The sequence below is a fragment of the Oryctolagus cuniculus genome, chromosome 4 (assembly GCF_051225735.1).
Source record: "Oryctolagus cuniculus isolate XC-2025 breed Fujian yellow rabbit chromosome 4, ASM5122573v1, whole genome shotgun sequence".
Taxonomy (NCBI): domain Eukaryota; kingdom Metazoa; phylum Chordata; class Mammalia; order Lagomorpha; family Leporidae; genus Oryctolagus; species Oryctolagus cuniculus.
Genome location: NC_142870.1, coordinates 128,319,816 through 128,391,904, shown reverse-complemented (window position 1 = coordinate 128,391,904; position 72,089 = coordinate 128,319,816). Strand labels below are relative to the sequence as shown.

Sequence of the window (72,089 nt, the reverse complement as noted above, 5' to 3'; positions counted from 1 at the left end):
ATATTAATGGATCAAGGAAAAAGGCACTTGTTATTTAAGAGAAAATGAATCCATAAAAATATACCCCCCCCAAAATTCCATGGAAAAATATACAAAAAACCAATTCAGGAAACATTAACTACAAAACATATTAATATCAGTTACAGTATTGGGACTATATAAAAAGTGTTTTTTTTTTTTTTTTTTTTTTTTTTTTTTTTTTGACAGGCAGAGTGGACAGTGAGAGAGAGAGACAGAGAGAGAAAGGTCTTCCTTTGCCGCTGGTTCACCCTCCAATGGCCGCCGCTGCAGCCGGCGCACCGCGCTGATCCTGGCAGGAGCCAGGAGCCAGGTGCTTTTCCTGGTCTCCCATGGGGTGCAGGGCCCAAGCACCTGGGCCATCCTCCACTGCACTCCCTGGCCATAGCAGAGAGCTGGCCTGGAAGAGGGGCAACCGGGACAGAATCCGGCGCCCCAACCGGGACTAGAACCCGGTGTGCCGGCGCCGCAAGGTGGAGGATTAGCCTATTGAGCCACGGCGCCGGCTATAAAAAGTGTTTTAACAATAATACCTTTGCTCATGAGGATGTAATGAAAGCTACCTTTATGTACTAGCAGAACTGTGTTTGGTAGAGTCCTTTTGGGAAGCAATATAGTAATAAGAATCAAGGACAATTAAGGACAAATAAGCAATATAGTAATAAGAATCAAGGACAAAGGACAATTAAAACTAAATACAGATCATCAGGTTAATCCCACACATGATTATCATAAGGCATTTATATAAAACTTGGAAGAAAAAATATATTCATTGTAACACTATCTTTTAAGAAAATGGAAAAAGGTAAGCAACATAAATGTCCATCTATAGTAACAGCTAAGTTGTAGCACATTCAAATATTTAAACTATTAGGTAGCCTCTAAAATGAGAACTGTCAATGCTAAATATAATTTTCTCTGTATAGCAACTGAGAGTATTGATGGGCTATTTTGTTAACTAGGAAAACTAGAAGTCAAAGCTGTGGCCATGTTGAGGGATTTGTGGAAAGATGAGAATAAACTTTATTTCATAAGTAGCCAGGATTATGAGATAAATATCTTCCAATGGATGTAGGTTCATGTTGCTGTATTGGTACTACTAAATCAATTAAAATAACTCTTCAAGAACAAGAAAGGAAACTCTCTGATGCTTTCTCTGTCCAATTTAAGAAGAAACATGCTACAGAAATGACACACATGTCCAGCTCAGCTATGGTAGTCTAGGAGCCTGAGTGTGGGATCTCTGTGGTGCTTAAGTGGATACTGACTTCTTTGAATCATGTTTGTGTTTTAGCTCCGGTGTCTTTTCTGGCAGCACCACCATAGTCCTTCCATTTTGTAGGAAAGCACAGTGAGTAGGAAAAAAATGTCTGTTAGGCAGGCCAATGATTGTGATCCCTCAATCTTGAGGGTGCCACCAAAGAAAATAACACCCTAAAAGAAGGAGTGCATGCCATCATTATGAACTTCAAAATAACGTGATGAAACTTGTAAGTCTGGCAAACACTTGGGTGTCGACAATGAATTAATTGTAAAATCCACTCTACAAATGATCAAAGCCAGGTTAGGCTGAGTGTGCTCATTTGTTCCCATTTTTTGTGAAGAACACCAACTTTGACACCAAAATTAGATTTATTTCAGGGTAATTGAATTAGTACATCTCAGTGCTAACATATATGCAGAAAATGTACCTTTCATCACCAAGAAAATTAAGCTTAACTAGGACATATTCACTATTTGAATCAAGTTGATTGTCAGTCTGAACACAGAAATATTCTCTGAATAAGCTAACAGCATCTATTGGAGCCTAAAATTGTATCATTTTTAGTTGTAACCTGCAATTTATAGTTAAAATTATATTTTTTTATGGTGACAGGTATGATGAACTTGTTATTTGCCTGAATTCCCACCACTAAATATACAGTTGATAATTCATAGGTATGGACATATTTGAGGGTACTTCCAAAACTTGATGAAAAATGGAATTAAAAGTAAGGACACATACACATATCACATACACATATCTGAGCTAAGATCATTTTTAGGGAAAAAATGGTTAGGAAGGAAATAAGAGCAACTTTTCCACACTTTGATTTTCTGTCATACTCATCTTTCAAATGAAGTCAAAATAGATCACTATCTTTAGCTAAATAAATTAGGATGAAATCTAACCACCCTTAAAATATGTGTCCTAACTAAAAGGTAAAAGACAAAAACTCTTTTCATTAATTTTAGGTACAGAATATGCTAGAAGAAAATTCAGGGCTTAGCAGGATTGCAGTCTTTTGTTACAGGTCAGAGTGACTAATCTCTCCTAAGAGTCCACATTAATCTGAAGCCTTTGCAAAAATCACAGTTCTTAACTAGAACCTTAATGAACTTATTCTACATCCACTCTGAATAATCATTAGCAAGTAATTGGTAGTACTATGTTTACTTATTAATTCTTCATTGACTTTCTCAGAAAAAATATTGCTGCCTTACTAAGGTAAAATGGTTTAAACTCCATAATACTTCTAATAAAAAATAATTCTAGCTTTAGATTTCTAACTTTGTCTATTTATGATTACTTTGAATTTTGAACTGTCATTAATGTATTGTGAAGTTCAAGTTTCTGTTATTAAGTAACATAAAAAATGCATTTTGTTTTCAAGAAATACTTGTAATATATCTGAAGTTGACATTTGTGTTGTTTCTATATTTTTCCTATTACAAATATTGCCTATATGAATATCATGTATCTTTTTAATGTGAATATTTGATCAATTTTCTTGAGTACATTTATGTAAAAAAGAATTGCTGGATTCTATGGTAACTGTATGTTTAGACATTTGAGGAGCTGCCCGACTGTTCCCCACACCAGCTGTGCCATTTTACATCATTATTACTAATGTATGAGCGTTCCAATTTTTTCCATATCCTCACCAACACTTGGTATTATCTATTGTTTTAAAAATATAATCATCATGGTGTGTGTGAACCAACCTCTCATGATTTTTAACTTGAGTTTCCCTAATAGTTAGTCATCCCTAATGGGATGATTTTCTTTCAAGCAATGGCATTCAAATCATCTGACCATTTTTTAAATAGGGTTGATCTTCTTATAACTTAATTGTAAGAGTTCTTTATGTATTCTGTGTGCTGGATCATTCTCACAAGTATGATAGCAGCAACTCTCTTCCATTCATCAAGTAGTCTTTTCACTTTGATTTCTTTGATAGCATCCTTTTTTTTTACAGGCAGAGTTAGACAGTGAGAGAGAAAGACAGAGAGTAAGGTCTTCCTTTTCTGTTGGTTCACCCCCCAATGGCCGCTAAGGCCGGCACGCTGCGCCGAGCTGAAGCCAGAAGCCAGGTGCTTCCTCCTGGTCTCCCATGTGGTTGCAGGGCCCAAGCACTTGGGCCATCCTCCACTGCCTCCCCAGGCCACAGCGGAGAGCTGTACTGGAAGAGGAGCAACCAGGACAGAATCTGGCGCCCCAACCAAAACTAGAACCCGGGGTGCTTGCGCTGCAGGTGGAGGATCAGCCAAATGAGCCACGGCGCCAGCCTGATATCATCCTTTGAAAGGAAACAATTGGGCCAATGCTGTGGCTTAGTAAGCTAAACTTCAGCATCCCATACAGGCACTGGTGAGTCTCCGCAGCTCAACTTCCTATCCAGCTCTCTGCTATGGCCTGGGAAAGCAGTAGAAGATGGCCCAAGTGCTTGGGTCCCTGCACCCACATGGGAGACCTGGAAGAAGCTCCTTGCTCCTGGCTTCGGATCAGTCCAGCTCTGGCTGTGAAGCCATTTGGAGAGTGAACCAGCAGGTGGAAGAACTTTTGTTTCTCCCTCTCTTTGTAACTCTACCTCTCAAATATATAAATAAAATATTTTTTTAAAAGAAAGCAAGCAATTTGAAATTTTGATGATGTCCAGTTTATCTTTTTTTATTTCTCAGTTTTCTTTTAAGTATTTAAGTCACTGTTGCCAAAGCTAAGATGAATGTTTCTTCTAAAGGATTAATGGTTTTAGCTCTGACTTTTAGGTGTTTTTTTTTTTTTTTTTTGCACTTGGAGTTAATTTTTGTACATAGTGTTAGCTGTAAGTCCATCTTCCTCATTTTTCATGTGGTGATCTAGTTGTTCTGTGATTATTTCCTGAAAAGATTGCCTTTTTTTCCCTCCATGGAATTGTTTCTTCATCCTTACAGTGGATGGAAAATCTCTCATTGTCTGTGTTTTTCTCTGTAACTCTTTTCTCTGTCTTTCCAATAAATAAAAATAAAGTAATTACTATTTTTTAAAAAATCTGCTTGATGTGAAAATCTTCTCAGTTTGATTCCAGTACAGTGAATCATATATTTGCCACATTTTATCTTACAATCAATAAGCCAATAAAGAAACCCTTCTGATCCGCAAATGGATTGTTCTCTTTCACGCATTCTCTTGTTCTGCATAAACTGTACTGAATAAACTGTTGGCCTTAAAGCAAACTTTTTTTTTACTGTAAAAATCTACTTATCCTTCAAAAGCTAGCACATGTGTCAATTTTTCTTCATAAGTGTCCATCCTGTGGCTTTCCAAGGGTGCTGTCTCTCTAAAAATATCAACCATATTCAAATAAAATGCCCTATTATCTAATTCCTAATAGGTTAGGCACTTTCTGATATAAGTGGTACTTTTTTCTTTTATGTTCCCATTGCCTGAAATGCTATATGTAGTAGGTTCTTAAGTTGAAGAAGTAGCTCTAAATTCTTCTATCATGTGACTTAGCTTCTGGACAATGAGCACACTATCACTAACTTACAGGAAAGGCTTTTTTTTTTTTTAATAAACCACCAATTGGCTTCTAGTAGGGCAGTTCAAACTTTTTGAAGTTGTGAAAAACTTAATGGAATTCTGATGTTCATCTAAGATTTGGATTCATTTTCAAAGATATATCACTACTTCTATTATTAAAACATAATACTTAAAAATTAAACTCAATGACAACATAAACCATAAAACAAAATCATTAAGAGGAAGATACCATGTGTAATCTTGCCATAAATTATTTATAAATCTTGAAGATAGAGAACTTGAACAAATAACCAAGCTCCACTTGAGCTTTACTCTTTTATTTTTATTTTAAATTAGAAACTCTTAAGCCACAATGTAATATATCAGAAAACACAGTTTTTGATGAATTCCAGAAATGGTTCTAAGTTGTTAAATCATGTAGTCAAGTTTTTCATCATTGATTAATACTCAGCGCCATGGTAGAAACTCAGACACATGAATATTACATTTAGAATGTGTAACTTGGAAATAGAGTTAAACGGAACCTTCATTCAATTTTCAGGTTGTATGTAACAGTGGGTAGGTTTTAAAATATTCCTAATACTAGGATTTCTTCCTTTTTTGTGACAAGTGTAGAAAATAATGAGGAGAGGGTCAAACATCAATGATGAGTAAATCAAACATTTTTTTGAGATCCTAATGAACATATTCAAGAATCAAATTTAAGTTTTCTCTCTTAAGTGATAAGTTTGAGTTATCTAAGATGACCATAATATATGAAGATGGTTAGAGTCAGGGCTGTCAGGTCAGGTTACATGAATTATAATTCTGGCCCCAAATTTGCTCTCTAGGATCCATAAGAATTTACATAGTTTCATTTAAAAAGTAAGGATGACAATAATTTTCAATTCAAAGCTAGGTTATGAAAGATTAACCAAGTTCTAATAAATACCAATATGCACAGGTTAATACTTGGCACATAGTACAAGTTCAGTAGCAGGGAAGCAAAGGGAGAGAGAATGAGCAAATAGCTAAAACTTTCCTTTCAATATCCAACTTCTGCTTGTGTTTCCCATTGACCAAAATCATTAACAAGTCAGCAGAGAATCTTGGGAACCATCTTAGAATTCTCCTTCCTACCAATCCAAAATATTTTATTTGTGCCTGCCATCATTAAGCCTTCCTGTCATTGTTTTATTGTTAATGTGTTTTTCTTAGTTGTGAATTCCTTGAGATAGGGATAATACCTTTTCATAACTGAACCTCAATGGAGGCTTAATAATTATTTTTTTAAAAAAGAAGAGATTTATTTATTCATTTGAAAGCCCTGAGAGGGATAGTGAGTGAGAGCTTTTCTATCTTCTGATTCACTCCCTAAATGGTCTCAACAGCAAAGTCTGATCCATGCAGAAGCCAAGAGTCAGGAACTCCTTTGGTAATAGGGACCCAAGTACTTGGGTCATCATCTGCTACTTTCCCAGTCACATTAGCAGGGAGCTGGATTGTCAGCAGAGCAATAAGTACTTGAATTGGCCCACTGATATGAGATTGGGCATTCCAGCTGGTGCTTTAACCAACTTTATCACAATACCAATAGCTAATAAATATATTTGAATTAAATAAATTCCCTAGAATGATGGATATGCACATGTTAGGGAATTTAGAGGAAGAAGACAGTCTATTGGAAATGGTAGTCTTTGAGGTAGACAGTAAGATATGGTTTCTCTATTCTGTAAAGTAATTTTAACTATTTCCTCCAGAAACTGTCTGTTTTGGAAGTTTATTTCTCTTTTCTTTCTTTTTTTTTTTTTTTAAACTTTTATTTAATGCATATAAATTTCCAAAGTACGACTTATGGATTACAATGGCTTTCCCCCCATACCGTCCCTCCCACCCACAACCCTCCCCTTTCCCACTCCCTCTCCCCTTCCATTCACATCAAGATTCATTTTCAATTATCTTAATATACAGAAGATCAGCTTAGTATACATTAAGTATGGATTTCAACAGTTTGCTCCCACACAGAAACATAAAGTGAAAAATAATAGATGATTTTTTAAAATGATGATGAAATCAGAGCAGACCTATTGTCATGTTTAATCCCAGTGAGAGTCAAGTTGGGAATTGATAATTTCTTTTTTTTTTTTTTTTTTTTACAGAGGATCAGTTTAGTATGCATTAAGTAAGGATTTCAACAGTTTGCACCCCCATAGAAACACAAAGTGAAATATATTGTTTGAGTACTCGTTATAGCATTAAATCTCAATGTACAGCACATTAAGGATAGGGATCCTACATGAGGAGTAAGTGCACAGTGACTCCTGTTGTTGACTTTACCAATCTCTTTTCTTTTTTTAAAAAAATATTTATTTATTTATTTGAAAGTCAGAGTTACACAGAGAGAGAAGGAGAACCAGAGAGAGAGGTCTTCCATCTGCTGGTTCACTCCCCAAATGGCTGCAATGGTAGGAGCTGCACTGATCTGATGCCAGGAACCAGGAGCTTCTTCTGGGTCTCTCATATGGGTGCAGGGGCCCAAGGTCTTGGGCCATCTTCTACTGCTTTCCCAGGCCATAGCAGAGACCTGGATCGGAAGTGGAGCAGCTGGGACTCGAACTGCCCATATGGGATGCCAGCACTACAGGCAGTAGTTTTACAATGCCACAGTGCCAGCCCAGGAATTTTATTTTTCAAAGAAATATATGACTATATTTACTTTGCAAAAAAAAAAGTAAAAAAGCAAATAAAATAAGTCATGTAATTCCTATTCATAAGACTCTCTCAACTCTATTCTCTTCCTCAAAAGTAACCAGTTTTGATAAATCAATTTTATTTTCATCCCATCCTTTGAATATTTAACATTCACTGTGTGTGTGTGTATGTGTGTGTGTAGTTTAGTTGTGTAAGTTTCTAATTATATGACATGGATTCTTATTTCATACAATTTGACTCATATTTTCTGCTACAATATCCTGTCTTGATTCTTCCAATAGAAAATACACATTTGAGATTTTTCATCACATAAACATTGCAGCAAAATACAGTTTTTCCCATGAATTTTCATTCACACTGGGAAGTATATTTTTATAAAACACAATAGAACTGCCTCATTTGCGTAGAGTAGGTTCCAAAGCTCCCAGTGGATGTCTGAATCCATGTATAGTATGGAGCACTATAGTTTATTGCTTTTTTCATTTTGACTAAGCACCTGTTCTGTAATGTGGCTGTAACTTTTCATGAATTTCTTTTTTCTTCTTCAGTTTTATGGATAGAAGATTCATTGTTACCACGGGTGTTAGTAACCTTCAAATAGGATTTGTTTTAAAATGTTTATTTCAAATGCATGGTTACAGAGAGGCAGAAGGAGAAAGAGATAGAGCGAGAGAAAGAGAGAGAGAGAGAAAGAAAGTCTTCCATCCACTACTTCACTCCCCAAATGGCCTCAATGGCTGGAGAGCTGGGCCTATTCAAAGCCAGGAGCCTGGAGATTCTTCAGGGTCTCCCACATGGGTACAGGAGTCCAAGGACTTGGGCCATCTTCTACTGCTTTACCAGGCGATAGCAGAGAGCTGGATTGGAAGTGGAACAGCTGGGACTTGAACCGGCACCCATATGGGATGTTGGCCCTGCAAGCTGCAGCCTTACCTACTATGCCACAGCGCTGACATATAATTTTTTTCTTAAGTCAAGAAGTTTCATCTTTCCACTTAAAAGGATCATTTTACAGGTTCTCTTTGGCATATCCAAATGGTCAGCGTTACTACTCTTGCTTGAGTATGGGTAACACAATGACAGCTAAAGGGGGACCATAATACCCAAAAAATGGAAATTCTGGTTTGAAATTTATGAACATTATTAATATAGCAAGATAAATTCTTTTTTTTTTTTTTGACAGGCAGAGTTAGACAGTGAGAGAGAGAGAGACAGAGAGAAAGGTCTTCCTTTTCCGTTGGTTTACCCCCCAAATGGCTGCTACAGCCCGCGCACTGCGCTGATCCGAAGCCAGGAGCCAGGTGCTTCCTCCTGGTCTCCCATGCAGGTGCAGGGCCCAAGCACTTGGGCCATCCTCCACTGCCTTCCTGGGCCACAGCAGAGAGCTGGACTGGAAGAGGAGCAACCAGGACAGAATCTGCCGCCCCAACCGGGACTAGAACCCAGGGTTCCGGCGCCGTAGGCGGAGGATCAGCCAAGTGAGCCACGGCGCCGGCCAAGATAAATTTTTAAATTATTTCTGTGCATAATATTTTCTCTTGACATACATTCTAGAAATATCTATAGGTTGGTAATAAGATACCTTAGTAGATGGAAGTTTTAAGAGCCAAATATCTACCTACAGAGCATGATAGAGACTGCAGTTGTATAAAAGTGCAAAAAAGATTAATTACTCATAAATTGAAATTTTAATGTTATCTATTTAACAAATTGTTCCCCCATATGAGTTTCCAAATTATCGTATAATGGAGGCAGAAAGAAAAATGATGAAGAGTATGGAAACACAACAAATATTGCTAGCAGATTACAACTAGTTAAGACACAGATAATATTTATGCATATGCATGCCAACAATTATGTCAAGTGTTTACAAAATTTTCTTTTGGAAACTTAATATTTAGAGGAGTATATATAGACATCTCAGCTAAAATACGAATGTCTGTATTAGGATTTCCCAGGGGCAGAACTTGAGATAGGAATTCAAGTATTCTCTTGAGCGCATTCTCTTCAGGAACCCCTCTAAAGCAGGGAATGGGGCAAGAAGAGAGAGCAGAGTAGAGCAAGGTTGTGGTTTTTGGTGCAGTGCACTACTGGCATACTACACACAAGCAGATTCCTGGAGCCTAAACCAGTGTCACAAGCCCCAGAGTCCAGGGAGAGAGGCAGCTCTCATCAGCTGCGTGCCATTCTCATAAAGCAGGTAGCTATGAGACCAAAAAGTCTATACTTACAGCAGTTGTGAAATGTCCAGAAAGAACTTTCCACAATATATACACACCTTGATTTGCATAAACATTTGGATCTTGCCACAACTTAAGTAAATCTCTTGGCTTTCATTAGTCCTGCTTTCTTGAAAAGCCTTAATGTACACCCTAAAAACTTGTTGTATTTTTTTCCGACATCCCCTAATGTTACTTATTAGACCACTAATTAATTGACCTTTCACCAGTTGTTTGCTTCTGGGATCTTACTGTGATGGGCAAGGAATATCTATTAATTTTCTTGTCTTTCCTAATACATACAGCTTCAGCCAGAACCCAAAGTTTATCTGCTAAAGCTGTCCATATTCTATCCATAGTTCCTCTCTGCAGTTACCTGTTCCAACTTCCAATATCTTTATCAGAGGTTTCCATCTACTATGCAATATGATGCAGAAAGACTGGACTTTTTTTTGTGTGTGGGGGGGGCAGTGGAATAACCTCCCCTCTGGGTAGTCTTGTGTAAAGAAATATCTCTTATGGTGATATTGAACTTCAGTTTTGAGGAGAAATTCGCTAGTTTAATTGTGTGTGTGCGTGAATGTAACAATTAGAAAAATATCAGGGCCAGGCATTTGCTTTGATGCAGTGGTTTGATGCCCAGATTCCAGGTTGTAGTGTCTGGATCCAAGTCCAAACTCCATTTTTGTTTGCATCTTCCTGCTGCCTAGTGCACAACCTGGGAGTCAGCAAGTACAAGGCTTGATACTGGAATCCCTGCCAACCACATGGGAGATCTGCTTTGAGCTTTCAGCCCCTCGGGCCTGTGGGGAGTGTACCAGCAAATGGGAGCTCTGGCTGTCTCTCTCTCTGCCTCTCAAACAAGTAAAATTAACTAAGTAAAGCTTAATAAAAGAATATTACTTTACAAGAGTCTAATAATAACTAAATGAGATAACACTGTGATAGAAAACTTTGCTAACTTTAGTTAACACCTTGATAATGTCTTTTTATATTCATTTTGTTTAAATATGTATATATATTTATGTGTTTATATACATATATGTACCTGTATATATGGCATGCATATACATATGTATGTATACACACATTCTTCCCATATTATTCTTGGGTTACCTATTATTTATGTCATGATGAATAATTGCTTATTTCTGTACACTAATTTTATCTTTCAATAACATCACTTTTTATTTTTTAAAATTTAGCCTACATATAAAATTATGTATATTTATGGGATACTTTGTGAAGTTTCAATTTGTATATACATTGTATATGTGAATAAGAGTAAATATATTTATCCTTTCAAGCATTTAATTTTTCTTTATGATAAAATCTTCCAAAATCCTGTCTTTTAGGTTTCTTTAAATAGAGAAATATACAATATACTAATATTATCTATTACCCTCAGTGCAATTGAATCCCAGAGCTTTTTGCTCCTGTCTAGCTATAAGTTAATAGCTATCAATCAACATTTACCCAACACTTTTAAGCAGATATAATACTCATTTTTGTGAGCAATGCCATTCTTACAAATATCTCTTACTTAGTTTACATATGCATTCACATTGTAGCTCCTCAAACTTCAGATAGATTTGTCCTAAGGCAACTTTTCAAAATTTAAAAAAAAGCATTTGTATCATCTTTTTTTTTTTCTTTTTGAGTAGCTGGGAAACAAATGAAGTTATTTCCAAGACACGACTATTTTGAATACAAGGTTGAAACATGATCCAGGTTGCAATAATGACTACTTTTCTGTAAGTGGAACTGTTTCTTTCCCACTGTTGTCTGTCTTTCTCACAATGCATTTGGCCAGGACTTTTTCTCAAGGAATAGTAAGCAAATATGTAATTTCTATAATACATTGTTTTATTGAAGATAGGGTCCAACATTATAAAAGAAATATATTTTTCCACTAAGAAATCAATTGTTCAAAATGCCTAGAAAAATCTGTTTTGACTTGGCAAGTACAGTGGTGCACTCTGAAAAATTGGTGTGGTGGTCACTGAAGGGAAAGGCAACTGTTCACTGGAATGAATCTCGCATTTTTTGTGAGCTAGTGCCAAATTCAATTTTTGCACTCATTAGAAATGGCAAAAAAGCCTCAGATATGTGGGCAAAATATCACAGATAATAAATGACATCAAGGAGTGATACTAATTTGTTTAAGACCATCCAATATTGTGTCATCCATAGTTCCATAGATTTAGATGATGAGTAAGAAACATGATGTGGGGCCAATGTTGTGACATAGTGGGTTAAACCTTCAGGTGCAATGCCAGCATCCCATACTGGCACCTATTTGAGTCCTGGCTGCTCAACTACCAATCCAACTCCCTGCCAATGCTCCTGGGAAAGCAGCAGAAGATGGCCCAGGTATCACCTATGTGGGAGACCAGATGGAGTTCCTGGCTCTTATCTTCAGCCTGGCCCAGTGTTGGCTGTTGCAGCCATTACGGGAGTGAATCAACAAATGGAAGATTTCTCTTGTCTCTCTCTCTCTCTCCCTCTCTGTGTGTGTGCGTGTGTGTCTCTTTGTCTCTCTCTCTCTCTCCCCCCTATACTTTCAAATAAACAAATAAACCTTTTTCTTCTTTTTTTTTATTTAGTAAATATAAATTTCCAAAGTACAGTTTATGGATTAGATTGCCCCCCCCATAACTTCCCTACCACTTGCACCCCTCCCATCTCCCTCTCCTTCTCCCATTCCATTCACATCAAGATTCATTTTCAATTATCTTTATATACAGAAGATTGATTCAGTATATGTTAAGTAAAGATTTCATCAGTTTGCACCCTCACAGAAACACAAAGTGTAAAAATACTGTTTCAGTACTAGTTATAGCATTACTTCATTCTAGAAAATCTGCAGCAAACCAGACCCAAATCTAGTAGGAGAAGAGAAATAATTAAAATCAGAGAAGAAATCAACAGAATTAAATTTAAAAAAATTACAAAAGATCAGCCAAACGAGGAGCTGGTTTTTTTTTTTTTTGAAAAAATACACAAATTTGACACCCCATTGGCCCATCTACTAAAAAAAGAATAGAAAAGACCCAAATCAATAAAATCAGAGATGAAAAGGGGAATGTAACAACAGACACCACAGAAATAAAAAGAATCATCAGAAATTACTACAAAAAGTTTTATGCCAGCAAACAAGGAAATCTATCAGAAGTGGATAGATTCCTGGACACATGCAAGCTACCTAAATTGAACCAGGAAGACATAGAAAACCTAAACAAACACATAACTGAGACAGAAATTGAAACAGTAATAAAGTCCCTCCCAACAAAGAAAAGTCCAGGACTGGATGGATTCACTGCTGAATTCTACCAGACATTTAAAGAAGAACTAACTACAATTCTTCTCAAACTATTCAGAACAATCGAAAAAGAGGGAATACTCCCCAATTATTTCTATGAATCCAGCATCATCTTAATCCCTAAGCCAGAGAAAGATGCAGCAGAGAAAGAGAATTACAGACCAATATCCCTGATGAACATAGATACAAAAGTCCTCAATAAAATTCTGGCCAATAAAATGCAACAACACATCAGAAAGATCATCCACCCAGACCAAGTGGGATTTATCCCTGGTATGCAGGGATGGTTCATTGTTTGCAAATCCATCAGTGATATACACCACATTAACAAACTGCAGAAGAAAAACCATATGATTATCTCAATAGATGCAGAGAAAGCATTTGATAAAATATAACACCCTTTCATGATGAAAACTCTAAGCAAAGTGGGTATAGAAGGAACATTCCTCAACACAATCAAAGCAATTTATGAAAAACCCACAGCCAACATCATGTTGAATGGGGAAAAGTTGGAAGCATTTCCACTGAGATCTGGTACCAGACAGGGATGCCCACTCCTCACCACTGCTATTCAATATAGTTCTGGAAGTTTTAGCCAGATCTATTAGGCAAGAAAAAGAAATTAAATGGATACAAATTGGGAAGGAAGAACTCAAACTATCCCTCTTTGCAGACGATATGATTATTTAGGGATCCAAATAACTCTACTAAGAGACTATTGGAACTCATAGAAGAGTTTGGCAAAGTAGCAATGCACAAAAATCAACAGCCTTTGTATACACAGGCAATGCTACAGCTGAGGAAGAACTTCTAAGATCAATCCCATTCACAATAGCTACAAAGACAATCAAATACTTTGAAATAAACTTAACCAATGAGGTTAAGGATCTCTATGATGAAAATTACAAAACCTTAAAGAAAGAAATAGAAGAGGATACCAAAAAATGGACAAATCTTCCATGTTCCTGGATTGGAAGAATCAATATCATCAAAATGTCCATTCTCCCAAAAGCAATTTATACATTCAATGCAATACCAATCAAGATACCAAAGACATTCTTCTCAGAACTGTAAAAAATGATGCTGAAATTCATATGGAGACACAGGAGACCTCGAATAGCTAAAGCAATCTTGTACAACAAAAACAAAGCTGGAGGCATCACCATACCAGATTTCAGGACATACTACAGGCAGTTGTAATCAAAACAGCATGGTACTGGTACAGAAAAAGTTGGATAGACCAATGGAACAGAATTGAAACACCACAAATGAATCCAAAGATCTACATCCAACTTATATTTGATCAAGTATCTAAACCAATTCCTGAGGCCGGTGCTGCAGCTTAATAGGCTAATCCTCTGCCTGTGACACTGGCACCCCGGGTTCTAGTCCTGGTCACAGCGCTGCATTCTGTCCCAATTGCTCCTCTTCCAGTCCAGCTCTCTGCTGTGGCCCAGGAGTACAGTGGAGGAAGGCCCTGGTACTTAGGCCCTGCACCCACATGGGAGACCAGGAGAAGCCCCTGGCTCCTGGCTTTGGATCAGCATGGTGCGCCAGTTACAGCAGTCATTAGGGGGTGAACCAACAAAAAGGAAGATCTTTATCTCTGTCTCTCTCTCTCACTGTCTACTCTCCCTGTCAAAAATAAATAAATAAAACAAATTCCTGGAGCAAGAACAGTCTATTCAATAAATGGTTCTGGGAAAACTGTATTTCCATGTGCAGAAGCATGAAATAAGACGCCTACCTTACACCTTACACAAAAATTCGCTCAACATGGATTGAAGACCTAATCTATGACCGACACCATCAAATTATTAGAGAACATTGGAGAAACCCTTCAAGATATAGGCATAGGCCAGGACTTCTTGGAAAAGACCCCGGAGGCACAGGAAGTCAAAGCCAAAATTAACATTTGGGATTGCATCAAATTGAGAAGTTTCTGTACTTCAAAAGAAACAGTCAGGAAAGTGAAGAGGCAACCAACAGAATGGGAAAAAATATTTGCAAACTATGCAACAGATAAAAGGTTAATAACAAGGATCTACAAAGAGATCAAAAAACTCCACAACAGCAAAACAAACAACCCACTAAAGAGATGGGCCAAGGACCTCACTAGACATTTTTCAAAAGAGGAAATCCAAAGGGCCAACAGGCACATGAAAAAATGTTCAAGATCACTAGCCATCAGGGAAATGCAAATCAAAACCACAATGAGGTTTCACCTCACCCGGGTGAGAATGGCTCACATACAGAAATCTACCAACAACAGATGCTGGCGAGGATGTGGGGAAAAAGGGACACTAACCCACTGTTGGTGGGAATGCAAACTGGTAAATTCACTATGGAAGTCAGTTTGGAGATTCCTCAGAAACCTGAATATAACCCTACCATTCAACCCAGCCATCCCACTCCTTGGAATTTACCCAAAGGAAATTAAATTGGCAAACACAAAAGCTGTCTACACATTAATGTTTATTGCAGCTCAATTCACAATAGCTAAGACCTGGAATCAACCTAAATGCCCATCAACAGAAAACTGGATAAAGAAATTATGGGACTTGTACTCTATAGAATGCTAGAGATCAGTAAAAAACAAACAAACAAACAAAACAATGAAACCCGGTCATTTGCAACAAAATGGAGTAATCTGGAACACATCATGCTGAGTGAAATAAGCCAGTCCCAAAGGGAAAAATATCATATGTTCTTCCTGATCAGTGACAACTAACTGAGCACTAAAGGGGAAACCTGTTGAAGTGAAATGGACACTATGAGAAACAATGAATTGATCAACCCTTGTCCTGACTGTTGATGTACAATGTAATACTTTATCCCTTTTAGTATTTTTTGTTTTGTTTTAGTACTATTGGTTGAACTCTTTAATTAACACACAATTATTCTTAGGTGTTTAAATTTAACTGAAAAGTGATCCCTGTTAAATATGAGTGGGAATAAGAGAGGGAGTAAATGTACAATTTGGGACATGCTCAATTGGACTTACCCCAAACGGTAGAGTTAGAAACGTGCCAGGGGATTCCAATTCAATCCCATCAAGATGGCATGTACCGACCAGAGCTGCAGCTCACTAGGCTAATCCTCTTCCTTGCGGCACTGGCACACCGGGTTCTAGTCCTGGTCAGGGCACCGGATTCTGTCCCAGTTGCCCCTCTTCCAGGCCAGCTCTCTGCTGTGGCCTGGGAGTGCAGTGGAGGATGGCCCAAGTTCTTGGGCCCTGCACCCCATGGGAGACCAGGATAAGTACCTGGCTCCTGCCATTGGATCAGTGTGGTGCGCCGGTCACAGCGCACTGGCCATGGCGTCCATGGGAGGGTGAACCAATGGCAAAGGAAGACCTTTCTGTCTGTCTCTCTCTCTCACTATCCACTCTGCCTGTCAAAAAAAAAAAAAAAAAAAAAAAAGATGGCATGTACCAATGCTATCTCACTAGTCCAAGTGATCAGAGTCAGTTCACAATTGATCACACTGATAGGTCTAAGAGTCAAAGGGATCACACAAACAAGACTAGTGTCTGCTAATACTAACTGAAAGAATTAAATGGAGAGAATGATCCAACATGGGAAGCGGGATACAGAGCAGACTCATAGAATGGCAGATGTCCTAAACAGAACTCTGGCCTCAGAATCAGCCCTTAAGGCATTCAGATCTGGCTGAAGAGCCCATGGCATTATTTTAGGCATGGAAAGCCAAGAAGCCAAGACACTGTGGCAAAAAAAAAAAAAAAAAAAAAATGATCTAAATGAAAGATCTCCGTGAGTGATATCCCAGTGGAAAGAACAGGTCATCAAAGAAGTAGGTACATTTCTCTGAAGGGAGGAGAGAACTTCCACTTTGACTATGGCCTTGTCTAAATAAGATCAGAGTTGGTGAACTCAAGAGGCTTCCATAGTCTTGGCAACTCATGAAAATAGCTTAGGGTGATTATTGATGCCATAAACAATAATGTCAATTGTGAAATCAACAACAGGAGTCACTATGCACTTACTCCCCATGTAGGATCTCTGTCCTTAATGTGTTGTACTATGTAAATTAATACTATATCTAGTAGTCAAACAGTATTTTACACTTTGTGTTTCTGTGCGGTTGCAAACTGTTGAAAGCTTTACTTAATACATGCTAAATTGATCTTCTGTATATAAAGATACTTGAAAATGAATCTTGATATGATGGGAGAAGGAGTGACAGATGGGAGGGTTGCAAGTGGGAGGGAAGTTATTGGGGGAGAAAAAGCCACTGTAATCCAAAAGCTGTACTTTGGAAATTTATATTTATTAAATAAAAATTAAAAAAATAAATTTAGTGAATATTGCTCACCTATATCAGTGTAAAATAGATCAAGGAAGTTTTCACTATATTCAAGTTGAATATGTGAGAAAAAAATTTAAATATATCTGAAGTATGAGGAGTTACAGTGTGAATTTCTGCAAGAGGAATATTTCTGTGAAAATCTCAGCCAAAATCCATCTCAGTAATTCTCAAGAGGCATTTCACATAGGATTAGCAAAGTGTCACCTGACAATTTCCTGCTGTCAAGAAACTGCTCATTGAGAAGGAGAGCATCCTCCTAGTGAGCTTATCTGAACATTTGTGTTCCCACTTTTTTCTAAAGTAATAAACAAAGGAAACAGTATTTATCTTTGCTATCACTATGGCTACTTCCTAAATGGCTATCACAATAGGAAAATTTTCTTTATAATACAAATGCTTTATGGAGAATAGAGTCTTAATATTTTTGCATTTATCTTTTTCTTAAACAAGTAGATATGCACAACAGTATGCTTCCCTTTTAACCATATTCACCAGAAAACTGTGCCTACGATGACATTTAACCATGTATGTCTTTTATCCTAGATTGTCATAATAATCATTTTGCAGCTCTTGTCTCTTGCATTGCTTTAATCCTATCACCTTATTTTATTCTGTTGGCTATATTTCAGTCTGTATGTTTATTGTAAGCTATAATGAACAAAAAATAGAATCCAGAGCTCAACAACTAATATTATTTATCCAATATTTAATGAGTATTCAATATATAGTTGAATGAATCAATACATGGATTAATAAAGGAATTAAACCACCTTCCTGGATGTCAAAATATAAAAGTAAAATAAATGTGAATTTCCAAATCCTGAAACATCAGAGCTGATGTCTTGGGAGTAAGTAACATTACAAAGGAAAGAATTGTGATAGAACATTTGGAAAGACATGTATTTGGAAGACAAGATGAAAGGAGACAGGGAGGGGTGGGCCACAGAGCAAGGAGCATTCACTATCACAAAAAAGACCAGAGAAAAGAGATTGTTAGTTTCTACCAACAGATCCAGAGGCTATAGAAAATTGAAGAGACTGAGGACTCCCAGAAAGCCAGAGCTGATGTTGAGCTGGGTCAGTGGCCTTCATGATGACTTTTTCATTAAAGCAGAAGCAGAAGGCACATTACAAGTAGATAGGGGATGGTTGAGGAGAAAGCAGAGAGAAAAATTGTGGTGCCATTTTTACAGGACAATCTAACGTGGTGTGGAGTACAGGGGATGAAGGAATCCTGGATGGAGTGAGAGGAGATATGGAAATTAATCTAGAAACCAGGGTGTCCTTGAGAGGGTAAGGGTGGATTGCTGAAGAAGATGAGACCTCTCCCAAAGGAGGTTTTTTTTCTTTTTTTCTGTTCCTTTTCATTTTTTTATTTAAGAATTTTTTATTTTTATTTAACATTTATCTACTTATTTTAAAGACAGAGTTACAGAGGGGTAGTAAGAGAAAGAGATCCTCCATCCACCGGCTCACTCCGAAAACAGCTGCAACTGCTGGGGCCAGACCTGGCTAAAGCAAGGAGCCTGGTGCCTTCTCTGGGTCTCCCATGTGGGTGCAGGGGCCCAAGCACTGGAGCCATCTTCTCAGATGCATTAGCAGGGAGCTGGATCTGAAGTGGGGCAACTGGTGCCCATATGGGATGCTGGTGTCAAAGGCAGTGGTTTTACTCCAGAAAGTTTTAATAAAATGGAGTGGGGGGTGGGAAATCATAGCTTTTGAAATAGAGGTGAGGAATGTTTGTATTGTTTATTTTAGATTCAAGGTTTTCATTTAAAAATGAGAAAAGTTTATTTCTGCAAATGTGAGGGACATGGACTCAGGATAAAAGGGAAAGAATGGGACAGTCCTTTATGGTAAACACAAAAAGGAAGTCAAACCACAGAAAAAGAAGTCAACAAGGATTTTTCAAGCTACAGTGAGAATCCAGCCAAATAAAAACCCAATCAGAATTTCTTTTTTCTTTCTAAGATTCCTGGATCAACTGGAACTATTAAGGGATAAAGATGACAGGGGGAACAAAGAATAAAAGCTGGACATGCTGGCATTATTCCTTCTAGACAGCTTTCTGGGGCAGGCATTTGTTCTAGCAGCTGAATTGCCAGGTGCATTACCCACACCCCACACTGAATCACCTGACTTCAGTTCCTGGCTCCTAACTTGGCTTCTTAGTAATGCAGACCCTAGGAGGCAGTAGTGATGGTTCAAGTTATTGGATTCCTGCCATGCAAGTGGGAAACCTAGATTGTGTTTCTGGCTACTGGTTTTGGCTTCAGTGGTTTTGGCTCCAGTCCAGCATCACTGGGTATTTGGAGAGTGAACCAGAGTATGAGTACTCTCTCTCCCTCCCTCCCTCTCTTAAATAAATATTTTTTTCAAAGAAAAGTTTTCTGTTCATAAAAGATAAGTTAAATCCTTACATTGAGAGGTTACGTGTTGAAGAAACCCCAAGTGTTACACAAAGTACCAAAGTGATCAAACAACAAACTGAACACTTGCTTTCTATGTAAATGTGTACAAATACTTGGATTTTCAGAACTTTTGCTATTTGACCATGAAATGGCAAAGATGCATTTTCTCCAATAAAAAACACGATAATGTCTATAATATATTTGACACATAATGGCTAATGAAAGTTGGTCATTTCCTAGATTAATTTATTGTTGAGTTTTATTTATTGTTTAGTTTTCACTCCCTGAGCCAACAAATAGTAGACACATATTAATACATATTAAATCTACCATTGTCTAATTCTTTTGCATTTTTGAGTCCAACAATATAATGGATAAAATAAATATGATATTTCAGCATTCTCTGTGGTTCAAATTTCAGCATTGTGTCTGTCTACTTGCTGTATGTAGTCTTGATTTCTTCCACAGACATTGCCTGAATTGTGTCATTCACTTTCTTCTCTAAATTGCTTTCTTTTCTTTGGAGTGATGGAGTGTGAGATTTTAATATCATAAATCATTGTCAGGCCTTACCTGTCACTGTCATTCTTACTTCTGGGCTTCACATCTTCATTTTGCCTGGAAGGCTGCCTGCAGCCAGGGCTTCCCCCTTCCCCTAGGAAAGATCCAGTATTTGCCCAAGAAGGGAGGCAACAGCAGCTAAGGGAGTCGGAGCGGAAAGACACAGAAGCTTACGCAGGTGCAAGTGTGTATTTTTATAAGGTCAGTTGTGTGAACACATTTAAAGTGTTAGGTTTAGTAGACTCCTAGGATGCGAGAGGAGGTAAGGCTGGCACCTTGGTCATTCCAGCTAGGGACAGACATATAGGGTGCATGAGAAATCCATCTCTGGTTCCCAGCCTTCATGATTGGAGCGCTTTTGGATCTGAGGAAGCCACAGATCCAGTCTGTGGGGGTTACCAGGTCTCACTCCCGCAGAGCCTGCAGTAAGCTTGCTTCATCTAGCCCACAGAACTCCTCATCCTCTGCATCTTCCTCATTGGTCAGTTCATAGAGTATGAACACGAAGTTGTTCCGGCCATTCCTGGAAACCACCAATTGATGAGTTTCCTCAATTCTTCTGGCCTCCACCATATGATCAGGAACCTAGATTTGTTATATATTTGAAACACAGAAACAGAGGGAGAGGAAGAGGCAGAGGGAGAGGAACTGAAACAGGAAGAAGGAGAGGGAGAAATTTTTGATCCACTGGTTCATTCCCCAAATATCCTCAACAGCCAAGGTGGGTCCAGGCTGAAGCCAGAAGCCCAGAACTGTTGGGTCTTCCATGTGGATGGCAGAGGACCAAGAACTTGGAACATAATCTACTGCTTCCCCACGCTCATTAGCAGGGAGCTGGATCGAAAGTGGAACAGCCATGATTCAGGATGTTGGCTGTGCCAGTGGCTTAACCTACTGCACCAAAATGCCAGCCCTTACACTTGTTCTTACCAAGCGCTGCAGGCTCCCTTTCACCCTCAGTTCCTCTAGCATTCTGAACTGATTCCTCAAAAGCTTCTGCTGTAACATTTTTGAAAAGTATGTACTCCTGAGTTTCCATCACCATCATACCGGTCTTTTTGTGCAGGCAGCAGGACGAGACAGCCAGCACAAAGAGGCCAGCTGCCTGTGCTATTTTTTTTTTTTTTTTTTGGCCAGGCAGAGTTAGTGCGAGAGAGAGACAGAGAGAGAGTTATAGACAGTGAGAGAGAGACAGAGAAAAAGGTCTTCCTTCCATTGGTTCACTCCCCTAATGGCCGGTACTTCCAGTGCCGCGCCGATCCGAAGCCAGGAGCCGGGTACTTCCTCCCGGTTTCCCATGCAGGTGCAGGGCCCAAGGACTTGGGCCATACTCCTCTGCCCTCCCAGGCCACAGCAGAGAGCTGGACTGGAAGAGGAGCAACCAGGACTAGAACCCAGCGCCCCAACCAGGACTAGAACAACTGCAGGCGTAGGATTAGCCAAGTAAGCCACAGCAGCTGCCGCTATCTGTCTATTTTCAACAACCATGTAAAGAATGGCTGGAAGCAACACTGTCAGGGCCATTGGAAACTCATCAAAACTTTAGTAGTCCAGGAAACCTGGAACTCACAAATATTTTTTATAGTCTAGATCCATGGAATAATTACTCTTTGACGACACATGGGAGTTTCTACTCTGTCACCTGCCTTGTTTAATTAAGATCAATATTGGTTATCATTTCTTACATCTCTTTCTTATTGCCTACTGATCTTTGAACTGAATAGTCTTTTCTTCATTAACCTAGCCAATATATGTTCTTGTCGGCTTCCAAACAGACCTCATTTAGTATTTCCCTTAAAATTTTAGTCCCTTCTAATATCATTGGGATTATTTTCAACCTCAGATAAAACAAATAAACAAATAAATAAGAATTTCCCATGTATCCTGGAAGATATAAAGATTTCTGGTGGTTCTATGGTCTTTTGTTTTTTAATTTTTGATTAATGCTACTGTGTGACCAGGTTTTTTTTTTTTTCCATCATATATAGGGTAAAATAAAATGAATCCTAAAAATACATATTTGATTATTAAAAAAATAGGATTCAAATTTGTTTCTTAATATTTTGGATTTATGATACTGTTTTAAAAAAACAAATTTGGCATTGTGGTGTAGATGCCAGCTTCCCATACGGGCACTGGTTCAAGACCTGGCTACTCTACTTCTGATCTAGCTCCTTGCTAATAACCCTGGGAAAGCTGCAGAAGATTCACCAAATTCTTGGGGCCCTGCATCCACATGGGTGATTTGGAAGAAGCTCCTGGTTGCTTTTGGCCTGGCCCAAACCTGGCCATTGCAGTCATCTGGGGAGTGAACCAGTAGATGGAAGATCTCTCTCTATCTCTCTCTTTCTCAGTAATTCTGCCTTTCAAATAAACAAAAAAACTTATTTATTCAATTTTTTGCAAAAATTTTTACTGAATCTGTATAAAATCAATTTTATTTTCAGTAGTACATTCTGTTAATGTTCCCTTGAATTTTAAACTTTTTGCATATATAGCACATTACTGAAATCATATCAATAATACCCACTAATACAGTCTCAAGCATTATAGATATATCTTGATTTAAATGCACTTTGAAGTAGGGTATTCAAATTCATTTTTCCCAAATACTATCTCTTTAAGTAATAATTTCATGCATCTATATGTAGGAGAACTTGCTCCAGAGATATACGCTTTCTATTAGAAAGTATTAACTGTTTGATACCATCTTAAATGAAGATGAGGCATCTGTGTGCTGCGGGGGGTACTTTTATTCTTCACTACTTCAATGTATATTCATATCAACATTGAATTTTGTAGTCTCTTCTTTCACCACACATCTGGATCATGTCCACTTCCTTTTTTTTTTTTAACTTTTATTTAATGAATATACGTTTCCAAAGTACGAATAGTGGATTACTATGGCTTCCCCCCCATACCGTCCCTCCCACCCACAACCCTCCCCTTTCCCACTCCCTCTCCCCTTCCATTCACATCAAGATTCATTTTCGATTATCTTAATATACAGAAGATCAGCTTAGTATACATTAAGTAAGGATTTCAACAGTTTGCTCCCACACAGAAACATAAAGTGAAAAATAATAGATGATTTTTTTTAATGATGATGAAATCAGATCAGACCTATTGTCATGTTTAATCCCAGTGAGAGTCAAGTTGGGAGTTGATAGTTTCTTTTCTTTTCTTTTCTTTTTTTTTTTTTTTTTTTTTTTTTTTACAGAGGATCAGTTTAGTATGCATTAAGTAAAGATTTCAACAGTTTGCACCCCCATAGAAACACAAAGTGAAATATATTATTTGAGTACTCGTTATAGCATTAAATCTCAATGCACAGCACATTAAGGACAGAGATCCTACATGAGGAGTAAGTGCACAGTGACTCCTGTTGTTGACTTTACCAATTGACACTCCTGTCTATGGCATCAGTAATCTCCCTATGCTCCAGTCATGAGTTTCCAAGGCTATGGAAGATAAGAGTTCTCCGACTCTTATCTTGTTTAGACAAGGTCATAGTCAAAGTGGAGGTTCTCTCCTCCCTTCAGAGAAAGGTACCTCCTTCTTTGAAGACCTGTTCTTTCCACTGAGATCTCACTCACAGAGATCTTTTACCAGAGTGTCTTGGCTTTCCATGCCTGAAATACTCTCATGGGCTTTTCAGCCAGATCTGAATGCCTTTAGGGCTGATTCTGAGGCCAGAGTGCTATTTAGGGCATCTGCCATTCTATGAGTCTGCTGAGTATCTCACTTCCCATGTTGGATCACTCTCCCCTTTATTTATTCTATCGGTTAGTGTTAGCAGGTACTAGACTTGCTTATGTGCTCCCTTTGACTCTCAGTCCTTTCATTATGATCAATTGCGAACTGAAATTGATCACTTGGACTAGTGAGATGGCATTAGTACATGCCACCTTGATGGGATTAAATTGGAGTCCCCTGGTATGTTTCTAACTCTACCATTTGGGGCAAGTCAGCTTGAGCATGTCCCAAATTATATATCTCTTCCCTCTCTTATTCCTACTCTTATGTTTAACAGGGATCACATTTCAGTTAAATTTCAACACTTAAGAATAACTGTGTATTAATTACAGAATTAAACCAGTCATATTAAGTAGAACAGACAAAAAAACTACTAAGAGGGATAATGTATTAAGTTGTTCATTAACAGTCAGGGCTATGCTGATCAAGTCACCGTTTCCCATAGTGTCCCTTTCACTTCAACAGGTTTCCTTTTTGGTGTTCAGTCAGTTGTCACCGATCAGGGAGAACATATGGTATTTGTCCCTTTGGGACTGGCTTATTTCACTCAGCATGATGTGTTCCAGATTCCTCCATTTTGTTGCAAATGACTGGATTTCGTTGTTTCTTACTGCGGTATAGTATTCTAAAGAGTACATATCCCATAATTTCTTTATCCAGTCTACCATTGATGGGCATTTAGGTTGGTTCCAGGTCTTAGCTATTGTGAATTGTGCTGCAATAAACATTAGGGTGCAGACCGCTTTTTTGTTTGCCAATTTAAATTCCTTTGGGTAAATTCCAAGGAGTGGGATGGCTGGGTCGAACGGTAGGGTTATCTTCAGGTTTCTGAGGAATCTCCAGACTGACTTCCATAGTGGCTTGACCAGTTTGCATTCCCACCAACAGTGGGTTAGTGTCCCTTTTTCCCCACATCCTCGCCAGCATCTGTTGTTGGTAGATTTCTGAATGTGAGCCATTCTCACCCGGGTGAGGTGGAACCTCATTGTGGTTTTGATTTGCATTTCTCTGATTGCTAATGACCTTGAACATTTTTTCATGTGCCTGTTGGCCATTTGGATTTCCTCTTTTGAAAAATGTCTATTGAGGTCCTTGGCCCATCTCTTTAGTGGGTTGTTTGTTTTGCTGTTGTGGAGTTTCTTGATCTCTTTGTAGATTCTGGTTATTAACCCTTTATCTGTTGCATAGTTTGCAAATATTTTTTCCCATTCTGACGGTTGTCTCTTCACTCTCCTGACTGTTTCTTTTGCAGTACAGAAACTTCTCAATTTGATGCAATCCCAATAGTTAATTTTGGCTTTGACTGCCTGTGCCTCCCGGGTCTTTTCCAGAAATTCTTTGCCTGTGCCAGTATCTTGAAGGGTTTCTCCAATGTTCTCTAGTAACTTGATGGTGTCAGGTCGTAGATTTAGGTCTTTAATCCATGTTGAGTGGATTTTTGTGTAAGGTGTAAGGTAGGGGTCTTGCTTCATGCTTCTGCACGTGGAAATCCAATTTTCCCAGCACCATTTATTGAATAGACTGTCCTTGCTCCAGGAATTAGTTTTAGATCCTTGATCAAATATAAGTTGGCTGTAGATGTTTGGGTTGATTTCTGGTATTTCAATTCTGTTCCATTGGTCTATCCTTCTGTTTCTGTACCAGTACCATGCTGTTTTGATTACAACTGCCCTGTAGTATGTCCTGAAATCTGGTATTGTGATGCCTCCGGCTTTGTTTTTGTTGTACAAGATTGCTTTAGCTATTCGAGGTCTCTTGTGCCTCCATATAAATTTCAGCACCAATTTTTCCAGATCTGAGAAGAAGGTCTTCGGTATCTTGATTGGTATTGCATTGAATCTATAAATTGCTTTTGGGAGAATGGACATTTTGATGATATTGATTCTTCCAATCCATGAGCATGGAAGATTTTTCCATTTCTTGGTATCCTCTTCTATTTCTTTCTTTAAGATTTTGTAATTTTCATCGTAGAGATCTTTAACGTCCTTGGTTAAGTTTATTCCAAGGTATTTGATTGTTTTTGTAGCTATTGTGAATGGGATTGATCTTAGAATTTCTTCCTCAGCCATGGCATTGTCTGTGTATACAAAGGCTGTTGATTTTTGTGCATTGATTTTATACCCTGCTACTTTGCCAAACTCTTCTATGAGTTCCAATAGTCTCTTGGTAGAGTTCTTTGGGTCCCCTAAATAAAGAATCATGTCATCTGCAAAGAGGGATAGTTTGAGTTCTTCCTTCCCAATTTGTATCCTTTAATTTCTTTTTCTTGCCTAATAGCTCTGGCTAGAACCTCCAGAACTATATTGAATAGCAGTGGTGAGAGTGGACATCCCTGTCTGGTCCCAGATCTCAGTGGAAATGCTTCCAACTTTTCCCCATTCAATAGGATGTTGGCTGTGGGTTTTTCATAGATTGCTTTGATTGTATTGAGGAATGTTCCTTCCAAACCCAGTTTGCTTAGAGTTTTCATCATGAACGGGTGTTGTATTTTATCAAATGCTTTCTCGGCATCTATTGAGAGAATCATATGGTTTTTCTTCTGCAGTCTGTTAATGTGGTGTATCACATTGATTGTCTTGCGCACATTAAACCATCCCTGCATACCAGGGATAAATCCCACTTGGTCTGGGTGGATGATCTTTCTGATGCGTTGTTGCATTCTATTGGCGAGAATTTTATTGAGGATTTTTGCATCTATGTTCATCAGGGATATTGGTCTGTAATTCTCTTTCAGTGCTGCATCTTTTCCCGGCTTAGGAATTAAGGTGATGCTGGCTTCATAGAACGAATTTGGGAGGATTCCCTCTTCTTCAATTGTTCTGAATAGTTTGAGAAGAATTGGAGTTACTTCTTCTTTAAATGTCTGGTAGAATTCAGCAGTGAATCCATCTGGTCCTGGGCTTTTCTTTGTTGGGAGGGACTTTATTACTGTTTCAATTTCTGTCTCAGTTATGGGTCTGTTTAGGTTTTCGATGTCTTCCTGGTTCAATTTAGGTAGGTTGCATGTGTCCAGGAATCTATCCATTTCTGATAGGTTTCCCTGTTTGCTGGCATACAAGTCCTTGTAGTAATTTCTGATGATTCTTTTTATTTCTGTGGTGTCTGTTGTTACGTTTCCTTTTTCATCTCTGATTTTATTGATTTGGGTCTTTTCTCTTCTTTTTTTAGTTAGTTGGGCCAATGGGGTGTCAATTTTGTTTATTTTTTCAAAAAACCAGCTCCTCGTTTGGCTGATTTTTTGTAATGTTTTTCTTGATTCAATCCTGTTGATTTCTTCTCTGATTTTAATTATTTCTCTTCTCCTACTAGATTTGGGTCTGGTTTGTGGCAGTTTTCTAGATCCATGAGATGCATTGACAGCTCATTTATTTGGTGCCTTTCCAATTTCTTGATGTAGGCACCTATTGATATAAACTTTCCTCTTAACACTGCTTTTGCTGCGTCCCATAAGTTTTGGTATGTTGTGCTGTTATCCTCATTTACTTCCAGAAAGTTTTTGATTTCTCTTTTGATTTCTTCTATGACCCATTGTTCATTCAGGAGCATGTTGTTCAATCTCCATGTGTTTGCGTATGCTCTAGGGATTCCTGAGTTGTTCATTTCCAACTTCATTCCTTTATGGTCTGAGAAGCTGCATGGTATGATTCTAATTCTTTTGAATTTGCTGAGACTTGCTTTATGGCCTAGTATGTGGTCAATCCTAGAGAAGGTTCCATGTACTGCTGAGAAGAATGTATAATCTTTAGCTGTAGGATTGAAAGTTCTGTATATATCTGTTAGATCCATTTGGGCTATAGTGTCGTTTAAATCTACTGTATCCTTGTTGATCTTCTGTCCTATTGATCTGTCTATTTCTGAGAATGGAGTATTGAAGTCCCCCAGTACTATTGTATTGGGGTCTAAGTCTCCCTTTAAGTCCGTTAACAAATCTTTTAGATAAACCGGTGCCCTGTAGTTAGGTGCATATACATTGATAATTGTTATATCTTCCTGTTGAATTGATCCCTTAATCATTATGTAGTGTCCCTCTTTGTCTCTCTTAACAGTTTTTGTGGTAAAGTTTATGGTGTCTGATATTAAGATGGCTACGCCTGCTCTTTTTTCATTTCTGTTGGCATGGTATATCTTTTTCCAGCCTTTCACTTTCAGTCTGTATGGATCTTTGTTGGAAAGATGTGTTTCTTGTAAGCAGCAAATAGATGGGTTTTGTTTTTTAACCCAATCAGCCAAACGGTGTCTTTTAACTGGACAGTTCAGGCCATTCACGTTCAATGTGACTAATGATAAGTGGTAACTTTGCCCTGCCATTTGCCAAAGATAAGTTCTAATATATGCTTTGAATTCCCTGTGATCTTTTGCTGTGAGCTTTCCTTCCTTGGTTTCCTTCCTTTACCTTCTTTCATATTGATGACCGTGTTTCTGTGTTTCTGTGTGTAACACATCTTTAAGCATCTTTTGCAGGGCTGGACGAGTGGCAACAAATTCTTTCAATTTCTGTTTGTTATGAAAAGTCTTTATTTCACCTTCATTCACAAATGATAGCTTTGCAGGATATAATATTCTGGGCTGGCAGTTGTTCTCTCTTAGTACCTGGGCTATATCTCGCCATTCCCTCCTAGCTTGTAGAGTTTCTGATGAGAAGTCAGCTGTGAGTCTGATTGGAGATCCTCTGAGAGTAATCTGACGTTTCTCTCTTGCACATTTTAGGATCTTTTCTTTATGTTTCACTGTGGAGAGTTTAATTACAACGTGTCGTGGTGAGGGTCTCTTTTGGTCATGTTTATTAGGGGTTCTGTGAGCTTCCTGTACTAGGATTTCTCTGTCCTTCTCCAAACCTGGGAAATTTTCTGCTAATATCTCACTAAAAAGGCCTTCTAATCCTTTCTCCCTCTCCATGCCTTCAGGAACTCCTAGAACCCGAATGTTGGTTTTTTTAATAGTATCCTGAAGATTCCTGACAATATGTTTTAGATTTCTAATTTCCTCTTCTTTTCTTTGGTCTGACTGTATCCTTTCCTGTTCTCTGTCTTCTAAGTCCGATATTCTCTCTTCTGCTTCTCCCATTCTGTTTGTAAGGCTCTCTATTGTGTTTTTCATTTGATCTATTGAATTCTTCACTTCAGTCACTATCCCAGTTTCCTGTTGTACTAGTTGTTTCGTTTCATTTTGATTCCTCCTTAATATTTCATTTTCACGAGAGAGATTTTCTATCTTGTCCATTAAGGATTTCTGTAGTTCAAGAATTTGTTTTTGAGAACTTCTTAATGTTCTTATCAATTTTTTGAGATCTGCTTCTTGCATTTCTTCTATGTCATCATCCTCATAATCTTGAATTGGGGTGTCTTTTTCATTTGAGGGCTTCATGGTGACTTCCTTGTTTTTATTACCTTGGTTTTTGCATTTGTTATTTGTCATATTGGAGATATTTGGTTTCTTCACTGTGGTGCTTTTTCTTGTTATACTATGACTCTAGATTAAGTGGACTATCTGTTTTTGATGGAGCCTTAGGGCTTGATATGGGTGTGGCCTGAGAGCTCTGTTTGGTGTGCCAAAGGTGACACTCCCAGGTTAGGCGTGGTAAACCTCTCTCTCTCTCTCTCTCTCTCTCTTTTTTTGATTCAACAGGGAAGTTATTCTGCACAGCTGAACAAAGTTGGAGGTAGTTAGCAGGCAAATGATATACCCACAGGAGCCAGAGATCAGAAGCTCTTTCCCAAGGACCACACAGGGAATCTGTTCGGCCCTTAGAGTGGGCTCAAATTCTCCTTCAGTCTCCCACTGGGTTGCCAAAGTTACGGAATTGTAGCGTCTCTGGAGAGTGCTCACGTGAATTCCGTGAGTTCTCTCCCCCACCGTCTCTTTTTTCACAGTCTCAGTTCAGTAGCACCATAAATTTACTAAGTCCTAATCTCCTGTTAATTCGCCCCACCCAGAGTCAGGTTTTACTGCTAGGCTCAGGGCCGGTGCAGACCTGAGGTCGCTCTGCTTATGACGTATGTCCAAGATGGCGCCTGCTCTTTGTCTTGCTCGCCCTTGAGAGGTGAGCGGAGAGAGAGAAACCCGTGTCCGTACCAGTCACCTTTTTTTTTTTCCCTCTCTCTCTCTTCCAGTTAGCTTGGTGAAGTCCCCCCCGCCCCGGGGGTCGTTCCCTCTAGTCTCCTCTCTCCGCTTGCCTGCCGGTGTCTCGGGTTATTGAGGTTCGGCTCACCTCGCGTTCCAGCGCTGGTGTGTTGAGTCTGCCGCTGATGTCCCGAACTGTGGGCTCCCACGCTCTCCACGCAGGTCTGCTCCCCTTCCAGCGCCGATGTGTGGACTCGGAGCCCTGGACGTCCCAAGTCTCCCCGCTGTTGCACTCCCCTTCGAGCACTTGCGCGCAGACCCTGCAGCTTGCGCAGCTCAGTCCCGCGGCTCGGCTTCCGCGACTCAGTCCCGCGGCTCGGTCCTGCGGCTAGGCTTTCGCGCGCGGTGGGCGACCTTGTTCTCCCAGTAGGTCCTCCGATTCACGCCCACTGGATCCAGAAGAGTTTTGTCTGCAATATTTTCCTGGTTCTTTTTTCTGAGGCTACCGTAACTCCCCTTTTATTAAACTAAATTTTCCCGGACTATCGGTGCACGCCCTCACTATTCCGCCATCTTGGCTCCGCCCATGTCCACTTCTTACCATCCTGGCCTATGCTCCCATTTTCTCCCAGATATATATATATATATATATATATATATCTGGGAGAAATAAATAAAAAATAAATAAATAAATAAAATCTAAAAAACCCTTTTTTTAGATTTTATTTATTTATTTGAGAGGTAGAGTAACATACAGTGAGAGGGAGAAACAGAGAGAAAGGTCTTCCTTCCATTGGTTCACTTCCCAGATGGCCGCAATGGCAGGAGCTACATGATCTGAAGCCAGGAGCCAGGTGCTTCTTCCTGGTCTCCTATGCATGTGCAGGAGCCCAAGCATTTGGGCCATCTTCTACTGCTTTCCCAGGCCATAGCAGAGAGCTAGATTGGAAGTGGAGTAGCCAGGACTAGAACCGGCACCCATATGGGATGCTGGCGCCACAGGTGGAGGATTAACCTACTGTGCCACTGTGCTTACCCCTCTCCCAGATATAGCTCCTAGCTGCTCTGAGCATCTTCCCCTGCCTCTCTTCTGTAGGGTAGGCTTAGGATCATGTCCCAAATATTTAGCAAGATGCTAGCTTAATCCTTATTTCCCTACTATTAGCTGTAGTTAATAGGAATCATTCTGTTGTCTCTAGAAAGAACAACTTTGTTTGGCTTTTCCGATGTTTCTGCAGTGCCATAAACAATCTCTAATGCCTGATACATAGACTTCGTGTACTCAAATAGTTTATGTTAAGTGGTCAATTTTAGGCACATGTGTTAATCTTTAATTCTAAGATAGTCCATTGATTTTTCAGATTATTTATCCTGCAAAATACCAGGTCTGTGGCTTTGTGAATTTCTTTATTGGCTTCCTGCATGTAAGATTTTTCTGAGTTTATAAATAAACCCTAAAAGTAGTTAAACAATGTGCTGAACCACACAGGGTATATGTAACAACAGTTTAATGAAACTATTGGAAAGTAAGCACTAAATACATGCACTGTGTTGTTCATGCCAAAATGTGGCTTAGCAGGATGCATTAGGCTCTATATGTGAACTGATCATGTGACTATTACCTTATCTGTACTTCTGCCTTTTGGTGACACAAGGCTGGAGTCACCAGTTGCGGTTCTAGAATCCCAAGAGCCAAGGAAATATAGTGTGTTCATAATATTACACATCAAGTAGGTAAGTATTTTGTACTTTCTCACACTTATTTCCTTTTATATTTGTTTGATAGCATTATAGGTCAGATTGGGTACCTTGCAGGAAAGGAAACTAAAGCACAAACTATGGGTGGAAGGCTGAGCCTCTTGCCCATCGCCATGTGCCAATTCCACTCAATGTCCAAATTTATACACAGCATTGGGCAAAATAAAATCCTTGCTTTTACTTTTTGACAATTTCTCAGCAGCATATCTTGGGATGTCACCTCTCCTTAACAAAATAATCCTTTCATACTCATATTATATTCACACAGAGAAGAGTTCTATAAATACATCTTTCTCCAGCAGGGGACAGTAATTGTTGTGATTTTATAGGTTGGTTCCTGGGCAAGGGCCCTACTGGATGACCTCCTAATTCTGGCCTTGTCAAGATCTTACAGCTATACCTGCTCTTATTTAGGAAAGGGAAAGATTATTCTTGCTTAAAATGATATTTCTAAGCTGTAATCAATTAAATTCAATCTTTGAACTTTAAAACTCAATAAGCCCTTGAAAATAATGGCAACTTTTATTCTTATCATGGGCAGGCCTCCAGCTGCTAAGAAGAAAAGATAGAAGCTGTGTTTTCGCTCAAATATAAATCAACATTTAATTTGAAAGAAAATTGTTTAGCTAAGGATTGGTTAAATAATAAATGAATCAATCAGATTCTCCTGTGGCTTCATTTCTTTGTTTGTTGGCCTTTAATTTACTTTCTGAAGTAGATTCTCTGTGACCTCTGGAGTAGCTGCTGAGTAGTGTTATTTGTTCATGGGGGCCCTGCCTGGGCATCTGGGGAGTTTTCCTTGTGGAGAGGTCAGTGCTGACAGGAGCACATGACAAAGGTAGCAATGGTAGCTGGATACTTAGTGAGTTTCTTGATACCACAAGAGTGGGTAAGGACTATGGGACACCCAAAGTCATAGTCCATATAAAAATTCAGTAACCTCAGTAAGTGAAATTATTTTTTCCCAGAATAAACCATTATGTCCAACAAGTAGAACTGGGTAGTGAGAAAGCTGGAATAGACTTCAGATTCAAAATGGTATGTTTAGGTCTACTTATCCTTTATTATAATGAGTAGAGACTGCAGTCTATAAAAATCTATTTTAGCTCTTCATTTCTTAAATGAATGGGGAGAAAGAGGAAATAGTGAAGGGATACTTCAGTGCCTGGTGTTTTACTGCTATGTAGTAGTATACAGTATTGATTAGGACTCAGATGGAGTCTGAGGATTCTACATTAGCCCCAAATCACTCCAGGGTTCCTGGGAAAAAAGCTGAATGCCACTTCTCTGGCACATTTAAGTACTTTCCATTGTAAAATGTTACTACTTTTTTCACATAGAACCTAGAAGTCAGCTACCAGATTCTTAAGTTCTCCAGTCAACTAGAGCTGCCATATACTTCAAAAGCTTAGCGAATTTGTACCCATTTTCTTCTCATTGTATGGTAGGAAATCGGCACCTTACCCAATATTTGGGAGTACTTTAAAGTTCTAAGCTTTTGCTTCCACCGACTTCTATACTTCCACTTTAAATCTTGCCACCATTCCCATTTCTGTGCTTAATTAATCCACTGTGAAGAACTCCAGTTCTAACATCTTAGAATGCTATAAAGGTAACACAGTAATGTTTTACTACTTCCTTTCATTTTGTGGTTACCTTCAGAGGGTTGAATTTTCTCCACATGGTTGATGTTTTTACACTTCTTGGAATGCTTTGTGATTTTTTTTAATTCAGTTTCCAGACATAATGATTTTACTCTTTTTGTGTCTAGATAATTTCCATTTGTACAAATATTCTTGAACTTTTTTCTGCATTAATTTTTCTGATTAATTAGAAACAGTTTGATCTTTCATTTTAATATAAATTGTAAAAATAGATAAGCAATGATTTTAATCACATGTGGTCAAAAAATAGAAAAGATACAAAATGGATTTTTTAAAATCTTTTTTAAGGTTTGTTACACTAGATGAGAACTAAAATTAATATTTTTGCAATAATGAGGCAGGGTATTTTTAGTGCTCTAGCTGATGCTCCACATATTAGAATTTGTCTGGTTGCTGTGTAAGGACACTACTTTGGCTCTATGTAGTCTCTGAATACTGCTCCCTTTAATCATTCCATGTGATTCTTTTCCTGAACTGCCATTCATGTGTTGATCAATAGTCTTCTGAATTCTTCAGGGCTCCTCTGCAGGTTTCTGGAATTTTCTTTCTCTGCTAGTCTCATCTCTTGGATTTGCCATTATATCTCTTCAACATCTTAAGGAGACCCCTGGACTCTGCTTGAATTTCTTCTCCCTTCCTACCCACTTTCCAGGCTACAGCTACAACATTTTAAGTCTCATTTTATCTGCTTTCTTACTCTATGGGATCACTTTCCTTTGTTATCTGATGTCCAATGTCTTGTGTTCATTGCTTCACATTTTTGCAATCATTAGCTTTTTCAGGAAAGTGGATAAATCTCATTCCTGTTATTCCTTCTTGACCAGAAGTCTTCCAATGCTATATTTTGAAATTAATCTTATCACCCAACCACTGATTCATGCAAGGACATCTTCTCTAGATATGGGAAACCCAGCTCAGTTGTTACCTATTTTGCTTAACTTTCTATAATCCTTTTATTCCTGATTTCATGTCTGGGAAAATTTATTGTTCTCTAGATTTGAACATTTGTATGCTTAGGATTTGTAACATACTTGTGTATTATTTTTTAAGTACATGTAGACATCATATTGTTTTTGCTAACTAAAATATAAATTGTTTTATAAAATTAGAAAATCAATTATTTTAATCACAGCTGGTCAAACAATAGAGAAGATACAAAGTGGATTTTAGTAAAAGAGCAGCTCAAATGTATGCATTTATTTGCAGCATCTCTTGAACCTATGATAAAAAAAAACAGGAAAGGATGTTTAAAAGACATTGACACAGTAAATATACTGTGGATACTTTCAGAGAGATAGACACATAGATTATTGAAAGAAAATAGAGAATGCAAGTAATAGATACACAGAAATATATACAGTTAATTTTGATCAAGGGATAAAAATAATTCAATAGAACAGAGATAGTCTTTTTAGCGAATATCTTTGGAACAACTGGACATCCATGAAAAATAATATTCTTGACCCAGTATTCACACTTAATACAAAATTGAACTCAAAATGGATGATATACTTTAGAGTAAAACATGAAGCTGTAAAACTTGTAGCAACGAACAGGATTTCAAATTCTAGGATGAACTTAGAGTTATGAAACTTGACACCAAAGCATGATCCATGAAAGTCAAGTTTGATAAATTGGACCTCATCAAAACTAAAGACTTTTATTCTGCAAAGGACTCCAGTAAAAGGATAAGAAGATGAATTACAGGGGCCAGTGTTGTGGTGCAGTGGGTTAAAGCCCCAGCCTGCAGCGCTGGCATCCCATATGGGTGCCAGTTCTAGTCCCAGCTGCTCCTCTTCCAATTCAGCTCTCTACTAATGGCCCGGGAAAGCAGTGGAATATGGTCCAAGTCCTTGGGCCCTTGCACACACATGGGAGACCAGGAAGAAGCACCTGGCTCCTGGCTTCAGATTGGCACAGCTCTGGCTGTTGTAGTCATTTAGGGAGTGAACCAGCAGAATGGAAGATCTCTCTCTCTCTCTTTGACTCTACCTCTCTCTGTAACTCTGTCTTTCAAATAAATAAAATAATTCTTTAAAATGAATAAATAAAAAAGAATATGAATTAAAGACTGCGAAATAAATTATAAATCTCATACTGCAAGACAAAATGAAATCTCAATATCCAACATGAAAATAACAAGCAATCCATTTATAAAATGAGTGAAAGACATGTGGGGACATTTCACCAAGAAAATATGTAGATGAGGGTCCCGCGCTATGGTTTAGCGGGTAAAGTCTCTGCCTGAAGTGCCAGCATCCCATATGGCCACCAGTTCGAATTCCGGCTGCTCCACATCCAATCCAGTTCTCTCCTATGGCCTGGGAAATCAGTAGAAGATAGCTCAAGTCCTTGGGCCCCTGCACCCACGTGGGAGACTCAGAAGAAGCTCAAGGCTCCTGGCTTCAGATCAGCGCAGCTCCGGCCTTTGCAGCCATCTAGAGTGAACCAGTGAATGGAAGACCTCTCTCTCTCTCTCTCTGCCTCTGCCTCTCTGTAACTGGGACTTTCAAATAAATAAATAAATAAATCTTTAAAAAATACATAGATGATAAGAAAGTTTGAGCCGGCGCCGCGGCTCAACAGGCTAATCCTCCGCCTAGTGGCGCTGGCACACCAGGTTCTAGTCCCGGTCGGGGCGCCGGATTCTGTCCCGGTTGCCCCTCTTCCAGGCCAGCTCTCTGCTGTGGCCAGGGAGTGCAGTGGAGGATGGCCCAAGCGCTTGGGCCCTGCACCCCATGGGAGACCAGGAGAGGCACCTGGCTCCTGTCATCAGACCAGCGCGGTGCACTGGCCGCAGCGTGCCAACCGCGGTGGCCATTGGAGGGTGAACCAACGGCAAAAGAAGACCTTTCTCTCTGTCTCTCTCTCTTACTGTCCACTCTGCCTGTCAAAAAAAAAAAAGTTTGATATAATTGGCAGTTAAAGAAACATAAGTTAAAAGTTGATGAACTATCACTATATACCTGTCACAATGGTAAAATAATGGTGACAATAGCAAATGCTGCTGAAGATGCAGAGAAAGCTGCTCATGAGCCTGTAAAGAAGGGTGGCCACTTCGTAAAACAGTTTGACAGTTTCCTTCAGAGCTGAAAATGGATTTACCATATGACCCAGCAGTTGCACTCTTGGGTATTTATCCTAGAAAAAATGACTTACTTTCACACATGAATTTGTACACAAGTATGCACAGCAGCTGTGTTGGTAATTGCTAAAATCTGCCAACTACTCAAATGTCCTGGAACTGGATGAATGATTAAACATGCTTTCTTAATGCCATACCATGGAATATAACTCAGCAATAAACAGGGATAAGCTATTAACTTCCAGGAAATTATGTTATGTGCAGAACAAATGAATTTCAAAAGGATATTCATTGCATTACTTCATTTTTTAGTATTCATAATTATGAAGTTGTATAGCAAATACTGTCAGATTTAAGAACTGGGAGGGAGGAGGGATGAGTGTGGTTATTAAGAGATAATAAAAGAGTCTCATGGTGGTATGGTTCTATAATCTGATCATTGTGGTGATTGTTATATAAGCTTCTATATGTGATGAAATTTCATATATACACACACAAATAAGTGCATGTATAACTGATAAAATCTGAATAAGCTGTGTGGATTGAACCAATGTCAGTTTCATGGCCTTGATATTGTACTATAATTGTTATTAGATATTAAAATTGGGACTGACTTGAGGAATCAGGCAAGACTTTCTTGGGTATTTCTTTGCAATTTTTTGTTAATCTATAATTCTTCAAAACTTAAAAAAGGCATTGATGAGCATTTGACACTGTGGTAAACATGTCACTAGTGATATCCACCTCCTGGATTGGAGTGTCTGGGTTCCAGTTTGAGTTTTGCTTCAGATTCCAGCTTCCTGATACAGCACACGCAGAGAGGCAACAGACGAAAAACATGGTAACGAGATTTTGAAATTATCTCTGAATGTGTAGTACTTAGGGGGAATTCCCCCTCCCACGTTATCTGCTTCTCCACAGTCAGGAGCCCTCATAGGACTTATGAGATCAGTGATCTCACTCCACTTAGGAAGCCAGAACCCTGGGTGAACTATTACTGTTTGACATTCTCTGTTCTACCATGTCCACTATTTCTCCTGCATCGCATTCTGTTTTCTAAAAATCTATTGTAATGGTTTTTCTGATGATACATTCTCTATTTTAGTATTGTCCTCATTAGTTAGTTTTCTTTTTTTTTTTTTTTAATATTTTAAGCCATTGCTGTGGTAGCTGGGAGGAAGAAAATCACCTGGAGTCAGTCCTTCACATTTAACCCAATGTCAGCAGATGCATTTTTAAATATTACTAGATGTCTGTTGGTTTCTTATCATTCTGCGTTTCCTTCATGGTGCCCGCTAAATGAACATTGACATAAAATGAACATGATGTGCATATCTCAGGGAAGAATCCTCATGCTGAATAATGATGAAGTCCCTGCTCAGATCGAGTTTTGAGTGAGGTGTCAACCAGAGGGTAATCCAAATATTTTTGGTAAATCCTAGATTGTAGAAGTGTTAAACAATACAATTACGAGACTCTCATCATTTCAGAGGCATTTACTATAGTTTTCATCACAATGCACATTATCAAGCCCTTGTTGGCATATAAAATAAATCAGAATGTCATTCTAGAGCCCATACTTCAAACAAAATGCCGTCTTAATTGGCACAGAAAGTAAATGACAGTGTATTCAATTGTAGAAGTTTCTTCATAATAAGAATTTAATTTATTACTTTTTTCCCTTAGGGCAGAAGAAGCAAACATGAAACTAAATTGCATAACACATAAATGGAGGGAATTTTTTAAGCACGAAAGAATAGATTTAGACTCCTTAATTTAATGTAGCATAAAAAGCAAAGCTAACAAAATGCAGGAAATTATTTTCATCAGCAGTGAACTTGTTAGTTCTCCATCTTCATAGTTTCGTAAGAAATATAGGTCATTGGGTGCTTTGCTTATTATAGAAAAATAAGATATTAATCTTCATGTTTTCCATGCTTCCTTCCAGAATGATATTCCTGAGAAGAAATTTAACATATATGATTCACTGTTTACATAAAAATTAATAGGGTAGTAGAAATGTTATTTGTTCCTATATTTATGACCAAAGAGAAAAACTTATTTGAAAACTGTATTATAAACCTGCTTAGAAGGAATTAAATTCTGGTGAATCTTATTTATTGTCTTTTTAAAAACCAATAAAATAGTTAAGGCAATGCTTACTTAATTAATAAGACCCACAGAAAGAGAGAGGATAAAAGAAAGGAATAAATGAAACCATGTACAAATGAACATGTGATTTTTTTTTTTATTTTATTTTTTTTTTTTGACAGGCAGAGTGGACAGTGAGAGAGAGAGACAGAGAGAAAGGTCTTCCTTTTGCCGTTGGTTCACCCTCCAATGGCCGCCGCGGCTGGCGCGCTACGGCTGGCGCACCGCGCTGATCCGATGGCAGGAGCCAGGTACTTCTCCTGGTCTCCCATGGGGTGCAGGGCCCAAGGACTTGGGCCATCCTCCACTGCACTCTTTGGCCACAGCAGAGAGCTGGCCTGGAAGAGGGGCAACCGGGACAGAATCCGGCGCCCCAACCGGGACTAGAACCCAGTGTGCCGGCGCCGCAAGGTGGAGGATTAGCCTAGTGAGCCACGGCGCCGGCCACCATGTACAAATGATAGCAAAAAATGTTTTAAATGACAAGTAGAGGGAAAAAATACCTAATGGTCATTAAGTGATCAGAAGCTGAGATTCTAGCAAGTGGAGCAGGGCCACAGAAGAAAGCCTATTGCTTAGTCCGTAGAAATTTAAGGGCTTTCATTATTTGCTCCTACTCCAGAAAACTCTGGCTATCACCATCATATGTCCTTCTCCCTTACTGGGAAAAAGTGGCCTTATCATACCAAGAACCAATGATTTTAGGAAACCTAGATTCCTCACCTAATGAGGATCTGCCATGTAGGGATAAGGAGAAGTTTTCTGAGAAGTTTCTGGGAAAGGATTTCTCTCTTTGATAAGAAAAAAAGTTCTTTTCTGTGCCATATGATCCCTTACTTCCTGCATTTAAAATGGGATCAAGAATAACATGATTGTAGCTACTGCAGCCATGTTGATCCCATCAAGGGAAGGCCAAAAGAATTGTTGTTAGTAAAGTAAATTCTTAATTATTAAAGTAGTTCAAAAATTTGTGGAAAAAATAACTGAAAGAAGCATTTTTTTCCATTTTTTTTCAAAATTTTATTTCAGGTATACAAATTTTGTCTATACAGATTTAGAAACACAGCGATACTTCCTGCCTACCCTCCCTCCAGTGCATGCTCCCACCCTTCCTCATCCTTTGTCTCTTATTCCCTCTCCTGTTACAGTGATCTGCTTTCAGTTTACTTTATACTCATAAGATTAGCCCTACACTAAGTAAAGAGTTCAACAAATAGTAAGAAGAAGAAGAAAAAAAAAAAAAAACAAAAACAAACAAACAAAAAAAAACCACTGTTCCTCAAAAGCAGGGATAAGGGCTGCCAACAATCACCAAATCTCAAAATGTCAGTTTAAATCCTATACATTACATTGTTTGTACTCTAGTAGTTACCAAAGATCAGGGAAAACATTGTATCTGTTTTTTTTTGGAGACTGGCTTATTTCCCTATAATGGTTTCCAGTTGCATCCATTTTGTTGCAAAAGACAGGATTTCATTCTTTTTTCTTTTGTTTTGTTTTTTGGCTGAGTAGTATTCCAAAGCATATATATATATATGATAATTTCTTTATCCAGTCATCAACTGATGGATATCTGAGTTGATTCCATGTATTAGCTATTGTGGATTGAGCTGCAGTGAACATGTGGGTACAGGTAACTCTTTCATATGCTGATTTTATTTCCCTTGGGTAACTTCCCAGGAATGGGATTGCTGGGTCATATGGTAGATTATCAGCATTTTCGGTTATATCCATATTGTCTTCCACAATGGCTATACTAGTTTACATTCCTATCAAAGGTGGATTAGGGTACCTTTTCACCCATATTCTCACCAGAATTTATTGTTTGTTTATTTCTGTACAAGAGCCATTCTAATTGGGGTGTGTGAATCTCAGTGAGGTTTTGATTTGCATTTCCCTGATGGCTAGTGATCCTGAGCATTTTTTCATGTGTCAGTTGGCCATTTGAATATCTACTTCTAAAAAAATGCCTATTCAAGTCCTTTGCTCCTTTCTTAACTTGATTATTTGTTTTGTTGTTGTTGAATTTCTTGAGCTATTGCTAGATTCTGGATATTAATCTTTCATCAGTTTTATAGTTTGCAAATATTTTCTCCCATTCTGTTGATTTTCTCTTCACTTTGCTGAGTGGTTCCTTTGCAGTGCAAAAATTTCTCAGCTTGATGTAATAATCTCATTTGTGTATTTTGGCTTTGATTGCTTGTGCTTCTGGGGTCTTTTCCAAGAAATCATTGCCTATGCCAATGTCTTACAGAGTTTCCTCATTGCTCTCCTCTAAGAATTTGATGATATCAGTTCATAGATTCAAATCCATCATCCATTTTTTTTTTTTTTTTTTTTTTGGACAGGCAGAGTTCGACAGTGAGAGAGAGAGAGAGAAAGGTCTTCCTTTCTCCGTTGGTTCACCCCCAAATGGCTGCCACGGCCAGTGCGTTGCGGCCGATGCACTGCACTGATCCAAAGCCAGGAGCCAGGTGCTTCCTGCTGGTCTCCCACGGGGGTGCAGGGCTCAAGGACCTGAACCATCCTCCACTGCACTCCCGGGCCACAGCAGAGAGCTGGACTGGAAGAGGAGCAACCAGGACAGAATCTGGCTCCCCAACCAGGACTGGAACCCGGGGTGCTGGCGCCGCAGGCAGAGGATTAGCCAAGTAAGCCACAGCACCGGCCCCATCTTCCATTTTTAATAGATCTTTGTATAACGTGTAAGGAAGGGGTCTTTTTTTTCACACTTCTACACATGGGGATCTCTCTCAGCACCATTTGTTGAGGAGACTGTCCTCTTTCCATGGATGGATTTTAGCTCATTTATCAAAGATAAGTTTGTTGTAGATGTGTGGATTGATTTCTGGAGTTTCTATTCTGTTCCATTGGTCTACATGTATGTTTTTGTGCTAATACCAAGCTATTTTCATTATAAATGCTTTGTAGTATGTCTTGAAATCTGACATTGTAATGCCTCTGGTTTTGTTTTTGTTGTATAAGATTGTTTTAGCTATTTAGGGTTTCTTGTGCTCCATAGTGAATTTTAGCATCATTTTTTTCTAGATCTGAGAAGAATATGATTGATATTTTGATTGGGATCACATTGAATATGTAAATTGCTTTTGCTAGTATGAACTTTTTTCTAATCCACAAACATGGAAAATATTTCCATTTTTTGTGTTTCTTCTATTTCTTTATTGTTTTGTGATTTTTATCATTGAGATCTTTCACCTCCTTTGTTAAATGTACTCTAAGGTATTTAATTTTTTCTGTAGTTATTATGAATGGGGTTGATATTAGAAATTCTTTCTCAGCCATGGCATTGTCTGTATATAGAAAGGCTACTGACTTTTTGTGTCAATTTTATATCCTGCCACTGTATCAAACTTTTATGAGTACCAATAGTATTACTGGAGTCTTTTGAGTCACCTGTATACACTATCATGTCGTCTACAAATAGGGATAATTTTACTTCATCCTTTCTAATTTGTATCCCTTTGATTTCTTTTTCTTTCCTTATGACTCTGGCTAAACCTTCCAGGACTATATTGAATAACAATGGTGTTAGTTGGACATCCTTCTCTGGATCCATATCTTAGCGGAAATGCTCCCAACTTTTTCCTAGTCAATAAGATTCTCCCCATGTGTTTGTAAATTGCTTTGACTGTGTTGAGGAATGTCCCTTCTATGCTCAATTTGCTTAAGGTTTTCATTATGACAGGTTGTTGTATTTTATCAAATGCTTCCTCTGTAATATAGAGAAGATCATATGGTTTTTATTATTTAGTTTGTTAATGCGATGTACCACATTTATTGATTTGTGAATGATGAAGCATCCCTGTTTACCAGGGATAAATCCCACTTGGTCCAGATGAATGATCTTTTTTATGTGCTGTTGGATTTGATTAGCTGGTATTTATGCATCTAATAGTTCTCTTTCTCTGTTGTATCTTTTTCTGGTTTAGGAATTAAAGTGATGCTGGCATCAAAGAAGGAGCTTGGGAGGATTCTTTCTCTTTCAATTGTTTTGAATAGCTTGAGAAGTATTGGAGTTAGTTCTTTAAAAGTCTGATAGAATTCATCTGGTCCTTGGCCTTTCTTTGTTGGGAGCATCTTATTATTGATTCAGTCTCTATCTTGGTTATTGGTCTGTTTAAGTTTTCTACGTCATCATGACTCAATTTTGGTAGCATATATGTGTCCAGGAATCTATACATTTTTTTAGATTTTCAAATTTGGTATTTAGCTCATTGTAGTAATTCTTGATGAGTTTTTTGTTTCTGTGGTGTCTATTGTTATATTTCCTTTTCTATCTCTGATTTTATTAATTTGGGTCTTCTCCCTCTTTTGTTTTTTTCTTTTTTGTTTTGTTTTGGTTATTTGGGAAAGTTGCGTACCAATTTTATTTATTTATTTTTCAAATAACCAGCTCTTTATTACACTGATCTATTGTATTTTTTGGTTTTAATTTTATTTATTTCTTCTTTGATTTTAATTATTTCTCTCCTCCTACTAATTTGAGGTTTGATTTGCTGGTGTTTATCTAGGTCCTTGAGATGCATTGGTAGCTCATTTATTTTGTGCCTTTCCAATTTCTTGATGTAAGCACCAATTCCTATGAACTCTTAATATTACTTTGCTGTATCCCATAAGGTTTGATATGTTGTATTGTCATGTTCATTTGTTTCCCAAAGTTTATTGATTTCCCTTTTGATTTCCTCTATGACCCAGTGTTCAATCAGGAGCATGTTTTCAGTCTCCATGTGTTTACATATTATCTAGAGATTCTTGAGCTGTTCATTTCCATCTTCATTCCATTCTGGCCAAAAATGATTCATGGTATGATTTCAGTTTTTTTTTTTTAATTTGTTGAGACTTGCTTTATGGCCTAACATATGATCTATCCTAGAGAAAGTTCCCTGCATTGTTAAAAATAATGTATATTCAGCAACTGTGAGGTTGAAAGTTGTATAGATGTCAGTTTGGTTCAATTTGGTCCATAATGTAGATTAGCTTTGTTATTTTTTGGTTGATTTTCTGTCTTGTTGATCTGTCCAATAATGAAAGTTTGGTGTTGAAGTATCCCATTACTACTGTGTTGAAGTCTATGTTTCCCTTTAGATCGATTAACATTTGCTGTAAATAACCATGCTCCTTGGAATTGGATGCATACACACTTATTATAGTCATATCTTTCTGTTGGATTGGATCTGTAATCATTACATGGTGCCATTCTGTCTCTTTTAAGAGTTTTTGTGTTATACTCTGTTTTCATCTGATATCGGGATGGTTACACATTATTGCTTTTGCTTTTTGTTAACATGGAATATCCTTTTTCATCCTTTCTATTTCAGTCTGCATGTATCATTGTTTTTGATGTGTATTTCTTATAGGCAGCAAATATATGGGTCTTGTTTTTTAATCCATTCAGCCAGTCTGTATCTTTTAACTGGAGAATTTAGGTATTTATATCCAAAATTTCTATTGATAAGTTACAACTTGACCTTGACATTTTTCTATAAATATTCCTATTGTTTGCTTTGGATTTCCCTTCTACATTTATGGAGGGATTTTTTTGCTTTCTGATCCTTTCTGTGTTTCTATTTGTAGCATGTCCCTAACCATCATTTGTAAGGCTCGATGAATTGTGACAAATTTTTTCAAATTCTGATTGTTATGTAACTTTTTTATTTCACTTTCATTCATAAATTAGATCTTTGTAGGGTACAGTATTTTGGGTTGACAGTTTCTTTTTTCTCTTAAGACTTGAATTGTGTCTCTCCATTCTCTTCTCTCCTGTAGAGTTTATGATGGGAAATCAGCTGTGAGTCTAATTGGAGATCCTCCAAAAGTAATCTGGCATTTCTCTTATGCACATTTTATGTTTCTTTATGTTTCACTGTTGAAAGTAATCCATAACACCATTGAAATAGCTTTGACTTGAGTAAGTTTACAACAAATATTTGAGAATAAATTGAGATCTATGCTTTAAATGGGAATTTCTTTAATGCCATGTAGCCTAACACTTTTCTGTGTAAAGTAAAAAATCTAATTAAATACAGAACTACATCTATATCTTTTGGGGAAAAATGTTATAGGCATTGAATTAATGGATGGGTGGCAAAGAAATGAGTGACATTACGATTTTTTTTTTTTTCTGGTGAGAAACAGGTACATATTTCCAGGAAAGAATTTGCTTCATATTAACAGGAATTGAAACCCTTGTTAAATAAATTCTTTGTGAAATAGAATACCTTTGTAAATTAAGGATTTAACTTTAAATAATCTTTAGAGTGTATGTTAAATTTAGGCATTCCTAAGAAGACTTTGTTCCTAGATATATAAATTGGAAACCTGAGAGATAAGCCCATTAATTGTTCTGCATTTTGATGGTAGAATCTATTCAAAGAAAACATTGCTTTTATAAACATTTCTCATCATGATACAGATAGATGGATGCACCATTAAAAAGTTTATGCCAAGTCTTGAATCAGTGCTATTTTTAGAGCAGAAACTGGAAAATAATAATCAGATTTTAATTCAATAATAACAATAATTATTGCAAAGAATACTTAACTATTTTAATAAAATTCTCAGTATAAGTGATATTCAAAATGACATGTCAACACTAAAGATTAGCAGGGAATCAAAATTAAATATCAAGAGCAGGGAAGGAAAACAATACCTGTAAACATTTGTATAGTTAGATGAACTGTGAAACAGAAAATTATTCTGAAAATTCTTTAACATTTTCTTCTTTGAGCAACTTCCTCATATATACTGATACTATATTCTGTTAGGCAGTCAGCCTGGATCTCTCTGGAACCAAATATTTGTAAAAGTATTAAAACAAAAACCCACCTGTATAAACATTTCTTCATCTCTTTTGATTTTAAAAATGCCAATTAAAACTTTATGTTGAAATGAATAGAAAAATATTCTGCTTCAAATACTACATATGATTTAAGATAGAAACTTTAATCAATTGAAATTTCCACTAGTTGGAAAGATAAAATTTATGCAGATGAAATCAAAACACTTGTAAAGTACTAAAGGATGTGTTATAATAGATACCTTCGAAGACTGAAAAATAGATGGCTACTTCTGGGTAGAGTATCTTATGAATAAGGTTGGATTTGTGCCAGAATCTAGAATATTGAGATTAGGAAATTGGCAAGGTAGCAGAAACTATGTCTAGATGAGCACTGTTAGCAATGTAAGTGTTCTAAGAGTGAAAACACTCACGGCCTGCTGATAAGGAGGCCATATTACACATGCAACTATAGCACTGCAGAAGAGAAGCAGATACTATTTTCCAGTGGTGTTAAGATTTGGAGATGGTGTTCTGATTTCAATGTCACCTTTGTTGGCAGTGGTGAATCAGGTCATTAGAGAAGCATGTTTATGGCCTATTTGTTGAAGCTCTTGGGGTCTGGCTAGGGAGACCAAATTAGATGGAACAGATTTTACAGGGTCATTCAGTATTACCTCTCTTTCTTTGACTTTAAATATACACTCATTCAGCACTTTTGGATTATTTTCTAGAACATCTTTTGGTATTCATGTAATAATTAACCTTACCTGTCCTTATGAAAAAGGAAGGGCAAGAGGATGCATTTAAGTCCTTTCTATCCACTTATAAATCATTTGCCAATTAGAGGGAGGATGTCATTGAAAATGTTCAGTGGTGCTACTGTGTCAAGTACTGAAGCAAAAGTGGGCAATAAGTGAAAACACATTTCTTCAGCGGTAAGCCAGGTCAAGAGCATTCATTGTAAGATAATTAACTCAAATCTGTTATTATATTTGGTACATGGCTTCTTTCAGCTCATTACTATGAGATATGCTGAATAAAAGTTCAATCTTGAGAAAAATATTAAAAATAAAATGGAAACATATGCAAGCATATGAAAAGGGATTTGTAGTTATGATGAAAATCTGGTCTTCCTAATTTGCAGAGGTGTACTATAATGTTTCTGGTTGTAAGTACTGTACCTTGAAAGCCCTGGCAGATCACACAAGAAACTTGAAACTAAGAAAAATCAGAGGAGTAGGAATTATATTTCCATTGGCATTCTATGTTAACCTTTTGTATTCTGTTGATATTACACAGAATGCTCATATTCACAATAATGCATTTTCTATATGAAACATTGGACAAAGAACTTAATTTTCAAAGAAATTATAAATATGCTATATTCCATAAAGTTAGATAAATTGAAAGTCAATGACACTGCTTTTCATACAAGATATATTATTCACTGAGCATCCTTTGTGTTTTCACATGACATTCACCAAGCTGTATGAGTTTGAATGGCTGCAATATAAATTTTCTACCAGAAACTTGTAGTTATTAAAACACAAGGTTCATAGGCACTGAAGTTAGTTTGCTTTAACCTCAAAAAGACAATATCTTTTAATGGAGAATTTACAACTTAGTTTTGTAATGTTAATATTTAAGTGTTGAGAAGCATAGAGTTTCATATCCTTTTATACATGTTAAATTTATATTTAACAATCTAATATTTTATCAGAATGCTTCTTTTTTATTCAATTTAAATAAAAGAATAGCATTATTTTCTTGCTGAGATATATTAATGCAAGTTTGCTGCTTGTTTCTGCAAAGTTGTCATGTTTCATGTCATGACAAAAGTTGAGATTAGAAAGGCAGGGAGTGGGAAAGGGGAGGGTTGCGGGTGGGAGGGAAGTTATGGGGGGAAGCCATTGTAATCCATAAGCTGTACTTTGAAAATTTATATTCATTAAATAAAAGTTAAAAAAAGAAAGGCAGGAAGTCAAAATTGTCTTTTTTTTATTCCTGTTCATCAGCCTTCAAACCTAACCATGTTTCACTGCCTTCCCCTCCATTTCCTTCTATCCTTTTGCCACTTCGATCATTTGAATGACAGAAAAAGAATTGCAAAGGAAGCATTGAAATAGAAATAGACCAAGAAAAGAAATGCTAGCATAGAATTTGGAGAAATTTGAACCACATTAGATGGGGGAGAGATAATTCCATGTGCCAAACATTTATTTAGTGTCCTCCATAAGTGGAAGAATTGGAAAAAGTCTACAAATGACAAAACAAAGCATCAATTCCTACTCTCTTCTCCTATCCACCACACATACATCACAAGTATAATTTCATATCCCCAGGTGCAGAAATAGAACTGAGTCCATATTGGATTCTATGAAAGATCAGAGACAATCCTAGGAAAACTGGCAAGCCCTGTCTGCCCTGTCCTCATCTGGTTCTTTTCCAGACATTCTGAAATTTAGAAGTGACTTGATCCCCCTCAGCTACTCAACCTTTCAACAACTCCCCAAATAAAATTTACCCGTCATCCATCTACTAATGATCTACCTTATATGAGTGAATAAATGAATGAGTTACTGAGTGTTAATCTGTTACTCTGTTAAAGAAGACTCTCATGGAAATATGTTAAACCAAGGAAGTGACTAAAATAATGATGCCATAATGACAACTTAAAACAGTGATCATTATCAAATGAGGGAAAATATTTGACTTTGAGAAACCTGTTAAATCCCAGAGTACTTAAGATCACACCCCCATCTCGCATGATTAACATTGTAGTGAGGGGAGGCTTTCCATCCATAGCAGAGATCAGAAAATGATTACTCATGGACCAAATACCTCCAACTACGTAGTTTTGTAGATAAAGTTATACAGGACACAGTCCTGTCCTTTCTTCAGGGCACTGAGTGCTTTCATACTCCAAAAGCAGAGCAGAGGAGTTGCAAGATACTATGGTTTGCAAAGTCTAAAATAGATACTCTTCAGATGTTTTAGAAAAAGTGTGTTGACCTCAGCTCTACAGGATTAATGACATTGAAAAGTGTATCAAATCTTATTTCTATCGATTTCCTTTTCCTTTACCCCCAACTTCCTTTTTCTTCAATTGTAGAATAGAGTGATTCAAACTTTCAATTTGACTGCTTAGCAAGAAAATGTCACTTAAAACACTAAAAGTAGTGAGTCATGACCATCCTGAGACATTTACAATTCCTTCTGACTTTCCACTCTAGATATAATTGAATAAGAGTTTGTCATGGTTGTCTTGCTTTGGTTATGTAACTCCAAATCAATTCTAATTTGGCTCTCTTTAATCACTTCTAATGACTGCTGACTTACCGAGAATTTACCCCCAATACACCATAGAGAAATGTATAATTTCTTCTTACCTTATACCACTAATGCATCATGTGCAAACAAGAGGAGGGCATAGATAGTTAAAAATTAGACATATTTTTACAATGATATACAGGTTATAACAACAACAAGAAAAACCCAGGCCACTACTTTTTTTTGAACATTAAAATGACAAAGTGACCAATATTTTTTAATTTCTGAATTTTCTAGAACATTAGTAGCCAATTCCTACATTTTGTGTTCCTCAAAAGATGCTTCCCAGAAAGAGTGCTGCATAAATAGGTTAACAGAGAAAAGGATGAGGAGGTCAAATGAGGTGTTCTCATTGTAAGACTCTTGGGGGTGCTTAATATTAAAATATTCATTGTTAATTGCAGGGAGGGGTTAGATGAGTCCTTTTTTTTACAATTCATTCATTTAGCCACTCATTCAATAAATACCCAGTGCCTACCCGATGCCAATCCTTTTTTTGTAGGTACTCTGAATAGAGAATTTCCAAAAGCTTAAATGTTTGGAAAGCCTGAAACTATACATACAATTAGGAAGCCTTCGAAAGACTTCATGAAGGGAAAGTACTCTGAAGAATTAGTGGAATTATGATGTGTAGAAGTGCTTAGGGGAGAAGCATCCTCAAAATGAGAAATATGTGATTACAGACATATGAAAAGAGGGATTAATATATACCTATTGAGGTTAATTGATTTATTTGAAATGGGGTCATTGAAACAGTTGGATGATATCCTCTGCTATGACAATGACATCTTGTATGAGTTGTTTGTTCGTATGCACACTTATGCAAGTGAATATACATAAGAACCTACTGAAATATCTTCATTTGGGTGCTTCGGAGTAATGATGTATTATCACCCTGCTAGATATTAATCAAACTATCACCTAGCTTGACTGCTTCTGTTGGATTTTTAATGTTTTAATTGAGCCTAAGGGCATTTCTTCAGCATGTTATGGATTCCTCAGGGTCTTGAATTTTTGTTATGGAGTCCTGTCTCCAGTGTACTTCTTATTCATTTTGAAGTTATCAAAAAAAGCAAAAATAAGACTTGATAATTTTATTCTAAAATGCTAGTTTAATTTAAATGGTATTAAATAGTGAGGCCCACATGTTTTTGTGGGTTTTCTGTTGTTGGTCTCATAATTTATGCTAACTGACTAGGAAGTAAAGTGATCGGTTTAATTTACTGTTTCATTTAAGGAAGAGTTGCTATGTCATATATTAATCTGACCTAGTGAGCAATTTGAATAGGATTAAGATGAAATATGCCTTGTATTTAAAGCAATTATGTCTCCACATCCTTGTATCCAACTGCCAAATCAATATGCTTCCTTTGATAGGATATTTAACTGCCATCTAGGACAACATGTCCAAAACAGAGATCTTTAACCTCTAAAAATTTATTTTTCTTGCTGGATATGCAGGGAGAGAGGGAGAGAGGGAGAGAGAGAGAGAGAGAGTCCATCCATTGGTTCACTCCCTAAGTGCTCTCAACATCTGGGGCTGATTTAACTCAAAGTAGGTAGAAGGGAACTCAGTCCACTCCCACATGGATGGCAGGAACACAATTGCTTGAGTCATCATCGTTACCTCCTGATATCACATTAGCAAGAAGCTGGAATCAGGAGCCAGAGCTAAACATTGAACCCAGGCAATCAATATAGGACAAAAAGTTAAATACCAACTACCAAATTGCAGATTTTGATCTTGCCCCAAAATTAATATCTCCCAGTTACCTACTTTTACATTCCACATTAATCCATCAGTAATTTTGTTTCACTCTACTTTCAAACTATATCCCCTTTCAGGTCCAGTTCAGTCTCTGCTACTACCAAATGGGAACCCATACCCCCACCATCCATCTTCTGTGTGATTGCAAAATCCAGTCACATATTTTCCCTGTTTCTTTTAGTCTTATCACAACTGTCAGAGCAATTTTGTTCAGGTTAGATTACATGACCCTTCTACTCCAAGACTGCCAGGGACCTTCTATTTAATTCGCATTAAAACCCTGATTTCTTCAGTAACATGTGGGGTCTACAGCTGATTGTTGTATCTCTGTGCTCATTTCCCACTGTATTCACTTGATCATTCCAGTCCGTTTCAGCAACCTTGAGGTTTGCTGTGGTTTCTGCCCCAGTCTTTTGCTCTTGCTTTTTTCCCTGCCTGGAGCACTTTCTCCAGCCATTCACAGGTCCTGTTTCTTCAGCTTCATATCATATTGAAATACCAGGTTCTCAGAAACATTTGCTAACAACCCAATTTGTGGTGTCATTAATCTTCAACTCCTCACACACCTTATCCACTTCTGCTTTATTTTCCTACTGCAATTCACCACTATATAAAATACTAGATATTTCACTTATTCATTTTGTTTATAGGCTCTCTCCCTCCTCTGGAATCCAAATTCCGTGAAGGTAGGGAACTTTGTTTGTTGTTCAGTGCTGTATATTCAGAACTCAGAACCAGGCCTAATATACTGAGTGACACTTAATATACTCGGCCACTTCAAAAGTTCATGGAAAAATGAAATTAAAAATATATTTACGGCTGGTACCGCAGCTCAATAGGCTAATCCTCCACCTGCGGCCCCGGCACCCCAGGTTCTAGTCCCAGTTGTGGCGCCGGATTCTGTCCCGGTTGCTCCTCTTCCGGTCCAGCTCTCTGCTGTGGCCTGGGAGTGCAGTGGAGGATGGCCCAGGTCCTTGGGTCCTGCACCCCCACGGGGGACCAGGAGAAGCACCTGGCCCCTGGCTTCGGAACGGCGCGGTGCGCCAGCCACAGCACGCTGGCTACAGCAGCCATTGGGGGGTGAACCAACAGAAAAAGGAAGACCTTTCTCTTTGTCTCTCTCACTGTCTACTCTGCCTGTCAAAAAAAAAAAAAAATATATATATATATATATTTTAGTGCAAAATATTTTGAAACCTGTGCATACTGTATCATACTATCCAGTTTCCATTAACTTTTGAACATTGCTTGAAAACTGAATGGATGAGTAAAAATGCTTTTTTTGATAATTCAGTTCACTATTGTATTTTATCATCTAAGAGATTACTCTTATGAACATATAATCTGAACTAAATGTTAAACGTGATTAAATTATTAATTTTTAAAAGAATAGGTTCTTCCTACTCTAGGATTGACCACATACTAGGCCATAAAGCAAGTCTCAACAAATTCGAAAGAATTGGAATAATACCAGGCAGCTTCTCAGACACAGTGGAATGAAGCTGGAAATTAGCAACTCAGGAATCCCTAGAGCATATGCAAACACATGGAGATTGAACAACAAGCTCCTGAATGAACAATGGGTCATAGAAGAAATTAAAAGAGAAATCAAAAACATTCAGGAAGTAAATGAGGATAACAACACAACATACCAAAACTTATGGGATACAGCAAAAGCAGTGTTAAGAGGAAAGTTTATAGCAATAGGTGCCTACATCAAGAAATTGGAAAGGCACCAAATAAATGAGCTGTCAATGCATCTCATGGATCTAGAAAACTGCCACAAACCAGACCCAAAACTAGTGGGAGAAGAGAAATAATTAAAATTAGAGAAGAAATCAACAGGATTAAATAAAAAAAAAATCACAAAACATCAGCCAAAGGAACAGCTGGTTTTTTGAAAAAATAAACAAAATTGACACACCATTGGCCCAACTAACTGAAAAAAGAAAAGACTCAAATCAATAAAATAAGATATGAAAAATGGAATGTAACAACAGATACCAACAGAAATAAAAAGAGTCATCAGAAATTACTACAAGGACTTGTATGCCAGCAAACAGGGAAATCTATCAGAAATGGATAGATTCCTGGACACATGCAAGCTACCTAAATTGAACCAGGAAGACACAGAAAACAAACAGACCTATAACTGAGACAGAAATTGAAACAGTAATAAAGTCCCTCCCAACAAAGAAAAGTCCAGGACTGGATGGATTCACTGCTGAATTCTACCAGACATTTAAAGAAGAACTAACTACAATTCTTCTCAAACTATTCACAACAATCGAAGAAGTGGGAATCCTCCCAAATTCTTTCTATGCATCCAGCATCATCTTAATTCCTAAGCCTGAAAAAGATTCAGTAGAGAAAATGAATCTTGATGTGAATGGGATGGGAGAGGGAGCGGGAGAGGGGAGGGTTGCAGGTGGGAGGGAGGTTATGGGGGGAAAAAGCCACTGCAATCCAAAAGCTGTACTTTGGAAATTTATATTTATTAAATAAAAGTTAAAAAATAAAAAAGAATAGGTTCTTGATTTTAAGTTATTAATGTGATTCAAAAGGATATTCTGTGTGAAAAAGTAACAATAAAATTTGAATTATCTGAGTTGTGTTAACTTTCAGTAATAGCAATAATAGTATCTATAGTTTTTATATTTACCAGGCATGGCTTTTATTTTATCCTATTTTAAAGTTCTATCAATTCAGCATTTAAGATAGTATTGATAAAGAGGTAGGCAAACAATTTTGTATAAAATCATTCAGGTAGGTGGCAGAGCTCGCTCCAAATACAGGTCCCTTTGCCTATGCAGTGTACATTCTTTTCCATTCTCTCTCCCCTAATGAAAATTCCACTGTGAGACTATTTACAGGAAGTCACAAAATGTGGTAGGTACATTTATACATAGGCTGATTATTTCTACTCCATAATTATTTTATGAAGTAGCTATTACATTCTTCTGCAGCATAATGGTCATTGGTGTGGACTTTGGAGCCGCATTGTCTGCCACATTGTCAAGTATCAGCTTCACCACTCACTGGCCAAGACCCTGGATACATCAGCATGTCTGAGACTCAGATTTGTCTACAGAGAAAGAATATTCTAAAACTGGGGGAAATCACTGAACTTTCAGATAGTTTGAACTCCAGACAAAAATAGCATTTGACTATTTCAGGTCATGATCCTGCTAGAGTCTGGACATGCTTAAGCATAGGCTTCCTTCATCCATATCCATCAACTTCGTTCTACACACAATATTTTTAATATGTTGATTATTTCAGAGATGCTTTGGGCATTAAGGCTAATTTAAAGACTGTGTTGAAGAAAATTTTAAAGAAAGAGAGAAAGAAGAAAACAAAACGTTCATATGTGGCCAGATAAACCTGGCAAGAGATCTGAATAATACCATTAGCCAATTGTGTCATTAAAAAACTGACCTGGGTCACTTGCTTTGCTTCTATGACTGTGAAAAAAACTTACATTTCTTCTTCCTCTCCTCCTCCCCTTCCTCCTTCTGCTGCTTCTTCCAATTGGCCTCTTTGTCTTAAATTGATTCTATGCTTTTGTGATCCAATGTTCACAAATACAAATGAATCCCTAGGGGAAAATCTGCTTCTCCCTTCTGTTCTTGTCTCTTAATCTTAGAAGGGTGCATTAATGCCATGGGGAGCCTGAGTTTCTATATGTATGTATTATATATGAACTCAACTGACTCTTACTAAATGGACAAGTGCCAGTAGCTTTCTTCAAGGAAAATAGAAAATAATATAAATTTACAAACATATATACATATATATTTTTTTGCCATGAACATTTTCTTTTTTTTTAAACTTTTACTTAATCAATATAAATTTCGAAAGTACAACTTTTGGATTATAGCGGTTTTCCCCCCATAACTACCCTCCCACCAGCAAACCATCCTATCTCCTATTCCCTCTCCCATCCCATTCTTCATTATGATTCATTTTCAATTATCTTTATATACAGAAGATCAATTTAGTACACACTAAGTAAAGATTTCAACAGTTTGCTCCCACACAGAAACACAAAGTGTAAAGTACTGTTTGAGTACTAGTTATACCATTAAGTCACATGGTACAACACATTAAGGACAGAGATCCTACATGGGGAGTAAGTGCACAGTGACTCCTGTTGTTGATTTAACAATTGACACTCTTATTTATGACGTCAGTAATCACCCGAGGCTCTTGTCATGAGTTGCCAAGGCTGGGGAAGCCTTTTGAGTTCACCAACTCTGAACTTATTTAGACAAGGCCATAGTCAAAGTGGAAGTTCTCTCCTCCCTTCAGAGAAAGGTACCTCCTTCTTTGATGGCCTGTTTTTTCCGCTGGGATCTCACTCACAGAGATCTTTCATTTAGGTCATTTTTTGCCACATTGGAGTATATATGTTTTAAAAAGGGATCTGTCTTCTCTGGCTTAAGCTTCCTATTAGGGTCCTGGAAGAAAATACTAAAAATTTAATTGACAGTATTTATCTTTAAAAACAGTAAGAACATGTGTAGTTACTGATATTGATTATTTCAGTTGAATACTCCCCATTTATTAATATGGATGGACACTGGTATTGTCACTAGGCCTTTTTATGAGAAGGTGATAATCTTGAGCAAGTGTTCAGTGCAGTGGTTAAGGTATTTCTTTTTTTTATTTTTACTTATTTATTTGACAGGTAGAGTTATAGACAGTGAGAGAAAGAGACAGAGAGAAAGGTCTTCCTTCCTTGGGTTCACTCCCCAAATGGCTGCTATGGCCGGTGCTGCGCCGATCTGAAGCCAGAAGCCAGGTGCCTCCTCCTGGTCTCCCATGCAGGTGCAGGGGCCCAAGCACTTGGGCCATCTTCCACTGCCTTTCTGGGCCACAGCAGAGAGCTGGACTGGAAGAGGAGCAACCGGGACTAGAACCTGGCGCCCATATGGGATGCCAATGCTGCAAGGCGGAGGATTAACTAAGTGAGCCATGGCACTGGCCCCAGGGTATTTCTTGCTATGCATGCCTCATTTACCAGGATGCCTGGTTATAGAATCCGAGATCCGAGACTTTAGTTTCAGATTCCTGCTGTTGAACACCCTGGGAAGCAGCAGATGGTAGATCAAGTATTGGTTTTTTGCCAAATATCTCAGAGATCCAGTCTCCTGACTTTAGCTTGTCCCAGGCCTAGATGCTGCAGGCATTTCGCGGAATGATTCAATAAATTGACCATCTCTCAGTTTCTCATGTTTCTACTTCTCAATAAAATGAAAATTAAAATAAATAAAAATAACCCAAACCACAGTAACAATTATATAGATAAAGTATTCTTGGGGCAGCACTGAGGCGCTGCGGGTTAACACCCTGGCCTGAAGCGCCTACATCCCATATGGGCACCTGTTTGAGACCTGGCTGCTCCACTTCTAATCCAGCTCTCTGCTATGGCCAGGGAAAGCAGTAAAAGATGGTCCAAGTCCTTGGGCCCCTGCACCCATGTGGGAGACCTGGAAGAAACTCCTGGCTCCTGGCTTCGGATCGACACAACCCTGGCCGTTGCGGCCAACTAGGGAATGAACCAGTGGATGGAAGACCTCTCTCTCTGCCTCTCCTCTCTGTGTGTAACTCTGACTTTCAAATAAATAAATAAATCTTTAAAAAATTATTCTACAGAAATTCTTTGGTGTGACTACATCAAAGATTGAAAGGTGATGCCCCATAGGTCTCTTCCTGCCTACAATAATGCATTTGTGTTTATGTGCCTGATATAAGCCTGCACTTGAAGATGGTATTATCTGCTATAAACTTAACCGACTGTTACTAAATGGACAAATTCCAGAAGCTTTCTGCAAGGAAAATAGAAAATAATACTGTTAAAGAAGCCAAAACCAAATATAATGAAATGACAAAAAAACATTTCTTCTCCAGGTGCTTTCTCAGTCATAGTCTGAAGTAACAGTGATGGCCTAATGATATATGCCAAGGTGTTAGGGAAAAAAAGTTTAAATTGTCAAGAAGACCATTTAAATAGGAATTTAATCCACCACTGTTAATGAAACATCTTATTCTAAGTGCATGCACTGTCTTTCACTCAGTTGATGATGGTAAGTAGACAACTTGATTGGCACACATTTTAAACCAGAACATCTAGAAGATATTTTTAACACAAAAAAGGTTTCTTTGTTTTTTGGAACAATCAGGAATAGTTACAATAGATCTGTTGCAGCATTTAAATTCTATATTTATGCTTACTCTGTGATGCATAGAATTTTCCATAGAATAAAACACGTTTATAATTTACAAATAGATAGTAAAGTTCCATTTCTTAAGGATATGTGCTAAAAACTTGTTAATGAGTAGGATAAACAGTTATCATGTTTGGAAAACATTCATTGGTAGGTGATACTCTTAGGGAAGTAATAGGTATATTGTATGTACATATATTTCCTTTTTTTATTCATTGTGCAATGAGTTGATGAACTGAGTCCTTATTTGACACATATTTTATTTTTCTGTTTCTCTAGTTGCTTACAGTCCATTTTGAATGAGCTCAGGAAAATGTAGTTAATCAGGTGGAAAATTATTAAACATTGAGTACTCCTTTATGGTCAGAAATTGGGCCCTTTATAAAGTCCAGATTAAAATAATTTACCATTTTCTAAATTTTCTAAATTTATCATTTAATAAATATTAAACCAAAAGTTCCCCTAAAATTGACCAATCTCCGAAATGGTTTAAAACAATGACATGGTTCTATATGAAAAAGATCTCTCCAATAAATGAATTTTTAAAATAACTAATCCATGTTGAAATTTAATCAGCCCTAAAGGCATTCCGATCTGGCTGAAAAGCTCATGAGAGTATTTCAGGCATGGAAAGCCAAGACACTCTGGCAAAAAAAAAAAAAAAAAAAAAAAAAAAAAAAAAAAAAAAAAAAAACACCTAAATGAAAGATCTCTGCGAGTGAGATCCCAGTGGAAAGAACAGGTCTTCAAAGAAGGAGGTACCTTTCTCTGAAGGGAGGAGAGAACCTCCACTTTGACTATGACCTTGTCTAAACAAGATAAGAGTCGGAGAACTCTTATCTTCCATAGCCTTGGAAACTCATGGCTGGAGCATGGGGAGATTACTGATGCCATAAACAGGAGTGTCAATTTGTAAAGTCAACAACAGGAGTCACTGTGCACTTACTCCTCATGTAGGATCTCTGTCCTTAATGTGCTGTACATTGAGACTTAATGCTATAATGAGTACTCAAACAGTATATTTCACTTTGTGTTTCTATGGGGGTACAAACTGTTGAAATCTTTACTTAATGTATACTAAACTGATCTTCTGTAAAAAAAAAAAAAAAAAGAAAGAAAGAAAAGAAATTATCAATTCCCAACTTGACTCTCACTGGGATTAAACATGACAATAGGTCTGATCTGATTTCATCATCATTTAAAAAAGCATCTATTATTTTTCACTTTATGTTTCTGGGTGGGAGCAAACTGTTGAAATCTTTACTTAATGTATGCTAAACAGATCTTCTGTAGATAAAGAGAATCGAAAATGAATCCTCATGTGAATGGAAGGGGAGAGGGAGTGGGAAAGGGGAGGGTTGTGGGTGGGAGGGACGGTATGGGGGGGAAGCCATTGTAATCCATAAATCGTACTTTGGAAATTTATATTCATTAAATAAAAGTTAAAAAAAATAACTAATCCATCTATGTACTGGATTATTTTTCCCACCCTCCTCAAGAGATGCTTTCTTTAAGTTTCTTTAAGGAGGGACTCTGGTCTTGGGCATTTAAGTGGCATACTTAACTTTCTAGCAGAAATTTTTTATCTGACATGCAAGGAAAAAAAGCACAGCTATTTTAGCAGGAAATTATTTGTGGCCTGTCCTCATCCCTAGGGAGACTAGGAAAGGCTATAGGCTGTGTAACAAATTCCTATTCCTCCAACTCACTGCTTCTTTTTGGGCCACATGTCTTTAATGCTGTCATTTTGACTGTAACCAAATAAAAGTCATCCAGCTCCAGGTGGTCAAGTGGCAGGGCTTCCAGCTTAACTATATAGTTAGCCCTCTGGACTGTTCAGGACAATCTTTTCCAAAGCCACCCTCAAACACCACAGGACAGACAGCAAGATAAGAATACCTGTAACCAGCCATATGCCCATATGCCAGTTCAAAAAGATACAGAAGATGGAACTTCATCCATTCTATCCCCCAAAAGATAATGGGCAACTTCTCTTGAAGCAGGGAGCATATTAAATAGGAAGACAGAAATTAGCCAATATGTGTGAAAGGGGTCTAAGGAAAATCAAGCACCTGTAGAAAGGAATGTATCAATCTCAGAAGCATGCCTTGGAAGCACACCTTAGAAGCAGCCCAGTATTTTACACTACAAATGTCTGCCCATATCCCAATAACTTTTTAGGTGGTCCTAGTCTACCACTCAAGGGAAACACCTAAGGAGAATCCTCTCTGCTTGTTGCCAACTAAGATATCCAGTCTGATACAGTAGATAATAAGACCTAGTCTGATAACATTGGATAATAAAACCTTGGGAGTAATTAACTTATTTTACTCAGGAGCCCTTTGTCCAGGAAAATTGAGGAGAGGGAGAAATGAGAGGAAGACCTAGAGCCAAGACACAGTGCAAATGGTCTCAGTTCTTTGCTGAGATGCCCACCTGGCCTGTCAGTTGTAGACTATTAAACTTTGTAACCTTACTTACCCCAATCTGAATGACTAGGTTCTCTCTGTCAGACCCATCTGGAAAGATGAACGTTCATCAGATGGATGCACTTCACTACAATGCTCACCAGATTTTCAAAACTGGAAATGCCTTCAGGTCCAGCTATGCTCTCTCACCTCTTCATTTTTGTATTTGTATGTCCTAAGTCAACGAAACAATAAAAGAAATGAAGCTAAGGAAATGAAAGCCAATACACAGATGATGGGTTTAATTCTTGTTGTTTAACAAATGGATCATTTTTTTAGTAATAGAAAGAGGTACTGATCAAAACTGATAATGAATTTCATAGTCCAAGAACAGCATTCTGTGAAGATACAGATGATAATCTCTCGAATGTTAAACTCAATTCAGTTCAAATCACACTGCCTCAACAACCTCTGGTTCTGAGTATTTGACTGACTCTGGTGGCCCTGGGAATAGAAACTCAATTAGGCAACATGGAGAACTTAACAGCAATATCTTTGTAAATATTTTTTTCTTGTCACTGATTTTCTGCTTCACGTGTGTGTGTGTGTGTGTGTATGTTCAATAACTATTTCTCTATGTCCATGACTTTCATCTGTTGAAAACTAGAGCTGGTGCTTTTAAGGAGGTATGTCAAAAGCTAATTATTTACTAATTATTTGAAGCACTTATATTGAAATATTGTATTATGAGGAAGTAAAAGAAAAAAATTCTGCATATGCCCTTATTGTATACCATTATTTCTATGTAGATTAACTATCTTCACTGATATCTGATTAGGTAATCTATGATTTTAAAGGATCAGGTATAGCAATTTCCTAGGAACACTATTAACAGAAAGTTCAACAGTGTTTCTACCAAAGTTTAACTTTATTTCTTTGTTTACTCATTTTTATGAAAGAAAGATGGGGGCCAGGTTTGTGGCATAATGGGTAAAGCCACCACCTGCATCACAGGCATCCCATTTGGGTACCAGTTTGAGTCCCGGCTGCTCCACTTCTGATCCAGCTCCCTGTAAGTGTTCCTGGGAAAGCTACAGATTATGGCTCAAATGTTTGGGCCTCTGCACCTATATGGGAGACCCAAAAGAAGTACCTGACTCCTGGTTTTGGCCCAGCCCAGCCCAGCCCGGCCCTGGTCACTGTAGCCATTTGGGGAATGAACCAGCAGATGGAAGATTTCTTTCTCTCTCTCTCTCTCTTCCTCCTTCCCTCTCTCTGTAACTCTTTCAAGTAAATAAATAAATAATTAAAAAAAGAAAGAAAGATGAAACCATCCCAGTGGTGCCACTTGCAGTGGAAGCTAAAACAAGGCCCCCACTTCCCATGGTGCCACTGTAAACTTCCACACCCTTAACAAACCCAGCCTAGCAGTGGTTTCTTAACCAAGTTCTGTGCCCAGTTGCTCCATTATTAGTGTTCCTGAAATAAACCCTGATTCACAGTTTTCATTCCATATAATGGGCATGATACCTTGGTTTTGGATTGCCTGCAGTGTGAATTACAATACTATGGAGAAACCTCACATTATGTGAGTCTTACCAGGAGGTCAAATACTGTATCCCCAAAGAATATGTGGAAAAGTAACCTCTTGTCGATGGAATAGGTATGTGACCTACCTAGGTGTTCCCACTCACCACATTGAATGCTGAGCAAGTGATATAAAAAAGTAGAGGTCATTTAGAAATTATACCCTGATGCATTGCAGTGAAGTGACCAGCATCAAGAAAGCAGCAGGAGCAATCTGGAGCACCAGCATTTTCCTACTAACACTGTTGTTTGTTTGGTTTTGCTATTTCCTTGGTGACTCCTTCTGTTTTGCCTTTATTGGTTACAGGCACTTTTGAGGCTGTTTCCAACCTTCTACCTATAACTTGAGAGTCTGTGACATTTTTTCAATAAATTCTTTTGTGGTTTAATGCTACCTCACCAGAATTGGGTCTTTACCTATTTTTCTAGACTTACCTCTAATTGCACCTCTCAATAAAATCCTTCTTCTGGTCACATTTTTGCCATTGTCTCCAAACGTTCTTGTCACAATCAATTTGCTCTCTCTGCCAAGCTGCCTCCTGTCATTTCTTCCATTGTGTAGTCTCTCTGTGAATCCAACTATCTCCAGTTTGGAATTATTCTTTCTCTCACTGATGGGATATAGCATTGTCAATAATATCTTACAGAAACTTGGACACAATTTAAGAAAGTAATTGACAGAAAGCCTTGATAACTTCAAGGGAAGGGGGAGAGAAAAAGTAAGAATAGAACAAGGAAACATAAAAGAAGTGTGTTCTAAATAGATGCATCAGAACATCATATTAGAATCTTTAATAAATCAAGATTGAAAATGTGCAATCTTTTAGAAGTAGGTTTTAAGTTATAAAAATTATTTGGTTGAAGAATGGAGTCTTGGGTTTGGGTTGGGTAAAAGCTAATTCTGCCAACCACTAACTCCTATCCTAACATGGTCACTGAGTTGTGCTGTACTAGAGTGAAGTGTATTAGAGGCTTACTCTAAAGAACTTACAACATAGTATCAAATAGTACAGTTACAGGGCTTCTGCTGTGGCATAGCGGGTAAAGCCACCATCTGCAATGCCAGCATTCCATATGGCCGCCAGTTCGAGTCCTGGTGGCTCCACTTCTGATCCAGCTCTCTGCTATGGTCTGGGAAAACAGTAGAAGATGGTCCAAGTCCTTGGGCCCCTGCACCCATGTGGGAGACCTGGAAGAAGCTCCTGGCTTCTGGCTTCGGATTGGTGCAGCTCTAGCCGTTGCAGCCAACTGGGGAGTGAACCAGAGGATGGAAGACCTCTCTCTCTGCTTCTCTTCTCTGTGTAACTCTGACTTTCACATAGATAACTAAATCTAAAAGAAATTAGTACAGTTATTTTATTCACAAAGTAAATAAAATAGCTTTAATCTAACAGTACTGTTTAATTATTCTTCTCTATTCAACAAATTCACAGAAATTAATTCCAAGAAGCAAGAAATGGTATTGGATATATATAAGGTAAAATGGAGATTGTTTATATTGACTTTTATTTATTTCTATTCATTTCATTTGGTATTGATTTTGCATTATATTGATATAGAATTCCCAGATTGATATATCCTTGGGTTTGGGTTGTGTTAAAGCTAATTGTGCCAACCACTAACTCCTATCCTAATATGGTCACTGAGTTGTGCTGTACTATAGTTAAGGGTATTAGGTATTGATTTTGCGTTGTATTGATATAGAATTCCCAGACTGACATATCCTAGATTGATGAACATATGTATATCTCTAACTCATGAAGAAGGTAAAGTGCTTTCCAAGAAACTGACTCTCTGTGGTACTTTGAGGATTAAAATATCCATCTCTGTGTAGTTCACCTTGCTGCAAGGCAATGGTTTCTGACTTTGTTTCAGCCACAGGACTCTTCACTTATGTAAAGTTTATGCCAAAGTGTTCCATAATATGTACGCAAACATATGTGGGACTCTGTGGAAGACCAGGAAGATCAGGAGCCTCCATTTTGCTCCTTTCAACTTGATGTTTTATAAACCCCCATTCCCACCCCTCTACAGTTACCCACATAATTGTAGGCAATCCAACAGCTGAAGGTTTCATATGTATGAACAAAATGTCCTGGTATTTGAAATATTTTTGTTATTACAAATGATACAACACAAGCATGTAAGCACTGAACCATATTAAAAATATGTTTTAATATAGGGTGTTGTCAATGAAAAATCCATGTTTTCTACTTTTAATTTTCTCAAGGAATTTATTAATACATTAGATTCTCAGAGTCACAGCAAATGCATGACAATTACTACAATTCTTATCATTTCTCATGTTTATGTGACATTAACATCAAGAGAATAGATTCAATATAATACATAGACAGAATTTATTTTATGTATTTTTATCAAGTTGGTCTGGTCTTTTTGTTGAAGCCATCTAGAGCTCTTACCCAGATCACAACTAAAAGCTGAGAAGTCAGGGAAAAGAGAGAAATCACAGAACATGGCAGTGAGAGGCTCACATCTGGGCTGACTCACTGGTCACGTAACTTTTGGATGCTTTTTCCTCTTTCTGAAGCAATGGAGCTGGGCTGAAAGTTTCCATATTTCCTCACATTTCCTCATGATAAAGATCACCTGTAGTACTTGCACTTGCTGAAAGTACAAATTCCCAGATCCGTTCCAAACCACTATATCTGCTTGACAGGCCCTACAGGAGATTTACCTCATTGGAACATTTGGGAACCAACGAACTCAACATCTCTAGCATCCATCCTAAATCAAACTCGATGATTCTCTTAATCTTTCTTTCATAATAAATGCTTTCAATGAGACTACAGTGTTTGTAATACTGATGGTGGCAGGAAGGAAACATTCCTTTAAAATGAAAATGCTAAATCTAGTATTTTCCTTGAAACATCAGAATAAAATACCAAATAGTTAGAAGACAAAATTTCCCTGTGTGAATGGTCAGAATCAAAATGGAGTAATTTTTGGCAAATCCTAGCTCGCTTGCTCTATCTATCTATCTATCTATCTCCCACCATGTATCTCCTCTCCTCCCTCTTCCTCTCCCTCATCTCCCTCTCCTCCTCCCTCTCTCTCTCCTTCTCCTCCCTCTCCCTCTCTCTCTCTCTCTCTCTCTCTATATATATATATATATGGAGGAGAGGATCTCAAGCACATATGACATACAGAAATTGTCACAGAAGACTCATAAGATCCAGAACCTTGCGCAAAGGCCACCTCCAAACTTAGCACAGATGTCTGTAAGGACAGCTTCCCATCAACTGTCTGTCTAATTTTGAACAGCAACACCGTTTTATTGATCCTGCAGCCAAGAATCATTGTTTCTAAAGAATGTATATCATCCTCTTCATTTTACTTTTAAAAACTTCCCCTTGCCTCCTCTTTCTTCAGTGAACATTTCATTTGCTATGGCCTGTGAATTCCCATCATAAAGTTCATTCCGGAAAAAATTTGATTATCTGAATCTCTTTTTGTTATTTAGGTCTTGATATATCCTATCTACTCCAATCCACATGTCTGCTGATTTTTTTTTTATTTTCTTGTCCTTTTAAAATATCTTTTGCTTTATTGTAATTTTTTTTCCATTTGTTTTTTGAGAAAGTGGCATTTTTGTTGTTATAATTTTTTCCCTTCCATCTTTTCTTCTAAAATCTGATCTTTTTCCCTTTAAAATTTCTAAAAAGGTGCTAGATTCTGTCTTGCAAACACCATGCTACAAACTTTCTGCAATCTTGGCCAGAAAGTTTTCTCTTAGTTAACAATAAAGTTCTCAAAGCAGGCCAGGATGTCTACAAGCTTTGTTTATGTAGCAAACATTTACTGTGGACTGTCAAGGTGGCAATTAATTTAAATTCAGTCTATTTCCAGTAGGTTCTTACTCTTTTGGGCGTGTTGTGAGTACTAAAGAATAGATGGCTGTCTGACTCTACAGGGTAGCTCTCCACTCAAATTAGAATGTTCAGAGACAGCCATTGCTTATTTGGAACTAAGCCATCAATCTTCAGATGTTATCAACAAGCTGTCATTCATTGTCATCATAACTATCTCTAGGCTGGCTGCAGCATTCCTATTTCTCCTTGTCCACTCTTGGGAGCATAGCAGTTATTCTTGAGTTTGGAGGGCCAGGAAACTCTGGAAACTTTCCTAAGGTCCCATGTGACTAGACATCACATGTGGTGACTTCCTCTCTGAAGTCTCACCACTTCTCAGAGTGTCTGCTCGAGAAGGAATGCACTGATTTCCTTTGTTCTTGAATCCCACAAGACTGTCCAGAATTTTTATAAAATTTTTACCTTACATTGCTGTTTCACATTTAACTCTGTTTTGGAAGTAAACAGGCTAAAGTACAGATGCAATGTGTTGGTGCTAACACTAATTTGCAATAAGTGACGTATGTAAGTACACACTTCTCTACCCAAATCTTAATTGCAATGCATAATTTTAAGTACTTAAGAAAAACCTAAATATTTGTTCACAATTTAACTTAAATTGCAAATTTGTTAAATAGACTCTAAAGCTTCATCCTAAACCCTTCAAAGGAATTCATTAAATATAACAAAATGTTACAATGAATTCTGGTGGTATGGTAATCTAAAGATTAGGAGTGTGGTTTATCTCAAAATATTTTTCTTAAATGACTTCAGGCTAGAGAAATTAATTTCATACATAAGTTGAATATGCATGTGTATGTTTAGAAACCATGAAGTATTATCATTGCCCACCTATAAAAATGTCAGTGCATTTTGAAAAATTCGAAACATTGCATCATTTGTTCCATGACTTACTTTTTTCACTTTTCAAGTTTATGACTTTATTCATGTTAATTGTCTTCTTACTGGAATTTATTTTGTCGTCCCATGACTTTGCAAGTGATTATTTTAATCTGTTTTATTTCTTGAAAAAATGATTGTTGTTTTTGCTTAAAACACTAACTTTAACTCATATCTTTCAGTGATACCGGAGACATCACATTTTTAACTGAACTAAATAACACAATGAGAGCAACAAAAGGCTACCACACAGTCTAAATCAAGTTTCATTTTCTACTTTCCCCTTCAGTATTCCTCCACATGCTGAAATAAACATAGTTCTAACAACAGAATGCATTCAATTTTTAACTAATATTATAACATAAACATTTTTGCCTATTTATATTTTGTCTTTAAGACTATATTTTTATAGCTATGTATTATGCTAACAGCTGCTTTTACATAATTTAAACAGTTCTCAAAGCTGAACATTTCATCATATTTTGTTTTTGTTTTTTTTTAATTTTCTTCCAGAAATATTTTAATAAAAATTTGGCCATTTCCAAGAAATACCCACTGCATGCCCATCAATAAAAGAGAACCTTAACAAAATAGAAAATTTACCATATGGCTATGATTTAAAGGAAAAAAAAATTGCAGACACTCGAGTATATCAGTGAAGTCCAATATTAAAGTCACATTCCTTCTTATGGGCTATGATTAGGAATCCGGTTAGATATCAAAATAAAACTTAATACAAATGCAGAACTATTTAGGTCAAAGGACCTCTATAGAAATATCTGTCCTCAAAGACATTCCAGTTTGAGACTCAATTTTAGAATAAGGCATAACAAATGTTAACAGATGACAAACAAACAAGGTGTTGATAAAGGGATTCTACAATTTCCCACATACTCTTAACCTGGTAAAAACAAATCTAGAATTTTTTTAAATTTATTTTTGTTTAAACAATTGTCAAGACTGGAATCAAAGAGAAGGCACAACAGTTTTGCTCTGGTTTTTTGTTATTTGGATTTCGGGACTTTTTTTGTTTTTGTTTTCTATTTTTTTTTACAAATACAAATTAAACATGAAAAAAATTCTACTTCAAAAAAATTCTAACAGTTCAAGAAAAGCTCATCAGTTGCATACTACACATTTAAAACCTATCTCACAATTTAAGTTTTAGTGGTAGAAACAGTGTTTCAGAATTGTTTTGTGATCACATACCAAAACAAATTAACTCTATTAACACCTTTTATTCAGTTTTTAGCCATACTAGAGAAAATGAAACTTGTTAAATTTTTCAGTGGCAACTTTTCTACACCAGAAGGTCATGACTCTCATAGAACAATTGGATTTTTCTTGCCTTCAAAATGTTTATCAAATCCTGTATCTCACAGGTTTCTGGAACATGTAGAAAATAAGAATATTCCAATGAATGAAACATACCAAATGTCAGTAATAAGCAAGACACATTCCTTTGGGGAAATGGCTATTTTAAAAAAATCCAGTCTGTATATGCAAAGTGTAAGCAAGGAAATTCAGTCTTTTGTCTTTATCTTCTTTATAAATCCAATACTCCTAAAATATCATTCCACAAAATTGGAAGTGAAGGACTAAAGGGAAGAAGGAGGGAAATGGAGCACACACCATTAACACAAGAGAAGTGAAGTTGTACAAACGTAAGCAGTTTATAACAGACTAGGTCATACTCCAAGAAAGGCTGGTTGAAGAAATTCACCACTCTGCAGGAGCTGGGGTTTGTACGGCTGTGTGATGATCAGCGATGGGTAATTCATTGCCGTGGAGCAATCCCCCTTCCCACTCCAAATCCGGGTTTCTGCACCATGCCTCCACGGGGAGGGCCTCGCATTCCACCACCCAGCCCACCTCGAGGGCCTCCAGGTCCCCGCAGGCGGTTATCGCGACGATCTCCCTCCCTAGCAGCTCGAGTCTTCTTCTCTTCCACATTCAGACGGACTTCACCTCTGAACATGATGGGCCTGTTGCTAAGGACCTTCTGAACAGGCTCAGAATCATCAAATACAACAAAACCAAAATTGGGCAGCTTTCCACCACTGTTGATGCGCAACTCCACCACATTCCCATAATTTTGAAAGAAATCTTTCAGTTCCGATTTGTCCACCTCGTGAGGCAGATTGCCAATGAAGAGCTGGTGACTGTCAGGGTGTCTCACAATTCTTCGGGGTTCAACATCACCTTGCTCTCCAGGCTCACGAATTGGCCTGGGGCCCCTCTGGGGAGGAATGTTTATTCGTTGCTCTCTCACTCTTTGATCCCTCTGAGGCCTCTGCGGTGGAATCTGAGATTCAGGCTTAGACTCTGGACGGGGTTGTGAAGCTGGAACTTTAACAACATGAGGTGGTATCCCAGTAACTGGAACAGCTCCACTGGGTGGAAGGTTCTTACTGGTCACAGATGCCCAAGAAAATGTCCTCAAGTCTTCCTGTGCCGTCTGAGCTATGTCTGCAGGTGCTGGAGAAGAACTCTTCTGAGCATCTTCAGGAGTAGCTTCTTCTAATACTGGCTCGGGCTTTTCCTCTTGGATTTCAGAGACAGGTTCTGGTTCTGGTTCTGGTTCAGGATCAGGCTCTGGTTCAGTAACGGGTTCCTCTAGGTGTTCTTCCAAGTCATTGCTGACAGTCTGGTCATAGAAAGTTCCTGAATCATCAGGTACCACTTCAGGTGTCTGCTGCCTTTCCTCAGGTTCCTCTACTTCTTCCTCAGATTCCTCCTGAGGCTCAGTGACAAAGCCACCAAAGACCTCATCTTGGTATCTGAAGATATCATTGTGAACATAGAATTTATTTGCAACAGAACCCTCAGGAGCAAGGACAAATGTCTGCATGAATCTCCTCAAAGCCTGGTTATTATTGGAGAGCAGTCCCATCACCTGGACCACCACACCATCATTCAGAGTAGCATGAGCATCAACATGGCGAATCTTGGTGTGGCAATTGGTGAAGTTCTGTGACATCACCTTCCTATGGATTTCTTTCTGTCCATAAACTGCATCCGCTGGCTTGCCATTTGAATCCAATCCCCCATGGACGTAAGAAGAGTTCTTTCCATAAAATTTGTGTAGCATGTCTGGGGCTTGGTTCAACAGTGTGTAATACTGTCTCACAAATTCCCGCCCGACCAGCAGGGGACTAGGCTTCTCCATAACCATTGCTTTGGTCAATTCAACCTTGGGGAGGAAAAAAAATGTCGAACCTGCGCGGCTGAGTGGGAGAGGAACAAGCCTTGCTCCACCGCACGGAGAGAAGCAGAAATCGCTCACGCAACTGCGTCCGCACCCATATTTTGTTTTTTTCACATTATAAAAAAACCATGTCAAAAACTCTTAACATGTAGAAAATTACAAGGATAATATTACTGGAGTAAATAGTGATCAAGTTTTTTTTTAACAGCTTAAGCCATCTATAAATGAAATTATAATTAAACCATTGATTTTGAAATATAAAATTTTAACAGAGTAACCAGAATACTTTTTACAAATTTCATAGCTGTTTAATTGTTTTGATTTTTATTTATTTGGTAACTATCCATTAGCTTCCTGCCAGTGTGGGCCACGGAAGACACCAGTGATGGCTCAAGTAATTGGGTTCCTGCCACCCTTGTTGAGTCCCCAGCTCCCAGCCCTCAGCCCACCTGGGGGCTATTGTGAGCATTTGAGGAGTGAATAAGGTGGATGGGAGTGTTTCTCTCTCTCTCTCTCTCTCTCTCTGTCAAATAATTAAATTTAAATAAAAAGAATGGCAAAATAGCAAAAAGCATTAAATATATATTAAAAGAATCATGTGATAGTGAATAAATATAAAATTATATATAGGTTTTTCTTTGCTTTGAAATCATCCTTATATTTTAAATGTTTCTTATGTGTTTCTATTCAAATTTTAAAATACAATAATTTTCATATAACTTCCTTTTATTTAAAATCATACATGGAATTTTCTATAATAATATTCTGTTCTAACTGTTGAGAACAGTTAAGGTAATAAAGTTGATGTAATTAGTATGATAATTATTATGCTACTGGGATTAGGTAACATTAGGTAGAACAGTGTTGCTATCCATCACTTTAAAAATGAACATCCTGGGTTTGCCTTTATGTTGATTTTTAATAAATGTTTTACTTCACAAATTGCCTTTCAGTATTAGAGAGTTAAGCTGTTAAATGTCAGAATTAGATTGACTTGCCTACCTAATTAAATACAGATCCATCTGGAAAAGTGTTCTCCTGCTCTCACATTTCAGTGTAATACCCTCTCAGAATCAGAATGACCCCTACAAAGCCTGAACTTTAGAGCAAGCAGGACAAGAGGAAGACATCAAGTTTCTCCCGTGTTGCTTTCCAGTGGATTCCTGACCTGAGAAAACCAAAGGCAACTTAGTGTAAGCAAGAAGATTAATGTGGAGGGAGAAGGAGTGCCTTCCAAATGGCAGGGCCTTTATGGGGTGTCAGAATGCACCCAGGATCACTCTTAGTGATTCCTGCTTTTTCCAGCACTGTCACAGTGCATGGAGAAGGAATAAATCGTGGTAATTTCCAGTTCTGAATACTCTTCCCTAGTGGCCTATTGCAAAAAGTGAAAGGCAAATGGAATTGAAAGGATAAGATGTCCTGAGTCAGAAAACAAGAACTCCACTCCAACCCCACTCCTCACTCTTGCATGGCCTTGAAGAAGTCACTCCACTTTCCTGGGATTAAATTTCTTTTCCTGGGGAATGAAGGATTTGGTCTACATGAGCTACACATTGCCTCAAATTGTTAAATTTCTAAGATTTTCTGATCAACGACAGATGAAACTTTCTTGTGAGCTTTGGCTAGCTTTATGATATCACAGCAAGTTTGGGATATATATATATACATATATATGTATATATATATACATATATATGTATATCATATATATATATGAGCAGAAAAGCTTAACTGATTCTCTTGGGCTAGCTAAAGTAGAGATTCAGTATAATCTGAATTGGTCTGAAAAAATCCATCTACACAATGTATGTAAAGGGAAAAGATTAGGAACAATTTGGGTGATGAGAAATATTTTTAAAGAGACAAAAACCAAAGTTACCTTATAGATATCAACTTTTAAGATACTGCTAATAATTCTTCTGATTTCTTCTGAGAGGGCCAAACTGACTATACTCAGTCATGACCAAGAAAGTTCTAAGTGTGTCTTCTCTGTTTTATAAAAGTCCAGTCAAACATTACATTTCAAAAAATTTTAGAAGTATTTTGCATGTAAGTAAGAAAATTAGCAGAATTTTAATTTTTCTTTGAAAATAACAAAATACAACCCACCATAGCATGCAATTTTTCTCCCTTCTCACTAATCAGAGTGGTAAGGGATATATAAAATAATCTATGTGTTTGACTTTCAAGTAATGACTAAGAACTATGTAATTGCTAAGTTTTATAGTTCTTGAGAAAAATAAGGCATTTTTACATTGTATTCAGCTTCTTCCAAATACAATGAATAAAGATTAGGTATATTTATATTTTAAAATGAATGGAGAATCAATGTTTGTAATATGTAAAATTACAAACTACATGCAGATTAGCAAATAGTAGGCAAATCTAGCAATATATTTATACTGCCCTAGTTTATTGACCTCTATTGGGACATTTTCTTCTATCAGTCTCTTTCAGTGAACCACAGACATTAGGATTTGTCAAAGCAGATGCAGCATAGAATACAAAGAACACTATCCACTGAAGGCATAGGGCCCACTGACAGCAATATGATAATGCTGAGATCCTGAAACATTAAAAGACCACATCACAATGATGATAGTGGCATTGAGTTAAATTAATTCAGGAAACAAATGCTGTTCTACATTTCATACAGAATAATACATTTCCAAGTTTTCTCCTTTGAATTACACAATAGACCCCACTGTTTACCATCTTTATGAATGCAGAAAATTGATTTAATCTCATTCTCTTAGTCTCCACTTTTGTAAACAAGTTTCATAATTTGATATAATATATCCAGCTTTTGTGGAAATTTAGATGACATCAACATGGAAAATATTATGAGTGCTACCGATTATGAATTTAATTAACAGTGCCTGTAAAGTTACATGAAAAAGAGTCACACATCAGCCAAAAGACCTTTAAAATCTTAGCTTTGCCTCTTATAAACATAATAACCATGGGGAAATTGTTGTAGCTCCCTGGATTAAGCTTTCTCATATGTGAAGTGTATTATCTAACACACAGTGTTGTTACAAGCCTTAATGATATTAGCTGTGAAGCATTAGCTCAATATGCAATAAATAAATTTATTTGGCAGGTGCCAACAAAATAATAAACATATAAAAATTCAAAATATCATGGCTGTATAAATTCATAAAATTATTGTGTTC

The 72,089-nt window shown here is 37.6% G+C and overlaps 1 protein-coding gene and 1 pseudogene across 2 annotated transcripts; both read right to left on the bottom strand.

The window, feature by feature from the left end:
* Positions 1–20,739: 20,739 nt before the first annotated feature.
* On the bottom strand, positions 20,740–64,251 carry LOC149127109 (vacuolar protein-sorting-associated protein 25-like). The gene is made up of 2 exons (XM_089331398.1): positions 64,099–64,251; positions 20,740–20,919 (listed from the first exon to the last, which is right to left on the bottom strand). Exons 1-2 carry the CDS (start codon positions 64,249–64,251, stop codon positions 20,740–20,742), a joined length of 333 nt encoding a protein of 110 aa, XP_089187524.1.
* A 1,931-nt stretch (positions 64,252–66,182) lies between these two features.
* Positions 66,183–69,015, bottom strand: LOC100355114 (ras GTPase-activating protein-binding protein 1 pseudogene; annotated as a pseudogene). Its single transcript, XR_016232633.1, has one exon. The product of XR_016232633.1 is annotated as a ras GTPase-activating protein-binding protein 1 pseudogene (transcript).
* Between the last annotated feature and the right edge of the window lie 3,074 nt (positions 69,016–72,089).

Coding starts and splice junctions, on each gene's coding strand:
- LOC149127109 (XM_089331398.1), bottom strand. CDS start 64,251: ATGATTCTTGGCTGCAGGATCAATAAAACGGTGTTGCTGTTCAAAATT. Junction 20,920..64,098: donor AGTCTTCTGTGACAATTTCT/GTATGTCATATG, acceptor TAACAAATCTAG/GTTCCTGATCATATGGTGGA.